Source organism: Onychostoma macrolepis, chromosome 03 (assembly GCF_012432095.1).
Source record: "Onychostoma macrolepis isolate SWU-2019 chromosome 03, ASM1243209v1, whole genome shotgun sequence".
NCBI classification, from domain to species: Eukaryota; Metazoa; Chordata; class Actinopteri; order Cypriniformes; family Cyprinidae; genus Onychostoma; species Onychostoma macrolepis.
The window spans coordinates 11,181,831-11,242,778 of record NC_081157.1 but is presented as its reverse complement, the minus strand read 5'-3'; the positions used below and the strand labels follow the sequence as shown (position 1 = coordinate 11,242,778).

Genomic DNA, 60,948 nt, shown 5'->3' with positions numbered 1-60,948 from the left:
CGGAATTCTGTGAGATCAGGTTGTTGAGAGAATCCTCACGTGGCTGGGTGTAAAATGGGGCCTGCTGTGGAACTACAGGCCACAATCCATAGATGAAGATGCAGAGACTGCCGGGAGCAGAGAGAGAAAAATGTCTGAGCCTTTCCATGATGGTGAATTCCTGGGTTGAGTGAAGATGAACTCCAGTGGTATTAAACTCCAGTGGTCAGGAGCCACCGCACAGGGCTCTTTGTTGGGGCCTGCTGGCGCGCCCGCGCCGGTTCAGGCGCTCCGTGAGTCCAACCACACGGGCAGCAATCGGAAGATTTTGCAGCAGAGAGGGGGGACGGACCTGTGCGTGAGCCCTTTAAAGTCAGGGAAGAGTCACACCTTTCAGGATGGGCTTGACCAATGAGAAAGGCTGAATTTCCAAGCGGGAGGCTGGAAATATTGGGGGGTTTTATGACCCTTTGTCTGAGATCATGGTTCGAAAGGCTCTGGCAGTCTATACTTTTATTAAATTACAAACACACATGGCATTCTATGAGGTGGTGGTGTACACCAAAGTGTGCGTCATCAAATGAGAATTAATTTGGTAGGAGACACGATATAGGTGGGGTTACATTAACTAGTACTTCACTCATAAAACATGCATACAACAAAATACAATGCAAGAGACACCATACAAGACAGTTAAAATCATACACACAGTGTCCTGGGATGCATGTTCATTCGTAGAAAGGTTTGTCTATAAATTAAATGGAGGAAATTTTTGTTTTTATGGGCATTGAGTGACATGTCATATGGGCATTCAGAAGGGTCTTTTCTTACTGCACTTCGCATCTCACATACTTTTGAGCAATAAAACCGTCTTATCAGATGGTTTCCCTGGTAACTGAGCCCTTTAGGGTGCTCTTTCAGGAGAAGTGTCCAAAGACCCTCAGTTTCTTTGTGGAACAATTTTCAATAGAATAGTTGATTTAGTATATTACATTAATGACATGTAAATTAACGACACATAAAAATAAATAAGAATGATATCAAAAGTCATTTTGCTATTTTGTAAGTCCATTTTGTGCTATGACAAGTAAATGAGAAAATGTTCCTTTATTTTCTATAATAACTCATTGGCTGATGCATCAACATCCTTATATCTAATGATGCTACAACTTAAGAGTAAATGCACACTGTTTTTAATAATGGAGCATCTTCCCCTCTGTTGTAAACGGTGAAGCTGCATGTTATGGGGGAAAATCTTTTACAATAGTTTAAAATATTGTAAGCAGTATTCTGTTTTTTTTGTTAATTTATACCCACAAAGGGGCGACGTATCCTGAAAAATAAGTCAGGTTTTGGTAAAAAATCATGAAATTGTATTATTTGAGTCCAAATAAGATGGAAAGTAGCAATACATAATTATTCTGGTGTTTCTTTATGGTCGTCCCCTTTTTAGGCAGAAAAATACTGTAACCATGGTCATTTGTCTTGAGAGTGTTTGTATTTGTTTTGACACATTTTTATGTCTCTTATTATTATTACACTTTTAGCATGTCTTGATTCAAATGCTGTTTCTAAACAATTAAATAAGATGTGAATACAGTGAAATCTCTGCTGATGATCATGTAAAGCTTTTCAGAAGAGCTGATTTCATGCTAATAGTTCCTGTTTTCACCTCATTCATGATGCTGATGTCTTCAAATCACCTGTGAACTGCCACTTAAAGCTCATTCAATTGGTGTAAACAGACTGCAGTTCAACTAAGTTGAAATGTTTTTTTTTTGTTGCTTACACATCTGTACAATTACTTCTGTTTATTCTTATATTTTTATTCATTTTATGTGTATTCATCTATTTCTTTGTTAGTTTGTTCTTATGACAGATAAACAAATGAAAAGTTTAAGTTTTATATTAGGTCATCTCGCAAATAAATAAAAAACTCATAGAATGTGAACTTTTACTTTTATCTATCCATCTATGGAAATGTGAACACAAAACATTGAATTCTTCAAATGTGTGAAATAATGAAAACATCAATTCATTAACTGATTATACTGCTATTCCTGCCAGACAGCTTGAAGCTCCTCCCACAACAACTCACCTTCAATGAAGCTCCTCCCACAACAACTCGCCAATAAATGCTGTAATATTCCCATCAGCCTAGAAGTGAAGCAGAGCTGAACACTGAGGACACGAGAGACCCAGAACCCTGCAGAATGGAACATGAAGAGACCAAAGAACAAAGAGGTTGGTGTTTATTAAAGTCATTATATTTGTAGTATGAAAAGTCATGTTATTCCATATTTAGTTAAAATAAGTAATAAACAGGACACTTTTCTGTCTTTTTTTTTTATTTTCAACAAATGGTCAAAAATTTCCTGAATTTGATTTACATGTATTTCTGCTTCAAAATATTTGAACATTTCATAAATTAAGTAAAATCTAATTTATATTTACTTTTAAAATAAACTGAAGTTTATTACATTATAGAAGTCAGTCATGGTTATTTTTTACCCTTTTGGTAAAAGGGTTGATGAATGCAGTCAAAACTACACCGGATTGGATGGGTTATATCAGTGTTTCCCAGCCCTGTTCCTGGAGGCACACCAACAGTGCACATTTTCGATGTCTCTCTTATGTGACCAATATATTTCTAATCCTGGAGTCTCTACTAACGAGCTGATAAGTTGATTCAGGTGTGTTTGATCAGGAAAAGTTGGGAAATGTGTAGTGTTGGTGTGCCTCCAGGAACAGTGTTGGGAAACATTGGGTTATATGCAGAGCACAAATTCATGTATGAGACACACATATCACTTTCACTATGGTTTGTGTAAAAGCTGAGATTGGATTGAGATTCAGTGGGTCAGTGCTAATGCTAAAAAGGTTCATTTAAATTGTTTCATTCATTTTAAAATAAGGATTTGTGCCTATAAAAGAATAACTGATCAATGTGCCTAATTCATGAAAAGTTCCAGGGACAATTGTTTAAAATGTGATCAAAATTCACTGTATTATTGTATTGCAATTGTTCTTGTGTTATATTTGAGTTCACTTTGTCATTTCCCTTTAATTTATCAATGATATACAGAAAATAAAATCACCCATGAGTGGTTTGGAGAATAGAAAATAAAATGATGGATGAAAATAAAACTTTAATTTTTTTATTTTAGGCTTCATGGAACAGATCGAGGAGAGTGAAGAACAGGAGAAAAATCATCACGTCAAAACTGGAGAAATGTCATTCAGGAGAGCCAAAAATTCTTGCCCTCAGACTGGAAAGAGATTACCAAACAAACAAAGCCTTAAACTTCACATGAGGGTTCATGGTGGAGAGAAGATACACACATGTGATCAATGCGGGAAGAGTTTTACACGAAAATCAGGCCTGAAGACACATATGATAATCCACAGCGGAGAGAAACCACACACATGTGATCAGTGTGGAAGGAGTTTTGCACTAAAAGGAAGCCTGAAGAAACACATGAGGACCCACACTGGAGAGAAACCACACACATGTGATCAGTGTGGGATGAGTTTTACACGAAAATCAAGCCTGAAGACACATATGATAATCCACAGCGGAGAGAAACCACACACATGTGATCAGTGTGGAAGGAGTTTTGCACATAAAGTAAACCTTAAGGTACACATGAAAATCCACACAGGAGAGAAACCACACATGTGTGATCAATGTGGAAAGAGTTTTGCACATAAAGTAAGCCTTAATGGTCACATGAAGATCCACACTGGAGAGAAACTGTACTCATGTGATCAATATGGGAAGAGTTTTACACAAACAGGACACCTTAAGTTACACATGAGGATCCACACTGGAGAGAAACCGCACACATGTGATCAATGTGGAAAGAGTTTTGCACATGAAGGAAGCCTGAAGAAACACATGAGGATCCACAGCGGAGAGAAGCCGTACACGTGTGATCAGTGTGGAAAGAGTTTTACCCAAAAAGTAAACCTTAAGGTACACATGAAAATCCACACAGGAGAGAAACCGCACACATGTGATCAGTGTGGAAGGAGTTTTGCACATAAAGTAAACCTTAATGGTCACATGAAGATCCACACTGGAGAGAAACCACACATGTGTGATCAGTGTGGAAAGAGTTTTGCACATAAAGTAAACCTTAAGGTACACATGCATATCCACACTGGAGAGAAACTGTACTCATGTGATCAGTGTGGGAAGAGTTTTACACAAAAAGGACACCTTAAGTTACACATGAGGATCCACACTGGAGAAAGGCCGTACTCATGTGATCAGTGCGGGAAGAGTTTTACAGATGCGAGCACTCTTAAATCACATCTGCGTTCGCATTCTGGAGAAAGACCATTTTACTGTGACCAGTGCGGGAAAACTTTTACATCAGCTTCAATCCTAAGGGTTCACCTGAAAATTCACACAAAAGAAAAGCCTCATGTGTGTTCTTTGTGTGGAAAGTGTTTTAGGGTGCTGAGTGGCTTAAAAGAACACCAGAAAAGACACAGTGGTGTGAAGGAACATATGTGCTTTGATTGTGGGAAGATCTTTTTTAATGCCGCTGAGCTGAGAAAGCACCAGACAGTTCACACTGGAGGAAAGAGGTGTTATTGAGACCAGCAGGGGGTGCTCACCCTGTGGTCTGTGTGGGTCCTATACTGGCCAAAAGCACCGTCTTTCGGATGAGACGTTAAACCGAGGTCCTGACTCTCTGTGGTCATTAAAAAACTGAGTTGAGCTCAGAGCAAAATTCTGAATGTACAAAGACAGTTAAAGACTGCTGGTGAAAATGATATTTAACGAAAGATTCGTATTGTGAAACAATCGTGGCGATTTCTGTGATCGTGGCTCCTAATCGTTGGTTCTGTTTCGTACAGTGAGAGAGGTTCAAAGATGGCCATTGTCACGGTCTTGTGACCAAAGATAGCCTACGATACAGCATGATCATCGCACAGTGTGTTTGCTGCTACAATCCACATTCAGTTACCAGCCAATAAAAATGAGTAATTTGTACATGTAATTTCTAGTGATAAATTAGTGTTTTAGTAATTAAATGTTCATTTAACTATCACCAAAGCTCTAAACCATGTTTCATGCAAAAACAACAACAATCTAAAAACAAACGACCAAAAACTAAACTGAATGACAAGTTAAAAGACGTTCAACTCGACCGGGGTGTTATTTGCTGCTTTCAATTCTGTACATTTATTTCTGAATTAGTTTATTCTCCTGTTTTATTGTTGAATTTGTAACTACCCGTCTATGAAAATGCAAACGCGAACATTGGATGTTTAATAAAAAAATAAAAAATAAAATTCAGTAATTGATTGTTTTGTATCTTAGCACATTTGTATTTCTGAAGCTCCTCCCACAACAATTCACCAATAAATGCTAGAATATTCCCATCAGCCTATAAGTGAAGCATGGGTGATCTATAATCCTGCAGAATGAAACATGAAGATACTGAAGAACAAAGAAATTGATGTTTATTCCTGATCCCTCGTGAATGATAAATGAACATTAAAGTCATAAAACATTCAAGTTGTTCAAAATTGTGATGATGAAGTTTGGAACATTTCATAAATTGAGCAAAGTCTGATTTATATTTACTTCAACTTCAGTTAAACTTAAATTATGGAAGTCATGCATGGTAAATTTTTAAACTTTTGGTAACAGGGTTGATGAATGCAGTCAAAACTACAGTTTGTGTAATAGCTGAAATAGGGTTGAGATTCAATGGGTCAATGCTAATAAATGAATTTAAAAAAATAAATTAAATTTATTTAAAATTACTTTTTGTTTTCCATGAAATAAAGTAAATATCTGAGATATTGTGTCAGAATCTTGGGATTTGTGCCTATAATAGACAAAAACAAATAAAAAAAATGGTGTGCAAAGCCTATGTAAGAGAAGTGGTGTATACAATAGATGGATGAAAATAACTTTTTTAGGGTGCTTTCACACTTGGTTCGATTGTCTGGTCCGAACCCGAGTTCAATTGCTCCCCCCTCCCCCTGCCCCCGCCAGAATGTGTTCATATTTTATTTGGGTCCGAACCGCGGTTCATTTGCATCATCAATCCAGCAGCTGTTTACCCCGTTGCTTAGTAAGTGCAGCTTGAAGCTGAATATTTTAAGGTCATGCAGTCTATCACATACATAGCTACAGGTTGGATAGAAGTTTGAAGGTTTTCAGTTTAAAGTTGAATAGTTTGAAGTTTGAAGCTTCCCTTCTATGTATTGTTTCTAGTCCATTTAAAGTCATTCAAACTCTCAAAATAATATTTCTAAACTATCTATCATCTGACTGTTTTCTTATGCCCTTGATGAGCCCATCAGCACAGAACAGCATACACTGTTTATGTTCAGTGGATACTCTCCAATGGCGCTAGGGTGACATGGAGGAGACAAATTGTCTCACAAAAGCGCACAAAAAGTAGTCTTGTAGCTTCATAAAATTAAAGTTGAGCCCCTGATGTCACATGGACTATTTTACCGATCTCCTTGCCATGTTTCTGGACCTTGATCGTGTAAGGATCCTTGCTGTCTATGGAGGGTCAGAGAGCTCTCAGATTCTTACCCTCAGAATGGCGCATCCATATACCACCCGTCAAAAGTTGGCACTGAAATGTGTACAGACACACAGATGTTAGTAGGGCCATTCTTCATAAGATGAATGGCTCTCATCCTGAATTTGAGGAGGGTATTTACTAAAAAAAAAAACTGCACTTTGTGCATCCATATACCACACCTCAAAAGTTGGCACTGAAATGTGTTCAGACACGCCTAATCCAAAAAGCTGGCTCATTTGTCCGCAGAGGCTCAAAAATTGCAATTTCAACGCAACATATGTCCACAGTCTGTTCCCTCAGACGGTAGTAGGGCCATTCTTCATAAGATGAGTGGCTCTTGTCCTGAATTTGAGGAGGGGGGATCATATTTACTAAAAAACTGCACTTTGTCCGACAGACATGGGAGGCTTTATTTACTTTTGGAAGATCCACCTTAAAGTTTAGAACAGATCCACTAAACATTTCTGATGTGGCAGAGAGAGCTGCAGTGGATGCAATCTATCCACCGTCCTGTTCTACCACTGGTGAGGAGGAGGATCTGTTTTCTAGGACTGGGTATCTCGGCCTCCAGGGAAAGGTGGAAAAAGTGAATGATATATGAGTGATCTATCTATCTATATCACGCTTTTAACATTGCTAGTCATTCTTTCAAAACCTGATCTCATGCTTTTATTGCAATTACACACATTTTCATCCACACAATCATTGTTTCAAATCATAAGATTATTGTAATATATACTGAGAAATATAATGTTATTGTACCAACCTGTGACACATTTGTAAGAACTGGGCTGTAACTTTGCAATTGCAGAAACCAAGGATGACCATGTCTGACATTCCAGTCAAAGTTAAAGTGTGGCGAAAGTCTCCTTGATCTGTCGCTGATGAAGCACTTTCTGAGCTCCATGAAGGAGACAATGCGCACATTCGTGCCATCATTTTGCCAAGTGGCAATGGAAAATTCCAGTCTTCAAACTACACTACCATTAAAGATGGGGTAAGTGATTTCTGGTAGCCAATGTTGATATTTGAAATCACCAAAACAAACACGCCCCTACCCCAAAAGGGTCTCACCCCTATTTTGATAGCTCCACCCCATACATACATACAGCAACGATTAGTTCTGTGAAACAAAGTAAAACCAATGTCACTCACCTATCGAGAAGAAACAAAGCAACCTCGGCGTCCGATCGCAGGCCTTCCCGTTCCTTCAGTTCTCTCCAGCGCTGGAAAGCTGATCCGATATTTACACAGGTCCTACTTCTTGCCTTATCGTGGCACTGTGTCTACACCGGACACGAGTGGCACGGCGTGACAGAATACTATAGAACTCATTATAATCAGTGATGCTGTCTACACTGGATGCCGTGACACGACAAATCCCGACAGTAAACTGCTGCTCAGTAAAGCATAACTTTACAAGAGCGGGGTTTATGCTCTTGCCCAGTGCTGATGGGTTTGACTACAACCATCCACACCGGAGCCTGCGAGCATACTGACACTAAACATAAACAACCAGTGAACTAGTCCCCGTGTAATGACGTAACAGCGTCTGATTGGACAATACAGAACTCATTATTAGTATATATGAAATAACTGTAACTCAACTTATATTTAATTAACTAACACTATAATAGTATTTATGTAGCTTCTGAAGTCCATATTAAATGGAACAAATATGATCGTTAAACAAAATGAGAAGAATTAATCCAATGCTCTTAATCCAATGTGTTGCCTTCTTGAGCATCAGTAAGCATATTAATGTATGTTTCTCTAAGTGAGTACATCATGAATCCATTTCCCTAACCATGTTTTTGTCTTACCCTGAATTACTACGGTACATCTATAAAAAATAAGTGTTTATATTTGGACTATTTCAGACTGGTTCTGGCAGGAACCGCTGCGGAGCAGCCCAGTACATAGCCATGCACAGAGAGAAGAAGAACATTGAAGTGGACAGCCATAGGTTCCTGCAGAAAGTCCCAGCTGACCTCTGCATGTACTGCATCACTGCCTGTGCCAGTGAAACCAAAAAACATACAAAATTATCTTTTTACTGAATTATTATTAATTATTCCATGAAGAAGAATTTGAACAAGAACAGGAAAGCATTTCACATCTGCATGGCATAAAATATGATGAATATGCCTACAGTGGAAAAAAACAAATATAAAGCATCATTTACATATAAAGAATCATCAACACATTTATGGTGATAAAAGAGTTTGTAGTAACTGTCCTGTGGGTGATTTTTGTTCGAAATCAGACACAAGTGCTGTAATTGTAGAAGATTTTTATTAATCAAAATATGAATTAAACAAGTATAATCAATGTGAATATAGCATGTAAGCTACTATGATGATCATGTGTTTTCTGTATGTAAGGAGGTCCGAAGTTGAATACCTTATTCGGAAAGGCTAATGATAATGGGATAGGATAATGGCTTTTAAAACGAATAACGAATAATTTTGCCCAAATATTCGGCTGAGGCTGCAGCACGTGTTTGCTAGATTCACAGGTGAGCCGGGGATCAGCGTGATATTTTACACAAACCTCTAAATTCACGCAATGATGAGTGTGTGAAGTGAATGAATGTAAACTTTATGGAAGAAAAGAGTACAAATCAAACACAGCTTGCTGTTGCCTCTCTGTGCATCTCTCATAAATCAGAGCTTGGCAAGAGTAATATTACCTAAAATAATACATCATACACGTTCTAGTATTTGTGTAGGCCTATATTTAAAAGGCAATGATTTAAACCTTATAGGCTACAATATGATATGCTACACGAATGAATGGAATAAGCACAATGCGATCGCCAATCAAACAGCCACGTTGTCTTCTCTCAAAAACCAAACCATCTGTAGAGTAGGCTAATAATGAACTTGGATATAGATACATTTTCTACTAGGCCTACATGTTTGCTTCTTTATCTTTTGCTGGTTTGCGTGGCACGCGCACATTTGTTTAGTGAAGTAAAAAAAAAAAAGACTTGTTTAAAGAGTCCTGCGTATAATGAAAATGTGTGCCTTGAATTGGGATTTGTGCCTATAATAGACATAAAAACAAAACAAAAGGTGTGCAAAGCCTATGTAAGAGAAGTGGTGTGGACAATAGATGGATGAAAATAACTTCAAATGATCGTGTTCAAATGATCACTAAATGTTTATTATGAAATCTCTCTACTTGTATGATAAATTTATTCTTAGAAATTTTATATTTTATATTTTTAGAACACCGAAATAGTCTAAACAAATATTTTTCCATACTCTGTTGCCTTTTTTCCATAGTCTACCTTTCCAGACCTGCAAATTACTTAAGTGAAATACTTTTAAAACTGCGCAAGAACCGGTGAGCCAAAGGAAATGTCGTTTTACATAAACCTCTAAAATTACAATGCAGTGAGAAGTGTGTGAAGTAAATGAGTTTAAAATATATATGAAAGAAGCGCAAATAAAATAGCAGTGTTGTAGTTGCCTTCCATGCATTTCCTGGAAATTACTTAAATCAATTTCCATATTTCTAAACTGCATAGGAACCCTTATTGTTTTAATTAGAAAATATTTAAATATTTATCGGATCACGAAAGGTCCCCAAGCTGGGAACTCACGTTGCCCGAAGCACTGCCTATAGGCTTCAATACAAGGGTATCGGCTCCGACTGTTAGAAGATATTTAAATAAATGTTATAATCATAAAAAAAAAAAAAAAAAAATTATCTTAGTTAAACACAGCATATTTGTTCAGTGATAACTCAGGGCCGGATTGGGATCCATTGTCAGCCCGGGAGTGTAATGCTCAAAATTGAAAGCTGCCAAACAGTCATCAATAACTAAATGTACAATCAGGAAGCATCTCGAAAGAAAGAAAGAACAGGCTAAAATCACTTACATTTAATTGAAACAGACAATCAATAGAAAAAAACCTAAACTGAATGAAAAAATTCCTTCAATGTAAGTCAGTTTGGATAAAAGCGTTTGCTGTAAATGTTGCTAGTCACTGTACCTTGAGTCGCCAGGTCACGTGTGCTCGTTTGTCTTCTTGAAAACATATTTGTCAGTTTGGCACATTTGGCTGTGTCATCCTCCAATGCCTTTCTTTTTTTTTTAACCTGGCTTTTTATATATATTTTTTTACTATCCATTTTATTCTTCCCGCGATTAGCGCACTCTGGCTAACTCACACCACAGCATTAATGGTTTCGGTTTGTCTCCATGGCAACGACCTGGGACACACGCTTGAGTAGAGGAAGAGAGAGAGCGAGAGAGAGAGCGCGCGCGCTCTGACAACAGTAAATGTCATATTTTAATGTTAAATTCAAATCTTGTGATATTAGCTTAGTTATCAGCCGCACAGTAACTTTAATACATAGACGTTATTCTGTGTATGTAAAAAAATTAAAATAAATTTTAAAAAAGCAGGTGAGTCTGCCGGCCCAATTTATGAGCTTCATGTTATTCTCCTTATATGTAAGGAGGCCTGTAGGAGAGTAATCAAGTTGTTCTGCTATCATGAACATATGTTTCCTGAGTAAAATGAATACATTGTATGGGGGTAGAAGGACTATGTTGAACACGTCTTGAAGAAAAACCGTATAAAAGAGTGTGCAGACAAAGACTCGGAGATGTTTTCCTGAGCTTCTCGGCTTCATTGTCTGACAATAAAGTCTTATCTTCTGGCATCAAAAGCTCAAGACTTCAAGAGTGATTTCTCACAGAAGCGGCAGAAGCCACCACAAATTGGCGTCACGAACAAGATTGGAAAGGAGCAGGGGTGGAAGACCACTATCTTCCAGTTCTCTCTATCTACAGTCGATCTGCTAATATCGATCCTTGAGCGCCCTCTTCTCTCTATACAAGACACGCCCCTTACTGCTGATTGGCTGCAAGTGTGTTTTGAGACATGGTCCGACAACGTGGTCAAAAGCGTTTTTCAAAAACTGCTTAGTGCACCTTTAACTTCCAGTCTGTGTTTGCTTATCCAGTGGCTAGTAATATGGCGCCGATTACAAACGCAGTTAAAGTTAAGATGTTTACTTTAACTTTTTAGTTTAACTTTGGGTTCAGTGAGAAACTTAGCCGGGTTAGTTATCTCACGCTGAGACACCTTGATGGCGGTGCTTGTTGTTTTGCGCAGCTTGCGAGCATCATGCCAGAGTGGTTCTATGCTCTGTTTTCTGGTGTTTCTCTCTAGTTTCACCACTTGATCTGGGTTCAGTTTAATGAAGGACAGCTTCGGACAGCTCTGAGCACTACCGTGCTGGCTGAGCTAAGCTGCTGAACACGCTGAATTCCTCTCCCTGACTGCAGGTGAAATCCTGACTACCTGACTCAGAGGCTGTTTCTGTCTCACTACAGTTACATTGTAGCTCTTTGAAAGCCTCTGACCCGCCTCGATTTCCCCGTAAACGACACGGGTATTTCCATTTGTGTGGGTTAGAATGCTTTAAACTTTTCCAGAATTAAAATAGTTATAAGCATCCAAGCTGCGATATGCCTTGAACGCGCGTCTCCTTTGTATTTACACATTCCTTCTCGACTAGGTATTCAAAGATGTGTACCTGACTGACCTCCAGTAAATCACACAGGTCTGTAGGAAAACATTCTTGTCTCACTATTTTGTTGAACGGGTCTAAACGTGTTTAATTAATGGGTAATTAATTAAACATGAGCATGGCATGTTTCAAAATAAAAATGCAGTTAGCAGTCACCAGTACTGTCAACACACCATTAATACGGATTAGGCTACATAATGATACATTTTTTGTTTCGATTTAAATTTTCTTTTTAAAGTACACATTTCAAGCTTTCTATAGATGTATTTCTAATGTCTATGAGGCAAGTAGCCTATAGACTGAGTTTAGTTAAATTTTTGTGACGCTCTCCAGCTGACCGAGACAGCAGAAAGCACATCCTGTTTATTTCTTAAATTTACAAAAGCACAACATTTTGTTGTTATTGTAAGTGCACACAAATAAAAGACCTTTTACAGTGTAGAATAATGTGTTACTCTTATCTATATGAGCAAAAAAAAGTTGTTTCCACTGTTATTAGGGGGAAAATGGCAGTGGTCGCACTGTTGCCTTCATGCATTAAGAGCGCTGTATCTTCCACGCTTCACACAAACAGTCACAGAACAGCACACATTTAGGTTAAACTAACATTGTGATACTGAAAATGTTTTATGTCTATGGACTGTAGTGTAGGCAAGTCAAGTGTTGATTTGGGACGGCTAAATGGATCAAACATGTGGTCAACTCGCTGCCGGCCACTTTGAAAAACAAAAACATGAATTTAACAAAACAAAAAATTCTCAAAATATTTGTTTCTAAATTAACTTTATTAAAGGGTTACACCACCCCAAAATTAAAATTTTGTCATTAATCACTTACCCCCCCATGTCGTTCCAAACCCGTAAAAGCTTCGTTCGTCTTTGGAACACAATTTAAGATATTTTAGATGTAAACCGGGAGGTTTGTGACTGTCTCATTGACTGCCAAGTAAATAACACTGTCAAGGTCCAGAAAAGTATGAAAACATCGTCAAAATAGTCCGTCTGCCATCAGTGGTTCAACCGTAACGTTATGAAGCTACAAGAATAGTTTTTGTACACAAAGAAAACAAAAATAACGACTTTATTCAACAATTCGTGTCCTCTGCGTCAGCGTGGCACCATTTTGGAGAATATCTGCTGGACGCAAACTGCATACGCTGTTCTGAGTCAGCCGCGCCACACAGATACGCTGTTTTTTTTCGTTCAAATCGAAGCTTAAATAAACGTAGAAGACTGTGTGGTGCGGCTGACACAGAATGAGGGTGCAAATTGGACTTAAAATCTTCTAGTGTGCGGCCAGCCTAAGATATCGCTCTTGCATCTCAGAGCAGTGGTGATTTCTTCAGTTCAAAATAATGAGGAATGTTTTATGAAATGTAGTGGAGTAAAGTGAAGTAAAGGTAAATGTTTTGCAAAATAAAAATGCTTAAATAAAAAACAGATACTTAAAAATATGCTCAAGTACAGTAGTGAAGTAAAATACTTTGTTACCGTCCACCCCCTGTGTTTTAATCAATAAATGTTCTACTATAAATATATTTAGCTGTCTGTAAATCATAATTTATTTGTGAAATAATTTAACTGTTCAAGATTTTTTCTTTTCGATTTTTTTTAAAGTAACTAAAACTATATAAAAAGCAACAATAGTATTTAAATAGTTAAGTACACATATGTAGATATTTAATATTATCAAAACTACTGTCATATTATTAAAAAAGTGCAATATATTATTAGAAACACTATAATATAAGTACTGTATTAATAACTGAATTTAAGTAATAAGTGGAAACAACAATCTGCGTGTGTGATTCATAAAGTCAATTTTTTAATTTTGTACAACTAATAACTCATTACCTATTTACTGTTGTATTTGCGTTTTTGAGCAGGACTTTTATTTTGGTGCGGTGATGTTGTGTCATAAGGCTGCGCCGCGCTCCTGCATCTGTGATTCGGCTGAAGAAAGGTTTGTTTTTCCCTTTCAAAGTTTTTAAGTCAACGCTAACGATGTAAAATGGCTTATTTATTGTTTAATGTAAGACTGTAGTGATTTATCTGACGTTAGTGCACGTTATTTGTGAGAGTAAAGTTACAGAAAAGCTGCTTCTCATTTCTCTCCTGATATCGTGAATCATTAGTAAAAACATGAATGTAAATAGTGATGGAGAATCACCTGAAAGAAACATTAGAGCGTTTTTATTTGAATACAGTTGCTCTTTCTGTGAAAAATAATTATTAATTTATATGTTTCTCTGTTCTTCTCTCTTCTGGCATGAGATGTTAACATCTCTGATCATTAAAATTGAATTCAGAGTAGCCCTGAACCAATTCATAGTTTTACTTCATTCACTTAAAGTTTTGAGAAACAATTGTAACTTTGATATTCAATTTAAAAAAGTAACAATGGAGAAACTGAGCTTTTTGAAACTTCTTGTTGGTTTAAACACTGATTAAAGCACTCAAATGCTTCGTACACCTGCTGCTCAAAACTGTGTAAATGCAACGACAACAACAAACCATTTTTACAAACCAACTGCAAATAAAGTCATAACAGTGTTATCTAATGACTGTAACCTACCGATCATTTGGTATCGAAACAAATGTGTATGAAGTGTCTGTATGTATTTTATTTAAGGCCATTGACTATCACTGTGACTGACTTCTGAACAAGGGAGCTGATTGAGACGCACACGGACATTTAGTTTGGATCTTTTTTTTCTTTTTTTTTTGTGTGTGTTCATTTCTTCTCATTTTAATCATGACAGTATCAAACCACACAGAAAAAAAACTCCTGGTGAAGCAACTGAGATCCACATGACACACTATTATAAAGATGGCTTTTATTAAAGAGGAGAGTGAAGACTTCAGGATTGAAGAAGTATTCAGTCTGAAACAAGAAGATACTGAGGATCAAACAGGTTGGTTTTTATTCTCATTTGATAGCCGATTCTAAAAAAAATATTTATCTTTCTTTCTTTCTTTTTTTTTTTAAGCTAGAGACGAGGAAGAAAAGGAAAATATGAGTACATGAACAAGATGTTTATTTGCTCCATTACAGGCTGTATCCCTATCTGTCACCATTTAAAATTATAGCCCACCACAGCATTTTAATCATGATCCAGACAAAGATGCTGCATACAGCAGTTTCAGATGTAAATTAGAATGTATTATTTCAAAATCTGATGCAAAAACAGAATGGTCTGACATAAGCTTTGTGAATTTATGTTACATAACATCTGCACGAAACAAAAACAATTGAGTGTAAATGCAACTCTCTGATAACAGGTTCCGTTTATGGAACATCATTATAGTGTTTCCTTGGTTACCGCTGTTAACAAAGCAGAGCTGCGCTCCTTTTTTGTTATTTTATATGCAATATACAGATTCAAGATAAATAGAACATTTATTTTAAACCTCTCAAGACAGTCAGTTTCCCTCAGAAGTACATTAATATAAACCCCCACTCCCAATTCAATATTTGGGATTTTCTTTCTATATTTCGCGCATAGGGAACAGTATGGATAAAATCCACCACTGAATAAAAACAATAAAAAAAAAAGGTTATTGCGACTTTCTCACAACTCTGACTTTTTTTCACAGAATTGCGAGATAAAAACTTGCAATTCTGACTTTTTTTCTTGCAATTCTGACTATTCTGACTCAGAATTGCGTGATATAAACTCGCAATTGCGAGTTAAAGTCCAGTTTTGAGGGGGGGAGACTGATATGTTCTGAGAATTGCGATATAAACTCGTAATTCTGAGGAAAAAAAGTCAGAATTGTTAGATATGAATTCGTAATTCTGAGAAAAAGTCAGAATTTTTAGTTTATATCACGCAATTATGACTTTTTAACTCGTAATTACGAGTTTATATCATGCAATTCTGAGGAAAAAGTCAGAATTGTGAGAAAGTCGCAATTACCTTTTAAATTTTTTATTCAGTGGTGGAAATTGGCTTCCATAGAACAGCGAGCTTGTTCTGCCGATTTTCTTCTCTTTCATCCGTCTTCAGCGTCTCTGGCTTCTATTAACGGCCGTTTACAGACTTAGTAATATTTCCACACAAATTACATTTTGGAAAATGATTTCAATGCAGTTTGTCCAGAAGAGACATCGGCTGAAACAACAGAGCGCAGCGAAAGAGTGACAGCTAATATAACCTATCTAAAATATGCATGAAAGTTGAGAAGAATGTAAAGATGAAGCTTAATGGGATATGTTATGTTGGATAGAATGGTGAACCGGTCATTGTATCAACTCACAGCAGGCACATACTTTGCAGCAATTCATGAACATTTTGCAGAGAAATGAAGACAGGTCGCACCACAGCAATTATTTGCACTCACACAAATGCTCCCAAATATATTTTGGGGTCGCACAGATTACATTTTGGGAGCATATGCGACCAAAACGGTCGCAATTTCGAGCCCTACATTCATGTCCATCACTTAACTATGCAACTAAAAAAAGTGACTGATTTGTTGTCACGAAGTGATTTTTGTCTTCTCATCCTCAAAACCAGTGATTCTGTGAAAAGATACTCCAGATGTAGATGAATGAATGACTAAATGACTCGCTCTTTAAAACATTAATTAATTGAAACAAAGTAAGAATTTGATGTGAAAGATGAGATTAGGGGAAAATAATAAGGTTAGGGGAAAAAAAGGACCGTTTATAAACATAGTGGGAAATGACATCCGTTTTGTTACATACAGCAACTCATTTTAAGTTAACTATTTCTACCTCTTTCTAGTCACAGAGCACTTTATTTTGCGAGTCGCTTAAGTGAGAGAGAATCTGTAACTTAGTTCAGATTGGGGGAATTGTAATGTTTAATAATTTATTTTATTATGGAAATAATTTTTGCATTGAAATTTGCATAGATTTGTGTTTATATGCTGTCAATTACAGTTCTTAGAAAGAAAATCGGTATCGGCAGGTCACACTTCCAAAAAACTCGGAAATCGTAATCAGCCAAGAAAACTGCAATCGGTGCTTTTCTACTATAATTTTAAGTTTATCTTAAGAAGTACTAGGGCTGTGCCAATATATCAAAATTATCGAAATATCGCAAATGTACATATCGCAATATGCATATAGCTACAGCTTGCAATATTTGGGGCCATTAACAAAAGACACAGAGAATATCACTTCACTGCTCTTGCCTAAATAACTTTTGTAGCTTAAATAAGAATCAGTGAGTTCATAGAGTGAAGACTAAGCAGTGTTTTATTTTTCCTTCTTATTATTCAGTTCCTAAACTTTTAGGAGCTCATTTTTATTCCATCTCCTATCCTAAAAAGTCTGTCTTGCAGAGATTTGACTAAAATGAGCTCCTAAAACTTACTGCCAGATTCTGGAAGATAAATTCTTCAAACAGTGGCACAAGAGGATGTGATGCTGGTCCTTCAAGAGTCACTCGCAACTTATCTGCCCATAAAGCCTATACAAAATCAGTCTTCATGTATTTCACAACACTTCAGCATGTTATTCATATCAAGTGAGGGTTATTTTTTAGCATTTTTTACCCAAGCAAGGTCTCTGAGAACCTGACACATTGCACTTCTGGAGACTTCAGGAAGGTTGCAGTTCTGGAAAATGGTGGCGCTGGAGACTAAATGATTCCTGATGGTTTCACAGCTAATTCTTCACCTTAATTCTTAATTCTTTTGCAGTTAACGTGTCTTTTCTTCTCCACCTGTTTTTTCTGACCTTGCTGACCCAATGAGCATTTCGCTGCCCAATGGTCATGCCTTAACTTTGCTAATTCTATTATTGAATTAGTATTGCATCCTTCTCATGGGCTTTTAATTATTTAATTTTTTTTTTTACTTTGAGTTCAATCTCTTTTCTGGCTCATTTTATCTGTAAAAGAAAACCTGCCTAATAATTTAGCACACCTGAAATAAGGAGTTTTTGACTTTCAGCCTTCATGGACAATTATATATAACTTAAAAATGATTAAATGTAAAATCAATAGTAGTTATTAAGATTGATGTGGGTTGGAATTGGTAAAATGTTCTTGGAAAAAAAAAAATATGACCAGAATATCAACTTGCCTAATAATTCTGCACACAGTGTGTGTGTGTACAGGTGCTGGTCATATAATTAGAATATCATCAAAAAGTTGATTTATTTCACTAATTCCATTCAAAAAGTGAAACTTGTATATTATATTCATTCATTACACACAGACTGATATATTTCAAATGTTTTTTTCTTTTAATTTTGATGATTAGAGCTTACAGCTCATGAAAGTCAAAAATCAGTATCTCAAAATATTAGAATATTACTTAAGACCAATACAAAGAAAGGATTTTTAGAAATCTTGGCCAACTGAAAAGTATGAAAATGTACAGCACTCAATACTTAGTTGGGGCTCCTTTTGCCTGAATTACTGCAGCAATGCGGCGTGGCATGGAGTCGATCAGTCTGTGGCACTGCTCAGGTGTTATGAGAGCCCAGGTTGCTCTGATAGTGGCCTTCAGCTCATCTGCATTGTTGGGTCTGGTGTCTCTCATCTTCCTCTTCACAATACCCCATAGATTCTCTATGGGGTTCAGGTCAGGCGAGTTTGCTGGCCAATCAAGCACAGTAACACTATGGTCATTGAACCAGCTTTTGGTACCTTTGGCAGTGTGGGCAGGTGCCAAGTCCTGCTGGAAAATGAAATCAGCATCTCCATAAAGCTTGTCAACAGAAGGAAGCATGAAGTGCTCTAAAATTTCCTGGTAGATGGCTGCGTTGACTGTGGACTTCAGAAAACACAGTGGACCAACACCAGCAGATGACATGGCAGCCCAAATCATCACTGACTGTGGAAACTTCACACTGGACTTCAAGCAACATGGATTCTGTGCCTCTCCACTCTTCCTCCAGACTCTGGGACCTTGATTTCCAAATGAAATGTAAAATTTACTTTCATCTGAAAAGAGGACTTTGGACCACTGAGCAACAGTCCAGTTCTTTTTCTCCACAGCCAAGTTAAGATGATTCTGATGTTGTCTCTGGTTCAGAAGTGGCTTGGTAGACCTTTTCCTGAAGACGTCTGAGCGTGGTGACTCTTGATGCACTGACTCCAGCTTCAGTTCTCTCCTTGTGAAGCTCTCACAAGTGTTTGAATCGGCTTTGCTTGACTGTATTCTCAAGCTTGCGGTCATCCCTGTTGCTTGTGCACCTTTTCCTACCCAAATTCTTCCTTCCAGTCAACTTTGTATTTAATATGCTTTGATACAGCACTCTGTAAACAGCCACACCTTTCAGTAATGACCTTCTGTGACTTACCCTCTTTGTGGAGGGTGTCAATGTTCGTCTTCTGGATCATTGCCAAGTCAGCAGTCTTCCCCATTATTGTGGTTTCAAAGAACAAGAGATACCCAGAATTTATACTGTAGGGATGGTCATTTATTCAAACTCAAATGTAAATATTCTAATATTTTGAGATACTGATTTTTGACTTTCATGAGCTGTAAGCTCTAATCATCAAAATTAAAAGAAATAAACATTTAAAATATATCAGTCTGTGTGTAATGAATGAATATAATTTACAAGTTTCACTTTTTGAATGGAATTAGTGAAATAAATCAACTTTTTGATGATATTCTAATTATATGATCAGCACCTGTGTGTGTGTATATATATATATATATATGACGCAAGATAGTTATGGAATTTAACAGAACTGACTCAGTAACAGCTGTGTAAAAATCTGAGCATGTGGCACTTTAAGCATTATCATATTGCATATCAAATATTGCACTATTTAATGAGTTATTGCACTTTTCAATATCGCACGGCCCTTTGTCCTAAAGAATAATTTTTGGTATATTGAGTACAAAATTAGTGTGTGAAAATAGAGCACTTTAAGTACATTATGGAAGTGCACCTTTTTCACCTGGGAGCCCATCGGGCAGGTGTTCTTCAGATTTTGGTAGCCCAAAATGAATTTAATGAAAAAAATAAAATAAAAAAAACCTCTAAAGACTTTATTCAAATTTGCCTCCTCCGCGTCACCCTAGTGCCATTTTGGAGAATATCCGCTGAACGCAAACGGCGTATGCTCTTCAGTGTCAGCTGTGCCACACGGCGCATTCTCTGTGGCAACTTATGCTTGGAAATTAACCAGGGCTGTGTTTTTCAAAAGCATCATAAGCCTAAGTACATCGGGTCTACAATGTACTTAGGCTTACGATGCTTTTGGGAAACAGCCCTGGTCTGAGGCAGGCTAACTGTCAGGCTAAGTTCCTCTAACACTGACCAATTGAAACATATTGATGCACAACTATTCTATTGCGTTCCGTCTGTTTAGCTTGCGTTAACTCGCGTAAGCCTCGTCCACTCCTGACAGCAAAATGGAAATATTTGCATGACTTTCTAACATTTGCAGATGGAAAATATACCTGTGACATGTCAGTTATGCTCTGGGGACACACAACATCTCAAATGCATTAAACAGCACAAATATATTTGCTGTTTGCCATGATGGATTAGTTTGATCCATGATTGACATTAAGGGCTGCGTAACTCTTTCCCCACCAACATTTTTGAAAAAAGTTGCCAGCCATCGCCAGCATTTTTTCACAAAAATTTCATGCCCCAGAATATTTTGTTGTATGAATATCTGAACATGCAATACCTCAAAAGAGACCCTTTTTTTTCTAGCTTTAAGCATTGTTTTTTTTTATATCAACTCTTGAATGTAAGGTTTCATAAAAAAGCAACATTTTGAGCAAAAAGCTGTGCAAATTGCATTTTTATTTTTCCGGGCTGATATGCAGGCCGATCTTACTGGCTTCGTGGTTTATGTGAGAAGACTTAAACTGTGCTAATGCTTGTTCACAAATGGCAATATAATTCTCATGCTGTCCAAAGGAATGTTGTGCTGGAAAATAAACCTTTGGTCATGCATGCTCCGTTTCGCAAGGCGTTTGATAACTGCCAGGTTGAATGTTTAAAAGCAAAGGGTTTCTGAGATTACAAGAAACACCTTTTTCATTAGCCTTTTTTTTTTTCAGGAGACTTTGATGCCTTAAACTGCTTTTGTATTTTTCTTCTAGACCTAATTGAGGAGAGTCAAGAGCTGAAGGATTTGGAAGAGAAAGAGCAGAATGAGAAAAATCATGATTTAAAAATTGGAGAAAAGAAGATGAAATCTAATAGTTTTTTTACCTGCCGTCATTGTGGAAAGAGTTTCAATCGAAAACAAAACCTTGCGCTCCACATGAGGATTCACACTGGAGAGAGACATTTTATCTGTAAACAGTGTGGAAAGAGTTTCACTCAAAAAGGAAACCTTAAAATTCACATGAGAAGTCACACTGGAGAAAAGCCTTATACTTGCTCTCAGTGTGGACAGAGGTTTGCACATAAAGGCAACCTTAATTCCCACATGAGAACTCACAGTGCAGAGAGCTTGTTCACCTGCCAACAGTGTGGAAAGAATTTCCCTCAAAAACAAAACCTGGCAGTCCACATGAGGATTCACACTGGAGAGAAGCCTTACACTTGCACTCAGTGTGGAAAGAGTTTTGCTTATAAACATACTCACAGTAGCCACATGAGAAGTCACACAGGAGAGAAGCTCTTCACATGTGATCAATGTGGAAAGAGCTTCACGACAGAACAAAGCTGTAGATACCACATGACCATTCACACCGGAGAGAAACAGTTCATATGTGGTCAGTGTGAAAGGAGTTTCACACATAAAGTAAGCCTTAATCGCCACATGAGGAGTCACCTAGGAGAAAACCATTTTATATGTCATCTTTGTGGAAAGAATTTTAGTCATAAATGTAGCCTCAAAATTCACATGAGAGTTCACACTGAAGATAATTCCTTCACCTGCAAATCTGAGTGAACGTTCACACTGCTGCTGAGTGTGGGCCAAATCTGATTGTACACCTTCACCTCTTCACCTGAATTGAATAGAAAAGGAATATAGAACAAATTTGTATATTTGTGTGTGTGTATATATATATATATATATATATATTTTTTTTTTAATATATGAAATATTGTCTAGACCTCCACTGGTGACTTTAATTGAATACCCCTGGTATAGAGGCATCATTCCATTTCATATATTGATAACTTGGAATCAAAATAATTAAACTTAGGTCATGCTGTGAAGTGCCACACTGTATAACTGAATGATAATATAAATGATGGTCATATAAAGAAAATGACAAGCTGAATGAAATAAAGAACTTTACACAACATTTTCTGATTCATCTTAGTGAGAGAATGTACTTGTAATGTACTCATCTGATGACATCTGGAAGGTACCTCTGTAAAGTTGGCACCCCATAAAAAATAATCACCAAAACTATGCCATTCGTTTGTGCCAATTTGTGCCGCAAAAATGAACGTTTGTGCTCGTTTGGTGTTTGAGATATTAAACATTATTTTTATGACCGTGTGACATCACTCTCCACCCCGTGTTGCCCAAATCGCTCGGTTTGTGCCGTTAAAACAAACACTGTCTATTTTCCTTCCTTAGATATAACCAAAATGTTGTTAGCGGTTCATAAGATCATTTAGAAAGTGTAAGTAAATGATTAATAAACTATTTAAATGTACACACATGATAATAGTTGCTCAGTGTGTTAATAAATGCTTTATTAACACATATTCCTGCTGTAATTCATGATTAAATCAGGTAGTTATAAAACATTTAGTAGTTGCCAGCCATCTATTTTTGTGAGCTCATCTAAAGTGAGGACTATTTATACCTTATAAAAGCATTTACAAAGGAGAGTTAAAGGCTCAGTTATCTTCCAAACAGAAAAGTTAAACAAACACAACACAGAGGGATACAGAATATTTTTTCAAGATACAAAAAATTAAACTGTACACTAGGAAAAAATTAAAATAAACCTCTGCAATTTCACAGAAAAAACAAAAACAAAATATAAATTCTGTATCCCTCTGTGTTGTTTGTTTATTTTTTCTGTTAGGAAGATAACTGAGCCTTTAAATCTCCTTTGTAATAGATATGCTTATAAATCAAGAACAAGGCATTTATAGCTGTATTTATAAACTGCTTACTAATGACTTAATGTTGGGACAATGCTTTATAAAGGATGAACTGACTATTTACTAATGCTTACCTAATGATTCATAAGTTATAAGTGGAAAAAACTCTCTCTCTGTGTGTGTGTTTGTCTAACTTATTAGTAGTTAAATAATTAATTAGGCACAACTAATAATAATATTTATTGTTGCATTTGTTTATTTTTGTTTTTGAATAATCTGTGGCCCTACAAAGATTTAATTTTATTGACAAAGCTTGCTATATGGTTTCCGCACTTATGAACGTTACTAGATGTTTTTACTTTAAATATTCAAAAAGACTCTGAATACGTTTTATTGTTTGAATGGTTTACTTTTATTGTATGTACTTTTTCCAGCACTTCTGACATTTGTGTTTTAGCAGGACTTTTATTTTGGTGTGGTGATGTGATGTCATAAGGCTGCGCCGCGCTCCTGCATCTGTGATTAGGCTGAAGAAAGGTTTGTTTTTCCCTTTCAAAGGTTATAAGTCAATGCTGCCCGTACGGGCGATCTTCAAACGATGTGAAATAGATTAATTATTGTTTAATGTAAGATTGTATTGCTTAATCTGACATTAATGCTCGTTATTCTACAGCAAAGTGCATCAGTAACCGAGTAAAAGCAAAGCTGTGTCTCATTTCTCCCTGTATCGTGAATCACTTGATAGTAAACACAGTTATAGATTACAGTTGCAATTTCTGTAAAAAAAGAAACCATTGTAAGTTTATTTTTGAATGTCTCTGTTCTTCTCTCTTCTGGCTTGAGATGTCACCATTTCTGATCATTAAAATGAAATTCATAGTAGCTTTGAAGCAATCAGTTTTTATTCACTGGAAGATAAAAAAACAAATAGTATGCTATTATATTTTTGTTATTAGGAAACTTTTATATCCATCAAGTGTAAATGGAGTGACTCAAAACCCTCTTTTGCCCATTTTCAAATAGCTCATGCAAAATAATAATAATAATAAATAAAAAAAGATGAAGGGAGGTTTGTCAAACCCAAGAATGCAGGGTAAATTTAAGTCGAGCCTGTTTTAGAAAGAGAGGTAACTTATACTCAGAGTCCGTTACCGTGGTAACTTACTCTGTGAACCTAACCTGGGGTGCATAACGGGGGGAAGGTTAGGACGATTTCAAGGGCCCGGCTAGGAAGAGGGGGCCTGGAATGCGATTTTTACAGTGGGGCCTACAAATACAAAAGCAACATTTATTATTTTCCTGTCAGATTTTAATATTCTTCCAGTAGTTGGTATTTGTGGCCATCCTCTTCATCTGTTCTTCATTATTTTGGTTAGCCTTCTTACTGTTGGCTGAGTAGAAGTCAAATGTTAATTTCATTAATTAAGAAATGCAACAGTTTGGATCAGAGATTTTTAAAATTATTTAATTATGCAAAAAGCATTAGACTCTATGCGGAAAAAGCTGCTGCACATTGAAAAAGACACTGAATTATATTTAATATGTCAAATGTTTGTAAAATCACGTAGCCTACACCCATGAACCTTTTATGCTTAAAGCTTTACCTGATTGAATTATGTTTTATACTTTTATACTTGCTTTTTTTTCCTTCTTTTGCCTGTGGGATACCATTAAAATGAATATTAGTTCAATAACTTAACATTCTGCCAGTTTTCACCTCTGATATTATAACAGTGATTAAGAATTAAGGTTATGCATTGACTCGGAAGTATGCAGACGTCTTGTTGTCGGGTGCTGTTGCCATGATGAATCGTAATTTCGGAGCTCCATTGATCATGGCTTTTCATAGTCGTGGTGCATGCGCTAAGTTTAGAGTCAACTCAGAGTGGATTGAATTAATTCAGTTCAGCTGTTCTGAAACTCAATTCGCAGCTTGTCACAAATAATTTTTTTTTTCCAAAAAAAACTCTATTGTGGTGTCATTTCAATTATTTAACTTACAATTATTTAACTGATTATTTAACTGTCTCACGGTCTGGTGGAATGATCTAGTGTGCGCGTTCAGAGGATTATAAGGCTAAAAATTGGTTGAAACCGTCTTCATGTCTGTGGTCTCCCATGGTTTTAAAATTGGTTAAGATCGGTGAAAATCGTCTAGTGTGCAGCCAGCTTTAGTCAACTCAGAGTTCAAGTTTTAACTCAGAGTTAATTTATGTATTATTATTATTATTATTCATTTATTTTTATTCCGTTATAATGAAAAATTGAACTGTTGTCTTAACCTGTATGACAATCCTTGAAAATAAAAATTGTTGTTCAAAAAAAAAAAAAAAAGTTTTAACTCCGAGTTGGTTGAACCTCCTTATTGAAACAGGCCCCTGCTGCTCAAAACCAACTGTGAATGTGAAACCAACAAGTATAATCTAATAAAATCTATAGGTCAATCAGTACCTAAACAAATACATATGTAGTCTCTATATTTTTTTTTTTTATTTATTTATTTTTATTTTTTTATTAATTTGTAGTGCTAGCTTGTTTTTTTTTTTTGGTTCTGTTTTTTTGGGCTAATCAGTTAAAGGCCATTGCTCACCGAGTCTGAATTTTTCGCACGTTAAAAAAAAAAAAAAAAACCACTTCGTGTTGTGTCAGTCACGTTTACACACTGCCTCTGAAACTTTCGTCCGTCATAAAAAAATTCGGATCAATTTTCTGTGTTTTCGCATCCATAACAAGCATTTTGATAGGAAAGGATGACGAATACGAAAAAAAGGGAAGAACACCCTGATGAAGGCGAGTTAGCCGCAATGCGTCAGTGCACAAATGTGTTGTTTTTTTAAATTCTAAAGCCATGTGAATAAAGGCTTTTTAATTTTTTCACACTATTCGAGTGCCTTGGATTTATGAGTTTTTTGACGATACGAAAGAATCCCGCATCCAAAGAGCACCAATTAATGGACTTTTTATACCCCAGCAGCACTTTTTTGCATACCTTTTGAATAATGGAAAAACACATTTGAAAATTTCGGGCTCCGTTTGCAATGGCCTTCACTCCGACTGATTCCCTTAGCAGTGCGCTGATTACTGAACAAAGGAGCTAATTTGAGATGCACCCAGAAATTTAGTTTGGAATTATTCATTTTTTTCTGTTCATTTTTTTTCTCATGACAGTATCGAACCACACAGAAAAAGTGGTGAAGCAACTGAGATCCACGTGACACACTATTATAGAGATGGCGTTCATTAAAGAGGAGAGTGAAGACATCAGGATTGAAGAAGTATTCAGTTTGAAACAAGAAGATACTGCGGAACAAACAGGTTGGTTTTCATTTGCATTGGATCCTTACTGAAATGAATGATATTTTTGAAGAATGTCATGTTTCCTAATTTAAGTGGTTTTATTTATAGAGCCTCATGTATACAAACATTGGCTTCTGTTTTCCTGAAATAAGAATAATTAAAATTGCATGTAAACTGGAGTGAAGAGGTTTCCTTGTGACATGTAACATCCTTGCTCTGATTATTGGAAATAACTGCATTATTGGTGCATATGTAAACATAGGCATTGTCTAAATAGAAATTCAGATGCAAAACGTGTGGGAGAAAAAATGTTAGGGAGTAGAAAAGGCTGATGAGCCAATAAGTTCTCCTATGCCACCATCTACAGGTGAAAATTGGTAATGTTTTTTTTTTCATCAACTGTTAGATCTCGAAACTTTCATTTCTACAAATGTTTACACAGACATTCTTATTCAAAGTTTCTTCTTTCTTATTTTTGTGAAAATATTAGTATAATTAAAAATTCAGTGATCTCAATCATTAAATGGTTTACTGTGACAAAGTATATATATCTCTTCACAAAAATGATTTGAAATAAAGTGAAAGTCTTAGTTAAAGACTTAATTATATTTAACAAGTACTTAGTAATTTATTATTAACTTTTTCCCCGCCAAACACAGAATTTTCCGGGTTTCCACATTCTCTGGGTGCTATTACGCATCTGAATGTGTCCAGAATGTCCCGAGACGAGAGAGACGAGAGAGATGGATAATCAAGCAATCTCATATGTAAGCAGATGCCTATGATGCATAAAATAATGCGATCATCAACAATAAACAGCATATAAATGAAAACTACCTAATGTTACCAAGTGAAATGTCTATGCAGGAAGTGGCAAAGGACTGTTCAAGCTTTGGGGGAGCTGATGGACGTGATCTACTGCATCTTTTAAAATGGATACTGAACGAAAACTAAAATAGAACTTTACTATTTTTAAAAAAGCAGTAACGGTACTGAACCATACCTTGTAAATGAATAAAAATAAAGTATTAATATTAATTATTATATTGATCATTAAAGTTATTTCATAGTTCACTAATGTTAAAAGAAGAAACTTTGAACCTGTGAACATTTACTCTGATAAATGAAAAGAACTGTTTATTCAACATAGAAATTTTGTGTTACAAACCCAGATTGAAAAGGTTTTAAGAGCTTGTTCAAGGACAAGTGAGAAGTGATGAAACACAATCATTTACATGTGGTAGCAATTCGATAGAAAAGATCTGACTTACTCCTGTGTTGTTGGGCACAGTGGAGAAACGAGGTCTCCCCATCGTTGTCGTCCTCTGCCAGTACTACAGCTTCGTCCCAGGATATGCTGGCATGCTTAAGATCGTTGGTAAAGGTCTGGTGCCAGGTGGCCACCAATGCATTATTGTTGCTTTCGTAGAATATGCCCGGCTAGCCTAAGTCGTTGCTGTGTGATGGCAACTTGAAGGCTGTTGGAATTTCCCAGCTGCAAGACTTTCATTGGTGATGCGATCAATATACCAGATCTTGAGAATGCGCCGGAGACATTGCTGGTGGAATGTGTTTATCCTCCGGATAGTGTTTGCCGTTAGCTTCCATGTTTTGCATACATAAATTGTGCTTTTGGACAACAATGGACAACTTGATCTTAAGAGAGATTGAATCTGACAAAGACATTAAACTGCTTTTGTATGTTTTTTTCTAGACCTGATTGAGAAGAGTCGAGAGCTGAAGGATATGGAAGAGAAAGAGCAGAATGAGAAAGATCATGATTTAAAAATTGGAGAAAAGAAGATAGAATCTAACAGTTTTACCTGCCATCACTGTGGAAAGAGTTTCAATCGAAAACGAAACCTTAAGGTCCATATGAGAGTTCACACTGGAGAGAAGCCTTACACCTGTCAACAGTGTGGAAAGAGTTTCGTTCAAAAAGGAAGCCTTGCAGTCCACATGAGAATTCACACCGGAGAAAAGCCTTATACTTGCTCTCAGTGTGGACAGAGTTATACACATAAAAGCAATCTTAATTCCCACATGAGAACTCACAGTGGGGAAAGCTTGTTCTCCTGCCAACAGTGTGGAAAGAATTTCATTCAAAAACAAAACCTGGCAGTCCACATGAGGATTCACACTGGAGAGAGACATTTTATCTGTAAACAGTGTGGAAAGAGTTTCACTCAAAAAGGAAACCTTGAAGTCCACATGAGAAGTCACACTGGAGAAAAGCCTTATATTTGCTCACAGTGTGGACAGAGTTTTATACAAAAAAGCAACCTTAATTCCCACATGAGAATTCACAGTAGAGAAAGCTTGTACACCTGCCAACAGTGTGGAAAGAATTTCAATCAAAAACAAAACCTTAAAGTCCACATGAGGATTCACACTGGAGAGAGACATTTTATCTGTAAACAGTGTGGAAAGAGTTTCACTCAAAAAGGAAACCTTGAAGTGCACATGAGAAGTCACACTGGAGAAAAGCCTTATACTTGCTCTCGGTGTGAAAAGCGTTTTACACATAAAAGCAACCTTAATTCCCACATGAGAACTCACAGTGGAGAGAGCTTGTTCACCTGCCAACAGTGTGGAAAGAATTTTCTTCAAAAACAAAACCTGGAAGTCCACATGAGGATTCACACTGGAGAGAGACAATTTATCTGTGAACAGTGTGGAAAGAGTTTCACTCAAAAAGGAAACCTTGAAGTCCACATGTGGATTCACACTCAAGAGACATTTTATCTGTAAACAGTGTGGAAAGAGTTTCACTCAAAAAGGAAACTTTAAATTCACATGAGAATTCACACTGGAGAGAAGCAACAATACCTAAAGTCTGTCTACACTGGATACGACAAAGCAACTGTTGCATATCATTTGAACTTTGTGCCAGTACGTCATAAATAGAACGAGGGAGTAGTTTACTGTCAGGGATTTTGTTGTGTTGCGCCACATTCAGTGTGGACAGCATCGCTGACTATGAGTTCTGTAATATTTTGTCACGCTGCGCCGCTTGTGTCCAGTGTAGACATGGTGTTACACTTTCACTTAGTGTGGAAAGAGCTTTACTCACAAAAAACACTCTTAATAATCACATGAAAATACATACAGGAGAGAAGCTGTTCACATGCAATCAATGTGGAAAGAGCTTCATAACAAAACTAAGCCGCAGATACCACATGACCATTCACACTGGAGAGAAACATTTCATATGTGGTCAATGTGGAAGGCAGAGTTCACAAGTCTTAACTTGGAGTCTGAGTCAAGTCTGAAGTCTTTATCGCTGGAGTCCGAGTCAAGTCTCGAGTCTTTGTTCACAGTCAAGAGTTGAGTCTCAAGTCATTTAATGCGTCACTAAAAAAAACTCCATTCAGAATCCTCATGTTTTGAAATCTTCCCATTTACAAAGCTGTTTAGACAAACTGTAATATATTATATTTTTATTAATAATATATGATATGTCTTGTTAATAATGGGGCGGTTTCCCAGACAGGGTTTAAATGAAGATCTAACCTAGAATAGTTAATCATGGTTTTAAAAATGGCTTTCTGAAACACAGATTAAGTACAGATTACTAACACCTGGAGATCTATTTGTAATGAATTTAATGCAAATGAACACATCTACAAGAACAATACAACAACTTAGGGTAAGAATAATAAGCTTCATTATGTGGCTTTTTTTTTTTTTAAATCACTGTTGTCATTATAGTAGTTATTTAATACAGGTTTTGTGGAAGAATATAAAAATAAACCTCAAAAAACTGCTGCTGAAGCTCGAAGAGAGAGGTTTAAGACTGGTGGAGGACCTGCAAATAAAGACTGACGAGTTGGATGAGTTACTGACAGGAATAATGGAGAGCCAGCAGCCTTTGGAGAACATGCATCTGGATAGTTCAGATGATGGATCACACCTACCTACATTAAGTATATTAATTATATTCTTTACTTCTGTTTCTCTCCTATCAAACTTCAGTTTGCTTCTTTCATCTGATGTGAAACATTTTCCCATTTAATCTGTATTTATTTGACCATATATGAACTGTTCTTTTTTCAAGGAGAACAGAACTGAAGAGTTGGAAGGCAGTTTACCCTCCACATCCTCAGGAGCAAGGGTGGCAATGTCTGCCAGTACTGGTCACCAGAAGAAATGACTCCCTGTCCATGAAAGGTTATATGGCTAATGAATTCCATGAACACAAGTTGAAGTATCTTAAGGAGAAGCATGAAATGAAGATGAAGATACTACAAGTAGAACTGGAGATGAAGATGAAGGAGATAGAGCAGGCTCAAATGTCACATCATTACATGAATCTGTGAAATAAATATTGTTTTATTAAGTCAGGATGGTTGTTATGATGGTTTCATAACATACTAGACAAAATATCATTATACTTTTTACGTATATTTTATTTGCTCAATGTATGTATCAGATCTGAGCAGAAGGTTGAAAGGTAAATAATGTAAAAATATCTATTTAAAGTGGCACAAGCATCTCTGTATGCAAGTCCTTCTCTGGGGTCTGTTGTAAATGGTGGCACATCTGGATTGTCATCCTCTACTATTGAGGGGATCTGGGAATCCCTGCTGTTTCAGGTAGTTGTGAAGAACAGCTGTTGCAATGATGACCGTGCAGCATCTTCTTGGTTTGAATCGGAGTGTTTTCCGAAGGCACTGAAAGCGACTCTTCCAAACACCAAACATGCGTTCTACTAAACCCCTTGTGCGCATATGAGCCTGGTTGTAGCAATTATGGCAATATTATCGGGTGCAATTATGGTGTAAAAAAAAAAATTATTCTGCGCATACCCACTGTCACCAAGCAATATTCCATAATGATCTCCTCTTTCAAACTGAGTATACAGAGATGAGTTGAGGAAAATTCAGGAATCATGAGTTACACCTTTCCAACGTGCAACAATGTTTGAAAACTGTAACTGGGGAGTGCATACACCTTGGACATTTATGGAAAACCAATTATTTCTGTTCCTGTATTCCTCAGCATCTGGAGTAGAGGGACGCTTAATGGGAATATGGGTTCCATCTATGCAACCTATGACTCCTGGGAAATTTCCATATTCATAGAATAGTACCTTCTAGTTAGCCCGGGTTGTAGTATCAGGGAAGTTTATGTAATATGGTCTTAATTCACAAATGGCCCTGCATACTCTGTGAATGACTTTACTTACTGTTGGTTTCTAGATGAAAGGCACCACATGGCAAAAACCTTAAAGTCATGAGCACCTGGAGACAAACTGGAACAGACAGTCTTCTTTGGGTCACAGATGAAAGCCTGAATTCTAAAAGTGAAATAATCTCCACTGCATTTACTTTATGCATGCGGAAATGATCTCGAAAATTTACTGCATCCAAATGTTGCAATGGGTCACTTCTGTCTGCAAGAACTTGTCTAGCTGGTGGTAAGCGTTAGTCTTCATTGACATAGTCCAAGTAATCCATATGTCCTCCAAATGACATTAATCTGAAGTTAAACCTGCTTCCTGGTAGGTTTAATTTAAGCTTCAATTTAGTCCTGAAGTAGCTCTAGTCTTCCTCCAGGAAATCAGCCTATTAAATTCTGGACTAGACCAAGTCTTAGACTATTTAAAACCATGACAGAGAAAACATATTTCTGTTAATCTGGTTTAAAGGGTCATTTTAGTCTAGGACTAGACTTAATCTCGGTCCGGGAAACCGCCCCAATATGATCTGTGATCTGTGATCTGCTTGGTAAAAAAAAAAAAGGTGTTAAGATGTAAGGTTAATGTACATCCAGCCTGTTACTAATGTTTTAAGCCTTTACCATTTTCAAAACAGTTTTTCTGTAACCAAATTCTATAATAAGAGTCCGATCTACCATGACACATAAAGAAATATGTGAAACAGATATTACAAAACCATACAAATAAAATATTGTTTAATAATATACAAATAAGTGACATTTCACCAACTTTACAGGAGGGCCGAAACTAAAATTTACCATAGTTTGATCTGATTTTGTGTACTGATTTCAATCGTTTATAATAATAAAAATGTGTACACGCATAGATAACAGTATACTTATTGAAAACTATTATAACATTTATTGAGAAATTGTATTTATTCATTTATTTTGTGTGTAAAAACATGGGCGCATCTGATAATATGAACAAAGCATTACATTAATGAGTTTAAAAGAAACAACAATCTATTGTGACAAAATATCACATAAAAAGTTCTTATATCAAATTAATTAATTGATTGTGATTAATTTTTACTAAAATAGTTATCCCAACCACTTAACAATTTGGCCAAATGGGTGATTTAAACACCTTTACATATGGCTTCCCTAGTGAAAAATTTATATACACAAATGTATTTGAAACTTTTTTTTCATGCTAAGTATACTACAAATACATTTACATATTGGTTACTTAAAGTCTGCTATATTAGAACAACTAATTTTGTACTTAATACACTTTAATTGTGTGGAAATAGAGCTGAAGTCCAACTAAAGATATGCTGAAGTATATTTGATTGTGCTAAAAGTGGAACTATTGTGAGTATGCTTTAGGTACATTTTAAATATCTTGCATTTAAATACCAATATTATTCAAAGATCATACAATCCTCATCAATAATGACATTAAAACACATTTTAGGCTTAATATTGAAAAATGTGCATTGTGCACAAGTAGTTCTCCAAATAAAGTTTAATTATAATTTCTTATCGGTAAGTATAGAGTGATATGTCAGCAATTAGACAATAAATAAAGAAAAGAAAATGTTCATAGATTTGAACTAGTATGAAAAATGCATTTTTAGTACAGTATATTAAAATTTTACTCGGGTTTGTAATAAAAGAAAATATGATAGCAGATACCATTAACGGAATAATACTGAAGTAACGAATTGCATAACTAATTATTAATAATAATAATCCCTTCTCTGCATTCTCTCTCTTGTGGCTAAACAGTAACTGAGTGCCTATATGATGACATGTACCATTAGAAAGTTATTGGTTACTGCCTGCTAGCTAGCTACATCTCACTGACATTGAATTACATGTGGTATCAGCCTTTTTGACTTGTGCTATCCACAGGCTTTACCCACAATACATTTCTCAATGTATTCTCAGTGTATCTCAGTGGCGTAAGTGCAGTTATGAACTTTTGGCACCAACTGGCTTAGTATTTTCAGTGTTAAGTCTTTTAAATAATTTAAGAATTTACTTGTGTCCTTTTGGCAGTAGAAATTATTCATTTGATATTTCATTTGATATATATATATATATATATCTCAGTCTCACCCAAAATGTCACTTACGCCCTTTTGGTTCTCAGCCCTCGATATGTATCCTAAAAATGTGGGTTGCGGCTTGATGACCATGGGAAAATGTGAGTCCCATGGCCAAACCAGTTGAGAACCACTGCTCCAGAGTAAGTAACATCTGCTCATACTGGTTTAGCACAGCACGAATGGCACCAGTGTGTACTGTCCACCTTGTAGGACACAACGGTCTGATGCCTTTGACAGATTGACATTCTCTGACTTTGAAATATCTTGGAAAATTGACTTCATTTTCACATATTGTCCAAACAACACTCCCACTTTATGAACCCATTGCAAAGAATCACGGATAACAGGAGATGCTGTGCAAGCATGCTGTGTAATTAAATTTACACAGTGCGGACCACAGTGGACATATAATGCAAGTGACTGACTGTCTTTGATGATGGCCTGTGCCCCTGAATGTTTTCCTGCCATCATAAACCTGATCTCTCAGCCCAGTGATGGATAAATTAAGATGAAGCAAAACATCTTTCAAAACCTTTGCCAGGATATCTCCTGTTGTCACAGACACTTCATACATGCCTATAAATTCCTCATGGACTACTAGATCATGAGCAACATATCCTGTTCCTTCCCCGATACATCTTGGATACCATCCATAAAGACAGAAAACTGCAAGTTAGGAAGTGAATTGATGCTTTGTGCAATTTCATGAATTATAGAATTACAGAATAGGTCAATGAATTCATTTTGAATTTGTAGAGAGGTAGAATCAGTTCCCCTTCAGGAACTCCAGCTGCGTCTAAATGCTATGGGAACGCCTTCATTGTGACCACGCTCTGAATCACGTGTGTAATCAGTCCAATAGATGGGCAAGACATCACAGACGGGGTGACGTAGAGACCAGGAAGCTTAAAAGCATGGTGGAAACAGCGGCTGCTTCTGTCATTCAGCAAGCACTCTATGTGTGTGTGTACTATTTACTGTTTGTCACGTTGAAAGCATTATGTCTAAAGCTAAAGAGGAGTGCAAACACAGGGGCGAGAGCAAACAGCAGTTTAGACTGTGTGTTCCTCCCTGCCCGTGCTACATTACAGGCGGGGATTCACACAATCTATGTGTTGTTTGTTTGGGAGAGAAGCTCTCGCTGCGGACACTTCACTCCTGGAAGGCTCTCTTCGAGGAGGGAGCCCTCGCAAGCGTTCTCCGCTTCTGCTGAGGCAGAGCGGCGGCGGTTGTGGGGTCGGCAGATGGATCTGGTGGAGGGAATGGAGATGGGCGAGTCCCTTTCTTCTTCCTCTGCTACCAGATCCAGCACCCTCTCCCAGGGATCAGAAGCACGCTCAGCGGTTTCTTCCCCCCGGGGAGAGGGCTCGACGCTTCATATATCGTTCTCTTAGGAAGTCGATGTTGAAACCGTCAATGAGACTGTGGAATCGCCACCCCAGTCTGCCCAGTATGCAGAGCTAATGAAGGTGATAACTTGTGCTGTGGCAAAATTAAATATCGATTGGCCCGCTGAGAAGCAGACTGAGTCGTCAAAGAGCAAGTTGGATGAGCACTTTTTACGGTCAAAGCCGCTGCTTCCACGCCGGGGTCTGCCATTCTTCCCCGGCTCTTTAGTCCCGCCAGTGTTGGTTATGCTAATGTTGTGGGATTGAATGAATGAGCACGGATACAGGGCTAAGCCCGGGTTGAACAGATGCTCGTGGGCTATCTGTCTCCCGGCAAAGGCCCCGGCATTGCCCACCAAGCTGCTTCGGAGCTCCGTCGGACCGCTGACTAGTCTCCCCGCGCCACTAAAGAGACCACCGGGTGGTCTATGGCAGCCTTGGTGGCAGCAGAGAGGCATTTATGGTTGACCCTGTCCGAGATTAAAGACAAGGACAGGGTCTTCCTTCTGGATGCCCCGCTTGCGCCTTCTGGCCTGTTCGGCGACGTCGTTGACAGGTTTCAGGAGGCCCGTAAACAGGCGGCGGCGTTCCAGCGGTTCCTTCCTCGCTGCCGCTCCTATGCATCTGGGGCTGCTGGACGGGAGCAGCCCCTTCCGTGTACCGGCTCCTCATACAGGGAAGCACAAAAATAGAACAACAAATCTTCTAAGTCGAAGGCGGATCTAAGGACCGTTCTTCTGATGAAGTAGACTTTTTTTCTTTACAAATCCTTAGTTTGTGCTTCTAATTCGTGACCAGCATTTTGTTTTGTACTCTCTCCATGTTCGTCACGAATCACGCAACGGCGACGTCCTACGTCATCCGCTGGAAATGCTTCTGCATATGACAAATGGCGGAAGTGATAGAAAAGTGTTTATTACGTTTGAAATATGGATATGTTTCTTACAAAAATGCATGGATTCACTACAGGAGGCCTTTATTTACTCCTCGGAGCCATGTGAGGCACGTTTTATCACGGAAGCGCTCACTTTTTTAACGTGTTTTGGACTGTTGACCAGAATCACCCACCCACTGCAATGATAGAACTTACAAGTGCCAGAACAATTTTTAATATAACTCTGATTGGATTCGTCTGTCATATAAACCTAGGATGGCTTGAGGGTGAGTAAATAACAGGCTAATTTTCATTTTTGGGTGAACTAACCCTTTAAGTTTGTGCCAGGCTTCGACCTTGTCATTCCATTCAACAAAGATCCAAGAATCTCAGCTGATGTCTCTCTTAGCTCTTCTTCACTTTCCACCTGGGAAGAAACTTCCAATCACCATCGAGTCAGAACATTTTTGGAGTTCATCACTCTTCAAACCCGGAAGAGCGTGATTGCAAGTCCAAACCTTGAAACCAATCAACACTTTCATCCGAGACTACATCCAGACACTCGTTCAACGACTAAGGCAATGAAAGTATCGTATATTTAACTAAACAAAACAAAACAGAGGTTTAGTATAAGCTATAGACCCCATTGTAAAACGGCGCTGATGGTTTCACTCAAAGGTTAACTGACTCCTTTTCATAGCTTCATTCCCCTGTTTCTCTAATGGCTTCATTCATCCAGCCTCACTTGCCCTTCCCCCATGTATGAGTGATTGTAGATGTTCTACCAAAAAAAGACTCAGAAGGCAGAAGAACGTTCAAATGAATTTTATTCCATGAAAATTTTACAATTAAATAATAAAATGGAATCAAAATCCTCGGTTAAATTCCTGTCACAACTTCTTTGGTGGACGAATGGATAGGACCCAAACCTAGTGGTGGTTGGGAGGATGGAGGTGAACTTCAGCTACAACACCTACAGGCAGTGAAATAGGAGAGTGAGATCAGTCTTTTATAGTTGATGTCAGGATGGGATTGGCTAAACAGATTATTGTTAATACGTTACGTGGCATTTAGGTCTTTCTGGTAGAATTTACGCAAACGCTATCATGAATAAGGTGGTCTGCTTGGCCACTGCTAAAATGTATTATTCTCCCTTTCTGGTCCTCCATGTCTTCTCTAATATCAATTCTTACTTTCAGTGGGGTTCATCTTCTTTTTGTCATAGTGTATACCGCCTATACAGTTTTTCTGCCCTTTCTGGAACCTCAATCCTCTTCCAATCTGCAACCAAAAAATCTGTAAATTTCATGGTATGGTATCTCTTTTTTATCAACTTTTTAAAATATATAACCATCCGTTGCCCATCTGGACTTTAAGGAAAATTTCAAAAATAAATGATAGAATACATTTAAAAGACATAAGTCTAACGTGAATTGTTCACAGTCTGATATGATCCCAAATTGAGATTTCCCAATTGTTCAACACTGTAAAAATGATTTGTTGACACAACTTTGTTGCATTGACTCAGTTAAGTTTAGCAAACACTAGGTGTTAAAGTCCACTCAACTTATATGTAGTTGTTGAAATAACTTGCATTAAATTGAGCCAACGCACTGTGTCAGTTAATGAGCATTTACATTTTTTAGTTAAGTCAACTAAAAAACATATTGGTTGAACTTAATTTTTCATGTTTTCACAACCATGAACCAAGTCTAATCGACATAAAATAGTAATTTTTCTCAACATCATAACTTAACTATTTTGAGTTTACTGGATTGCTTTGACAAGAAGTTTTGGATATCTATCTGGAACCAGATTTTTTTAACACAACTGCAAAATTGAAACTGTCTGCATTTATTTTTTAAACAGATGCATCCAAAAACAGACAAAGAATTATCTTGCAAAGATATAAAAACACTACACAAGAAAAACCTTCACAATATACACATAAACACGTGCAAAACGTGCACATTTTGTTTATTTTGCATTGTATTCAGCGATCGCGGAATCGCGAAAAACTGAAGAGACTGTCTTAGTGCCAAAATAGTAGAAATAACACTCCTTGTCATTATCAGATATTGTCATTGCAGGAACAAGTGTACATGAAGAATTCACAATAAGCTGTGTTACATTTACATTTAGTCATTTTGCAGACGCTTTTATCCAAATCAACTTACAATTGGGGAATACATAAAGCGATTCATCTTGAAGAGGCAATCCGACAAACGAAGTGCCTGTAATACTAAGTCTCAGGCATTGTTTAAATAAGTATAAGCTAGCAAGGGAAGGAATAAATAAAGAGAAAGAGATTTTTTTTTTTTTTTAAGTGTAGGGTGAAGTCAAGTAGTGATGAAAGAGATGAGTTTTCAGCTGTTGCTTGAAGATTGACAGGGATCCAGTACTCCGAATATGGGTGGGAAGATCATTCCACCAGCCAGGAATGGTGAACGAGAATGTTCTGGAGAGTGATTTTGAGCCTCTTTTGTGATGGTACCACGAGGCGTCGCTCACTAGCAGATCTCAGACTTCTGGAGGGATGTAGATTCTTAATAGTGAGTGCATGTAGCTGGTTGTTCTATAAGCAAGCATCAGTGTCTTGAACTTAATGCGAGCTGCGATTGGTAGCCAATGCAATGAGATAAAGAGAGGTGTAACATGGGCTCTTTTGGGTTCCTTGAAGACCAGTCATGCCGCCGCATTCTGAATCATTTGTAGAGGTTTGACTGTGTTTGATGGAAGTCCAGCCAGAAGAGCATTGCAGTAGTCCAGCCTAGAAATGACAAGGGCCTTGACAAGAAGTTGTGCAGCATGCTCCGTCAGACAGGGCCTGATCTTTCTGATGTTGTGTAGTGCAAACCTGCAGGATCGAGCAGTCTTTGCAATGTGGCCTTTGAAGGTCAGCTGGTCATCAAAGATTACACCAAGATTTCTGACCGAAGTTGATGGGGTAATTGTTGATGATCGTGAAGTCATGCTGTAGAGTTGGAGCGGCGGGAAAGACAAGAAGCTCAGTCTTTGCCAGGTTGAGCTGAAGGTGATGTTCTTTCATCCATGCCGAGATGTCCGCCAGGCAACCTGAGATCCTTGCAGCTACCGTTGGATCATCTGGTTGAAAAACTTCACATTAAACTGTTAAAAAAAAAAGTGTCTTCTATTCCCAATCGTAGAAACATGACAAGGAAAGAGGAAGCAGTGCAAGGTAACAACAACAAAAAAAAAAACAATATTAAGAATTCCAATTTTCCACTTAAAACAATGAGATCTAAAACAACAATGCTCTTAAACTTTGAACCAGTACACCGATTAGACAGTAGCAAGAAGGAAAAAAACATTTTGTTTGTTTTCTGTCTTATCCCAGCAACTTGCTCTTCAAAGAGTGAACTCTTGCGCTGCAAGAGTCTGATCCAACTCCAATAAACAGGCGCTGTATCGCTTCAAAAGTGAATTTTAATTCCTTTGGGTAGTCGAGGTTTAATGCGTACACCAGGCCCATCAGGTTCAGAAAAGCATTAGGTATATCACTCAGGTGACGCATTACCACTTCTTCCTCAATCATCAGGGCACGTCATTGTAGAACGCTGGGAGAGGGTCCATCACATTTTCCACAACCACTAGGATTCCAATCACCACACCCTTGATCACATCCTCTTCACAGTCCCTTGGCTTTATGGAATGTAATTACACAAATGTAGTCCCCAAACCCCTGCAAATTAAGAGATGTAAAGTTCAGTTTTCCCTTGTTTTGCCTTACATGTTACAGCTCATGTCGCATATCTTCATGAATTTTGAAGGAGTCTCTCGCATGTACCACGGCAGGCCCAGCAATGCTGCTGGTTTGTTGTCTGTAAAATATAGGTTGATTAAAGTACCAGCTTTATTCCTTCAATCCTTTGTTTTTCTGTATTTGTTTATCCATTCTCCCTTTGATGCTTTTTATGATAAATAAAAACACAAAAACATTAATTTCAAATTTGCACATTTACACTTGTATACTTTTGTTGTAAATAAATCACCAGTGATGTGGTGCACCAACAGTTGTTAGTTACGTTTTTGTTCAGCACCAAAATATGATTTAATAGTGGATGTAACACGCTCATGCCACTTAAATCAGGGGTGTGTAATATTGCATGTTACTACGACATAATGCAACATCAAACCTCATTAGTTCTTGTGTCATGACATTTGATCAAAAGACTTGCAAGAACAAATGAGATTTAATATTTATGTAGAAGCTAATACAATCAAACATTATTGTAAACAAAGACTTACATTATGTTTTTTGACTGTTTGCTCTCTTTCCTTTTCTAAACTTTCCCGGTCTTTGCCCTGAGGTAGATCTGGAAGAAAATTGGTTTCACATCGTCTAGGTTTCTTAACTTCGTTTTGCTTTCCTCGTCTCCCCAAGATCTCTCTTTTCAGAATTCACTTTCAGTTCCTGACAACCTGCATCCCTCAGCTTTTGTCTGTAGTTGCCCATCTTAAACTTCAAACTAATTTTCCACCCATACCATCCAGACGTGGAGCTTGGCTCTTTGAGACAGGGGTGTTTTGCAATTAAGGCAGCCGCTACACTGTCGATCTCTTCATTCCCAGGATAGGCTTTGTATGAGTATATAATTTCTGCAAGTTTCTCAAGAATTTCAATCTTCATGTCTCTGGGAATTGACAGAAGTTTTCCATCCTTTCAAAATGCCTTATTACCTTGTCTTAGTCTCAGCTCCACATCATATGTAAAAACAGGGATGGGAAAGGTGGTTGGCCATGGCTGCGAAGAGGCAGCAGGTGGCTCTGAATGGATACTAGGTGAAGACGCTGATGGAGATGACGATTCCCTTAAAATTGCAGTGTCTACACTGGACTCTGACAATGTATATGGAAAGGGGGTGAAAAGGACCTTCAGTGTCATCTTGTCTTTGGGCAGATCAGCTACACATGGAAGGTTACAGAAATCATGGAAGTCTTCATCTTCATATTGAAGGTCAAAAGGGTCTTTCAGCTGGAGCCTGCTTTTAAGTTCAAGCTTGAGGCCATCAACAGAATCTGGAACAGGATTAAGTCTAACTTTATGAATGTTCTGTGGGGAGATGATCACGCGAAACAGCATTTTGTAGTTGGAATAGAAAATTCCAGGGTTTCTCTGCAACTGGGAAAAAGTAAAAAGATGTGATTACATTGAATGATGATTGCATCCTTTAATGTGAAGACCTAGAATATCATGTGCATTTCAACAAATGTACCTTAGTGAAGCAAGAAGGTTTTTGGTGTGATGTACAGCTTGCCAGCACTTATACAGTATCTCGCAGAAGTGAGTACACCCCTCACATTTTTATAAATATTTTATTATATATTTTCATGTGACATAAGTGTAAATTTGCTGTCCCCTCAAAATAAGTGTAAGGTAATAAAATGTAAAGGAAACAAGGTCAATTTAGCTCAAAGGGAATTACTTATGATTTTATAGGGAATTTGAACAGACTCACTGTTTCACGGCTGATCACGCTGAGTCCTGCACGCCAGCTGCTACCACGATGAGAAGAAAAACCACCTAGTCTTGTTACATCCTTTTATTCTTTTACTTTAGTTTCTTTTCTTTCCGTTGAATTTCGTGTTCAAAAGTTAAGTTTGCCGTGAAGTCCAGCTCTGACTGCACCCGCTTCAAACTTCAACCAGACCAACTCCGCAATCGTCAGCCAACACCCAACCATTGGCTCCCCAAGACTTCACTACGAACGACCACTGAACTGTCAGCCAATCAGTAACCTCGGGAAACCCCCTTTCTGCAACAACTATGACAAAAGGGAATCCCTTAACATAAAGGCAACGCAACGCAAGTAACCTCCAGATTCTAACTGAGCTGGTGCATTTAATATAAATTTTAATATCCAGTGCTGAGTTGATGTTTTACGGCTCGTTCTGTGAATCGCTGCCGACTCAGTGATCAGTCGTGAAACAGTGAGTCTGTTCAAATTCCCTATAAAATCATAAATGATTCCCGTTGAGCTAAATTGACCTTGTTTTCTTTACATTTTACATATTACCTTACAGTTATTTTGAGGAGACAGCAAATTTACACTGTTATACAAGTTGTACACACACTACTTTACACTGTAGCAAAGTGTTATTTCTTCAGTGTTGTCACATGAAAAGATATAATAAAATATTTACAAATATGTGAGGGGTGTACTCACTTCTGTGAGATACTGATATATAAGAAAAACAAAATCTAACAATGATATAAAACTAACCTCCTCCAGCTGGTCTGTACTGGGTGACTGTTTCCAGCATGCCTTGTTTGGTTGCACATGTTGCAGAGTGGACATACCCATTGTGGAACACTGAATAGGGACTGAAGAACATATAAAATTGAGAATAAATCACGTTTATTCTAATGTCGCCACAATAACAGACCAGTGTGTAAAACTCTCGGACCAATCTGATGACGACTTCGAAACTCCTGAAGTGTGCCATATGCATCAGACATTTAGCCAGCGTTCCGTGGGCATGACATCTGAGGCTGAGACTATATAAAAGGCAATGCTCTCACAATAATAATAAAAAAAAATTAATATGAGAAATCTTACCTCCAACAATCTGACCATTATCATTTAAGGTGAACTGATCATTTGGTGAGAATTTTTCGGAGGTTTTCTTTCACACTTTCATTTTGTGATTGTTGTAGTGGTGGATAATGTTGCGCATTAAGAATATATGTGCTGATGGTGTGAGCATGCTCATAAAGTAATTATTTTTTCATATGCCAGCAAAGAGTTGTTTGGCAGTTTGGGTATTTAACCACCCACTTAGTTCAGGGACTAAGCGGACTCTTCTGAGTGCATCTTTTGGGTCTTTTGTGTTGTACTCATGGAAACGGTCATACAGGGCATAATGCTCAGCGGAACCAGTTAGAGGATGCAGGTGGGATCCTTTTCCTGCTGTTTTACTTTTAACCAGGGCATATTCACCGTCAACTTGCTTTCTTTTAGCCAGCTGAATATTTTCAGGGTTTGGCACTGCAAGTCTGCCTTCATGAGGGCTAAAAGGTCAAATCTCTGGTTCCCGAAGATTTGTGTGAGTAGCTAGTCCTCTGGCAAAATCATATGTTGTAACATTGGGGAAGTGCTTCCATGACAAAAGTAAATCGGCAAAGTCTCTTGGAGACTCTGCTCTAATGTTAAACTTGATTGAGTAAACTACTCCACAGGGACAAGTAATTACTGCCCATCCACCTAAAAAGAAGAAATAATTAGTATGACAATAAGTCTAGAAAAACTGCTTTCACTTTTTGAAACATAGTTGGAAATGTAGTCATGTTGGAAACTTTTGTATCAAACATACTGGACCCTTCATTGTTATTGCTATCTGAATCAAACAATTTTAAATCAATGTAATATTATAATCGTCATGCTAAATAACAAGGAGAGGAAGAAATCGTACCAGAAGCATCCCAGATTTGTTGGAAAGCTTTGTCATATGATGAGCGGTTTTGCATCTCCTCTCTTAACCGCAACACAAGGTCAATCTTGGATCCATCTGAGTCCAAACTACACTCTTCACAGAATTTCCGTATGGCTTCAACCTGGACCATCATAATAGCATAAGTAAAAGGCACTGACTACTTTATTAAAAAATGATCTAGGATTTCACCTTCAGTTTGAAGAGCTCATCTCCTAGTCTTCCTTCAGTTATATCAAGATCAGGAACATCACATGGCTTAGTTTTCTGAATTTTCCCAAATTCAGCGTTCAACGCAATTTCAGATTTTCTGGTGTTGATGCCAATCCATGGAGCCCAACAATCAAAACTTGGAGGAACTACGAAGGGGTTATTCCTGCCACCTTGCATATATAATGTTACCCCATATTCAGGGGCGTAAATTTCATCTGACAGTAGGGGGGGACAATAAACATAAAATGTCTCAAGAGCAATTTTTGAAGGGGACATAAATAATACAGCCAAAATTGTACTTGTAAGGATAGATATGTGTACACAGCATGTGTACATAGCATGAATACCGTGTTTAAATATGAGTTCATGGTTCACCACGCGGTCATATTATAATTATTATTTTGCGTCATCCATAGTATTTTAGGTTTCGTCTGAAACCTAGTACGTCTCTTTTGCATTAATTCAACCGCATTAAACCCACTGATCTGCCACTTAACATCATATTGAACGAAACCCAACACGTAGGTCTACAATATTAGCCTAATATCGGTTCACACACAGGCTTATCGCCATGTTAGTTGTAGTGGGTGACAAGCTAAGCTTGTTAACCTTATAATCACTCATAGAAAATACATCGGATGTCATAATCTTTTTGTCATGACTAATTTATTAATGATCCAGCATCATCTGTATTAAAGAGAAAGAATCATTTCACCCGATGTTTAAAGAGAATAAAATAACCTTGACAGCCTACTTACACAAAACTAACTTGCTCTCTCTCACCGGACTCGTGTGTGTATCGGTAAAGAAGAAAAGCAGGCAGTGGACCAAACCACTGTGAGGAAAGGGAGGGGGGAATCAAAACATTTCTGAACTTAAAACGGGTTTTTGCGTTTATTTTGTTTTATTACTCACACAATTATTTTAAGTATATGTCCATTATGTTATTTTCAATACACAGAGTCGCTTGTAATGATATTTTTAGGGGGGACAAGCCTCAGATAGGGGGGGTCCCGTCCCCCCCCCCGGATTTACGCCTATGCCCATATTAACAAGCACATTGTAGATCAAATAAGTAAATAATAATAACTTACTTTGAATAAATCCACGACCAACCATTTCTTGTGTCACTAGGTCCCAGAAGGAAGCAATGTTGGTGTCGACAAGTGGAATACATATTAAAACCAAAACAAGCATAACAGTCAAAGTTTTCAATTCTATGTACAGCACAATGAAGTTACAAAGCACAGTAAGTTAACTTACAAGGCACACAAAATAGTCCTTTTTTGTGGAGGTCCATGATTACCACTTTAGGGTAGTATCCACAGTTGACGCAGGAGTAAATGTAATCATGGTTTGTCAATGCTTTAAAGTGAATATATGCATGAAGCACAGTGTCATGGCTGGGGGATTTTGTATTTTCAGTGGCTTCAAGCAGACTGAGGACTCCGCTAACAGCAGTGTGATTCTACATGAAAAACCTAAGAATATAAAGGCAAATTGTAATCTTTAGATTCAAGGACTTCAAATGCAATATATGTTAATTTACTAATTTCATCAATTTATTTAAGCTGCAATATCTGGTGTTATAACGGGAAAAATACCTGAATAGCATTCCGAAGAATCATACATGAATGGAGAGAAATTAGCAGGTGGTCATTATAATTATAGATCCCATCTGTGAACTCTTGGTAACGGAACGTCATTCTGCAGTTGCTCCAGACTTTGTAGTAAGTGGAAATCCCTTAAAAGAAGGTTTTGCTTTTCAAAATGCAATCAGTTAACCAACATTTTTGTACATAATTGCATTTAAACAAAAAAAAAAAGATATTTCATTTACCTTCAACAACTCCTGTGAATGTCAAAATTTTCGCTCTCGGTGTTATGAGGATTGGTTCACTTAGCAAGTGATTTCCTTTGCATTGTGAGCAAAAAGTCTCCTGTGGAACAAGGCTGCGTGGGAAATCACACCTAGGTTGCAGGCCATTGATCGGTTATTTTGGCAGGTCTGCAAGAAGTCTTTTTTCTTTCAATAGATGGAGCACCATTTTCTTTATGCCTGCCTCATTTGGTGGGTATTGTTGATCTTCTAGCTCTTCAGTTTGGTGCTGTGAACTTGGAATGGGATCAGTCTCTTCTGTATTCTTTACCTTTTGAAAAATGGACTTCTGAGTTTGAAATAAGTGCCATTTGGCAATTGATTTGTGCACACATGATTGCTTTGTCTTGTTTTATGGGCAGCTCCATTTGATTTTTTTGGAGTCATAAGCCACAATTACTCTTCCAAGCCAGCTATAATAAGATGTTTTGGGCTTATAAACAGAAATGTATTTCTTAGATGACGGCCCTGCAATTGTCACCGCCACTGAGAGAGGCACTCCCACTATAGCTGCTATTCGCTGCCTTTCGATGCACTTCTTTTTCCTGTCCTCTCCAAACCACTTTTGTTGAACCATCTCCATCAGTACTTCATCATTTAGAGCAGTGGTCTCAAACTCAATTCCTGGAGGGCCACAGCTCCAAATCACACCTGCTTGCAAGTTTGTAGCAATCCTGAAGACTTTGATTAGCTGGATCAGGTGCGTTTGATTAGGGTTGGAACTAAACTGTGCAGAGCTGTGGCCCTTCTGGAATTGAGTTTGAGACCAATGATTTACAGTGATGCTGTCATCGGTACTTCGTGATAATGAAATCTGTAAACGTAAACGAAAGCAGTGTAAAATGAATATAAACTGACAAAAGACCATTATTGTGGATGTGCAAGCATTATACATACCATCTTCATCAATTGCTGCCTTCAGATGATTCTCAACATGGTTAGCAACACTGTAAAACTCCCTTGGATTATAGACCCAGGTCTCACGAAATAGGCAGTGATATTTATCACAACACGAAGTGCACTGATTTAATCTTATTTTTTCTAATATTTTTAAGGATAGTAACATGCATCTACAAATAAATATTTACAATCATGTGAAGGTTTGCTTCATTCTATATCTCACATTTCCAGGGTCTCTGTAGGTCACATGAAAATAAGTGTAATACTTTAAGACCTTTTTAAGGCCAAGTGAGGAAAAGTTAAGGAATAAATTGAAGAAAACTCAATACATCAATGTTGTAATTTTACGTTCAAGCGCAAGAAGAAGTGAAAGAATTCCATCTGTACTCATATGCCCACACAGCTGTCTGACATGTGGTTCTCTTTGTGTACGTGCAAACATAAAACAATGAACAGTACTGAATGGACATCTCTTTCACATCTTATTGCACTTGAATAATTTAAAATTGCTTGGATGTTTACATTGACAAGATTCAAACTAGTGCAAATTATAAACTTTCATTGCGATGCAAAACTGGCCCAATCCTGAAAGTGCTGTCTTTCTTAAGGTGCCCATCCTAATAAAAATGAGAATAAAATCATACAGTTTTTGCCAGTGGGATATCGTGTAACACTAGCAAATAATAGAATTTTCCTGATTTTTCTTTGAAAGCCAATAACAAATGAGTGTTGCTTTATTAATCACATCTGACATGCCTGTTCATCTAGACACTTCATCATTTTATTAGTTTTTTCTGGCTGCATCAATTACATGCCAGTCTGGATTTGTTTTCTTCATCTCATTCCGCATATACAGTATTTTCTTTTATTCCCTAAAGCAGCATAATTTGACCCAGCAGGTAAGTCAAGTAGAAAATTGATCTTTGAGTTTTCTTGACTTTATATTTTTGCAGCTTGGTGTTTTTCACTAGTAAAGGTAAGCTCTAGACAGCCAGCATCATGAAATTTACTATTTTGATACCCATTTTGAATTTAAGGCTAATTTTCCATCCTGTGGCTGATCTTGGTTCTTTAAGGCATGGATGTGTCTTTTACAAGAGCCCTTGCAACACACTTGGATGAGCCTTGTAAGAATAGATTGCAGTGGCATTTTGTCAAGAATCTCAGATTTAACAGGATAGGTTGAGCAGTGAGCCATCTGTAGTATATTGCTCATTTCCACATTTCACATGTAATTCTACATCATAAGAAAAGTTTGGAATGACAAAAGAAACAGGCCATTGCTGTGAGCGACTACTTGCTGTTACTGATCCAGGATTTCTGTTGTTGGTACTCAAGTCAGATGCTGATGATGACAAAACCGCTTTGTCTAATGTACCATCTGACTGGCTAGAGTCAGAGGGTGGTGCTCTACAAATAACTTTAAGTGTTGTCTTTTCGGGAGGAAGTTCAGTGATAGCCGTCAGGTTGCACAAAGCATTGTCAAATTCAGGGTCCTCATATTGAAGTGTGAAATCACTTTGTATGCTCTGCTTGCTTTTCAGTGTTGACAGAAGAGATTCCATGGATTGTGGCCAATCAATGATAACATTTCTAATATCCTCATGGAACAAAATCACACAAATAATCATTTTTGTTGCAGACGAGAGAAGTGAATTGCTAAATATTTTCATTAACTGAACAGGGTCCCTTCTTTCACAGTATTACAGTGTGACAAGTTAAACCTGAAGGACAGCATTTGTATTACCAACACAAACCAATTTGAACTGATTAAAAAAAATCCTAATAAAACCTTCTGGGCCGCTAGATCCAGATGAGTGCCAACCCCTGGTGCAAATGGGTTTCTAACAATGTCCAGGTGGGTGTTGTTCAAATCAGGAAAATACTGTTCAAAATAGCCCTGAAGATGTGACAGGTGAGACTAAATTACGGGCGTGATGTTTTCAGCAGTGCTGAGAGATGCACTCCTGGTTAGAGAGGAAATATTTCTGTAACTCCCTCTTGCAGTTTGCTTTTCCACAGGGATATTTTTTGCGCGAATGCGCACGCTTTATCTTGTCTGTTCAGTCTAGTCTATTGAATTGTCCGTCATGAACTGATCCATCATATTAAAGATGTCCTGCCTTCAAGGGGTTTACAGAAGAGAAGTTCCTCGATAAATTTGTCCTTACCGAGGAAACGTGTATATATAGACCATTAGCTGTGCTTGATTCACTACATCAGTACTTTCATCCAACTGCAGCGCAAAGTATTCACTGGCTTGCAGTTGTTCTAAAAGCTGCGATACAATATCATTGGCCATTTCACCTATGCGTCTCACTGTATTGTCTGACAAAAGCCCTATTCAGACGGGACTAGTTTTCTAAACTACGTTTGAGTTTCGATTCTTATCACCTGACGTCTGCGATTTTCATGTACTAATTCGGACGGGACTAACATCTCTGTGTTTATTACAGAGGTGGGAGGGTCTGTTCTGGACATCTGGGCGTTGCATTGCGTATAGTCATTTGGATTGATTACCATTAGTATAACAGTTTTACTACAAATACCATGGTGAAGCTAAATGGCTAGTATTGCAAAACCATGTTTATGTGTGGTTGCTTTAGTTTTACTTTAGTTATTTATTTGTAGTAAACCCGTGTTTAATTTTCACAAAGGTGCATATGTAATTAAAACATTATGTAATTGAGTGCAGAAATGAACATGAGTAATTTTACCTGACGCTTACAATAGCCAGTCTCAATGGTTTACGTGATCTGGCTCTTCATTTTATTATTGTTTTTTTTTTTTTGGTTTTGTTTTTTATTCTTTGCCGGGAGGCAAATATCAAACATGAGCGTGGTAAGAGTGTCTACAGTAATTCAAGTTGGCCAAAATACACAAGGAAATGCGCTGTGAAAAAAAAAAATCTCACCGGCAATCACAGACTTCGCATTCGGACGGGATTAGTTTTCTCAGAGGATCACTGAGTTTGCTGAAAAACAGTAGGTAATTTGCTCTGGAATTATTACAGAGGTCGTGTGAGAAAAACACAGATGTGGCAGATTCGGACAGGATTAAAATCACCAAGTACGTCTGTGAAACACAAATTTCTCTAATGAACCCCTGGAAAACTAGTCCCGTCCGAATAGGGCTAAAGGCACACAATCCACCTTCTCTGCCGCTTCCTCTCCAAATAACTCCTTGACGATGTCTTTAGTAGCTGGGTGCGATGTGGAGGGATGCCAAATGTGATTTCACAGATGCCAGGTTTCTGTCTGTTAGCCAGGATGTCCCAGAAGACACTAATTAATATTCTATATTAATATTAATAGTATTCTTTTACAACAGGACTCACAAATAATCAAATACTGCTTGTCCAATTTGTTTTTGAACATGAAAAATGATTAATAAAAGCAGGGTTTAATCAAGAAATCAGGATGTATATTACTTAATTATAACTGCAATAATATTCATTACGTGGTGTAGAGCTTCATTGATTATAATGGAACTTTGTGAGATTGTGATAAACTAAGACGAGTTACAGATTAATTCAGAATCTGTATAAAACATTTGTTTTTCAGACACATGCATGCTACAAAGTTTAGGGATTTCTTTTATCTATACAGGATTCGCTCTCAAAATTGCAGTGACTGACATAGTAATAACCATAGCAATGGATACAAATACATGTGAAAATAGATGTGCACCCTGACTAATTTCAGAAGCACCCTTAGCAATTGAATTCTGGAACCGGGCCTACCTCATATGTGTATGAGGTTACAGCAAATAAAGCAAATAGATTTAAAAGCCTGAAACTCACCAGAGCTTCTTCGAGAGATGGAGAAAGCTCCAGTTCCCTCACTCTGTAAATGCGATGACACCATTGTTCGAATATCAGCCACACTTCTGAGCAATTTCCCTGACTTTGAGCTCTTTCGATTTTTCGATTTCTTGCTATTTTGTTGAGAACAGCAGCCACCATGGTTTCCCAATCCCAAAATACTACAGCCTATTAGCTGCATCAAACTGTACGTCAGGGAAAACAAATTGTACCAGGACAAAACACAATTCAGATATCTTAAAATATAATGTGTGACTAGTTGAAAATGAATTAGAGATATCTGTAATTACCTTTGTCAAGTTGAAGATATCTACACCGTAGACGGGTGGGGTTAGGTAAGGGGGATCATTTTCATTGCATCATTTAGAAACACCCAGCAGTTTGAAAACACCCACAAAGTCAGAAACGCCCACTTTTGCTCTGCAGAGACCTCAATCTCCTGAAATCAGCAGAATATCACCATCACTGATCTCTTGCTATAATACAACACTCCCACCTTGTGGACTATTTACCTTATTGCCTTGAGTAAACCTGCGTTGACAGTCGCGTACATGTTGTAGACCTTCTAATCAATGATATTATTACATTATTACAAGCTTTTATTAAATTGTAATCAATATATCACATCATGATCATCACTCAAAATGAGGTAAATTTTCATAAAACTGGTCTACCACAGCGAGCAGAGATATAATTCCAATTCAGTTCAATTCACTGTTATTTAGTGCTTTCTACGACACACAAGCGCAGTTTCACAGAAAATTGTGGTAGTTTTGTATGTTGGTACAGGTTGTCATCATCTGAGGTCGTCAAAGGGGTTGGCGTCTTTTCTTCTCAGGTATTCAATCATCTCAGATCTACATAAGAGGCTGGATCCAGACTGAAGGCTTTTTCTGGGCTCATCTGCTTGCTTCATCATGTGTATATTGCAGTGGTGGGCCGTCAGGGCCAGCAAAGCCTTCTCTGCTGGCCTAAACACTATCAGAATCACTGACTTAGTTTTAGTATATTTTTCCATGAATGTGAATTAAATAATTTCCAATAGTCTATTCTCTTCATCTCATAGCTTTTCTCTTGGTTGCGCTGCTTCCAGTAGTGTATGTTTTTATTAGAGATTTTATCCAATCATATTTCATGGTGTTGCCAGGGTGAAAGAAATCTTCCTAAGACTTCAGAATCAACAGTGCAGGCGTCTTTTAGCTTAAAACAATGGCAATGAAACCGTTGCTTTAACCAATCAGATTTCGAGTTGGCAGCACCAGGCCCATCTAGCAGGCTTACGACAGCGTCAGCATTTTCTCGTCCTTTGATTGGATGCTCAGAGAGTATACTAGTCAAAGCTAGTAAATCATTTTTGTTTTCACAGTATTATTACTGTTTCTCAGGTTTCTTACCGTATATGCTGTGTACAGTGCGTTATTGTAGATTTTCAGTGCATTCTTAAAAAATATTCGCCTTCTGTAAATCTAAATACTAAAATACTAAATGACAGCGAAAAACAACCACACACCTCCTCAGCACCGGCTCTGTGAAAGACTCGTGAAGATGAAAAACCACTAGAGTATGGTAGGTTAAATTTCATTTTTGACTTTTTTTTAATTGCTTTATGCGTTGTATTCTGATGTCATTTGCAAGATATAAAGCCACGTTTAAGTTTCCGTAAGAATATCTCAGTTTCCCGAGTCGACCTGTATAGATTGGCAGAGGCAGACCGGCGGGAGACTCGACGTGAAGATGAGAGTCCTAGCAGTGCGTTAAAACACATATATACACTTTTCTTCATCATCTTGTATGAATTATTTTAATATTACTTGATCACTTTCCCGGTAAAGCTGTGCTAACCAGTATTTTCCTCCCGCAGCGCACGGGCAGAGCGGCAGAGAGACTCGTGAAGATGAAAAGCAGTAAGAGTTTGTTAAATTGTTAGGTCAACTTTAAAACACATGTAATCGCCTTATTTGTTTTATACCAATGTTCTCTGTAAGGTATACATGCGCTTGAGTGAATAAATGTCTGTAAGAACATCGGGTGGACTATATTTGTATTATTTTGTGCGGTTAATGCTTCAGTTAGACATGATGTGAGTTGTGCAGCTGTGGAAACTTGTTGAATTGTGTTAATTGGGTTTCTAGCTTTAGTAATAGCATTCATTCTCGCTACATAAGATACCTGTCTGTGATGAATGCCCTGTTATACTGCATTTCTGTGTAATATTTATGGTTTCTATAGCCGTGGCATCATTATGATGGTATTAAGAGGTGGATTAATTCATGTAGGACGCCAGTCGTGATCACGAGAAAACAACTTTTGTTATGTTGAGATCATGACAAAAATTAAGTCGTGATCACGAGAGAACAAGAAGGGAAAAAAAAATGCATGTCCGCTTAGAACTTCCGTAGTAATAGAGAACGCATCACCTCAAGATCTTTTACTGTTTGCACTCCGATTGAGGCACATGAACAAACTGACAGTGCAAATCTACACGTATTTACCTATTCGCCACCAGGCCCGGCTCCACGGGGGGGCCAGGGTGGGCCTGGCCCACCCAATCAGAAGCTTGGCCCACCCTGGCCCCACACCACATAACAGCCAATCACATAATTGGTGCGATATTCAATTGAGCTCCATGTATATATTTTTTTACATTTCTTCCCAACCGCCTTTTTTTTTTTTTTGAGACAGACAGCAACAGCCTAACCAGCTCATTCACTTCACTACCTTCGAGGTTAACGAACGTGCTGAATCAGCCAAGGAACTTTATTATAACTATATGTGAACTTTATTACTGCACTAGTAGCCTAACAAAACACAATATGTATAGATTTCTTGTTCCGAAAGGACAAAAGAAAACCACTTCAGCTCACCAGGGCACAGCTGCCACTTCATCCATGTGCGGCAATGCATACGGAGAAATAGATGAGTCAAGTTCATCAGCAGCTTCCGATGGTGTCAAAAACACAATTACACACACTCAAAAATACAGCAATTCTGTCCCAAATGATTTAAACAGGGCAAATCCTCACCAGCCGGTTCTAAAATCATACCCCCGAACTGTTTTTGGAGGGAGGGATAGATGCTTTTCGGCCGCTTGGTATCAGTCACGACCGTGGCTTGAATATTCCATAGAGCGCGATGCATGCTTTTGTTTTCCGTGTCGAGTGTTCGGTGTTGCTTTCTCCGAAAATGACACTTTCGTTTCGACAGGTTTTCGAAACTGGAAAGCAGCATTAGAACGTGACCGCGGTCTTCAAAAACATGTGTCTAGCCAGGCTCATTTACAAGCCTCGGCCGCATGGACCGAGTTTTGCCACCGATAAGTGTCCGGGGAGACCGTAGCAAGTTTGCTCGGCCCCCAGCAGATAGAGAAGAATCGCTATTACATAAAAAGCATGGCAGGTGTTGTTAAGTTTTTAGCGGTTAATGAGCTTCCACTACGTGGGGATCGGGAAACATTTGACAGTGAGGAGGACTGCATAGCTGCTGGGCTTTTTGCCAAGTTGTTTAAATACACGATGGAAAAAGATAAATACCTTGCTGACATCACATCACATATCCCACAAAATGCCAAGTACACTTCCAAAACCATCCAGAATGAAGTGATTGAAATTTTGGCATCCATGGTTCTGAAAAAAATTGTCTGTTGTAATTCGCTTTGTGCACAATGGTGTGCCAGAGGAACATCTCATTGGCTTGTTAGAACTTCAGCAGCTTAATGCAGATTACATCACCACTGAAATATTGCAACACTTGTCTGAAACAGGATTCAGTGCTGACAATATACTGAGCCAGTGCTATGATGGAGCATCGGTGATGAGTGGGGTGAGGGGTGGTGTTCAGGCTTTATTGCAACAAAGGTTGGGCAGACATATCCCCTACATCCACTGCTATAACCACCAGCTTCACCTCTCAATCATACATGCAATTCAAAGTGAACCTTGTGCCAAAAGATTCTTTGACTTGTCAGGCTCCCTGTACTCTTTTTTCAGACATCATTTTGTCAGTCAGAGATACAGCTGCCCTTATCTCAAGAGACTATTGGAAATCCGTTGGACAAGTCACTATGAAGTCACAAAATGTGTTGTGGAGAATGAGGAAGTCATTCTTGACATTCTTTCAAGGTTTCCAATGATGACAATGCATCAGTTGACCTTGCAAAAGAAGCCTCTGGCCTTCTCTCTCAGCTGAAGCGATGCCACTTTTTTGAAGTTGGCAAATTTCTGATGCATCTTCTCGCCATTTTAAAACCAGCAAATGCCATCCTACAGTCTCAGCATGTTAATTTGTGCAGTGCAGCTGAAGTTGTGCAGGGATGTCTTGGTGCACTGAGAAATCTTAGGGAAAATGACAGTGAATTGCAGCAGTACTGCACAGGCATGACTACTGTTGAGCCCTCACCAAAACGTCTAAGGACTGTCAATCCCTCTTATGCTGACTCTGTCATTTTTTCAACTTTAGGGCAAGAAGGGCAGTCAGGCTCTGAACGTGCCACTGAAGCCCTAAGGCGGCAGATGTTGAACATACTAGATACAGCTGTATCAGAGATGGAAAACAGGTTTTCCACAAAGAATTTAGAGCTGATGAAAGCCCTCTCATGTTTGATGCCAAAATCCAACAAATTTCTTGACATTCAGTTGCTTGAGCCTCTCTGTAGTCTTGCAGGAGTTGCAAAAAATGAACTCCAGAATGAAATTCTTGTTGCCAGACCAATGCTCTCCAAAAAGCTTCCAACTGATGCTGACTGTTCTGCTGTTTGCAAACTTCTGCAGGAATACAAAGATGCATTTGCTGGTCTTCATAAATTGTATGTATCTGCAGTGGTTATGGGTACCTCTACTGCTTCATGTGAGAGCTCATTCTCTACTCTGGCAAGAATTTTGACACCATTCCGCCGAACAATGCTTCACGGGAGGAAAAAAAAACCTTGTACTTTTAGCTCATGAAAAAGAAATAACACATGAACTAGACATGGATGAGTTTGTGACAGAATTCTCTAAAACGAGCAGAAAGCTAATGTTGTAATTTTTCAAGACCTGCCCTGTTTTCATCAAATCTAAAGTTACTAAATAGATACAGGATCTGTCATGGGGTTAGAAAATACTGTAAATACATTAAACATAGTTAACATAAAACATACATAAAAGCAAGGTTAAAAATCTTTTTTTTTCTTAAGAAAAACTGAATTTCAGGAAAAAATAACATTTTGAGTTTGTGACAGTTTTCACACACACACACACACACACACACACACACACACACACACACACAAACAAACACACAAATAGCCAATGTTGTAAATATTAGCCTATAGTGATGTAAATAGTTCTTTTATAAGACCTGGCCCTTTTTAAAATCAAATCTAATGTTACTAAATTGATCTTGTAAGATATGTTATAGAGTTAAAAAAATTAAATAATAAAAATACATACATACATACATACTTAAGCAAAAGTAAGAAGAAAGAATGTAGAAATTAAAAATGTAGTCGGTGCTGATGGCCTTGTCATCAGTGCGTCGACATGTAGCTACTGTGTCTTCGGCGATCCGAATTTGATTTCGCTCCCCTCTCTTTCTGCCTATGTTTTCCTGTCATGTCTCCAATGTCCTATCAAAAATTAAGGCACAATCTAATCAAATGTGCATTGATCTATTTAATTAGTTATCGAAAAATAACGCAGTTGAAATATTTTAAAGCAATTAACGCACCTGCCACAGACATACGTCTATACGCCTATAGGTCATCGCACATTTCATTCAGTTGATTGCTGACAAACATAAAGCAGGACAACAACTCACTGCGTGATGTAGCCTATAGAATGCCGTAAATAAATAAATAAAAAGGGCATAAAATATCCCTGCATGAGTTTTTGTTTCATATTTACATCATATGTAGCAATTTCACACTTTTTCAACGAGTGCAATATCACACAATGCTGTTTGTGTCCCAAATAGCACGAGCGAAAATGTGATAGAACCAATGATGATTTAATAGCGCGTTCATAAAGAGACCCTACTGAGCCATTTACTTAATTCCTGAATGAATCAGCCATTTGAAAGAATCCAATGAATAACTCAATAACTTGCTTATTGAGACATTTACTGCCACCTACTGGAAGTTTTAGTTTCTTATTTAGAATACTGTATATATATATATATATCCCCGGCCCACCTGGGATATCACTTGGCCCACCCTTCATCTCCTATCTGGAGCCGGGCCTGTTCGCCACCTATATCTTATTCCTAGGAGCGCAAGCAACAATCTTTTTGAATAATTTATTTTTCATTTCAAGCGAAATATGGCTGTGTATGTTTGTACATACCACATTAGAGTGCAGAATTCTTCCCATGTCCAGACCATTTAACTCCTGACAATCAATTTCACTCTCAAAGCTATACGCCGGTCTGTGGCACTTCGCTTCTTTGTACGCTGTACGAAAAATTCTTGCAGTAGTTTTCACTTCATAGGACAGGTTATTTATTATTGTCTTTTGTAATGAGTCTTCCTTTGCCTTTTCGAGAATGCAAGTGCTGCAATGTGCGCCTTCGTCCGAGAGCGTTCAAAAACCTTTTTCTTAAATGCCCTCTGTTGTTTTTTAAGATCTGTGGCTGATGACGTTACAGTGCATGTCACCCACTCTTTGGCCAGTTTCATCCCCGCCGATTTTTCGGGACCCAGACTTCCAACCTTTTTGCAAACAGTGCAGCCCAGATGCGACCCCTCCATAACAAGCCAAGGATATAATGTCTTTTTTGTTTTAAACTCTGCTTCGGTCCATATTGCCCCCGTTTTTTGGCTTTCTCCATCTTCTGTGCTTGTTTGCTCACCTCCACATGCTTCTTCTTGCCCCGGCAGAACTCTCCGCAGTTGTTGACATTCCCTGTTCATCCCAGATTGTTTCGTCTTCTTCTGTGTTAACATCATCACCAGCCGGTGAACTTGAACACTTGCTATCGGTATCTATAATAATTCTGGCCTGTTTGGTTTTAGACGTTGGGCCCTGTCTAAAATAATCCAATTTCCAATTAAGCACTGAAGCCTCCCCTCCCCCTCACACACAGACACACACAAATCAGCATCCACCAATTACAGAAGTAGTTTATTGCCATGGAAATAAAAACATCCAAATCCTGGCATGGATAACAGGGTTTTTTTAACGTTTATTTTTCATTTTATGTTTTTAAGGGGATAACGTTATTGACATTATCATTATTATATGTGTTTTTTAATTAAATATATGCACTCTACACGTCTGCACGAACGTTTTTCATTGGCGCGTGAGGAGGGGGGATCCCCCAAAATGAGGTGCCGGATCGGATTTCAGAGGTACCGGATCCGGATCCAGCTTGTTCCGGCAGAAATTAAGCCCTGCTGTTTACCATTTCAACCTCCTCCCCTGCAGTTGTACCAGCACTTTCCTGAGTTTTGCCACTCCAGATTATCTAATAAATATTTTAATCATATACAGTGTATTATATAAGTAATAAAAATACAATTTCAAATGGTGTGATTAAGAAAATTAAGTACCTCACACTTGGTTGAATGAGCCTTGCTATGCATGACAGAAAGGAACGGTCTCATCTGCAGTAAAGGTCTGAGTTCCAACATGGAGACTGCCAACTTCTCAAGGTAGGGCCAATACTTGCATGTAATATCCGTTCAATAGAACTGTCCATTTGTGTCTGCTTGAAGCTCCTTCTGCAGGTACAGTGGACAGGCAAATATTTCCCCCCTGTACATGTTAAGAGCCTTGAGTAGTAGTCAAGACCCTCTTCATCCAGTTTGCTTGCTCTTCTGGCAGTTTCGCGTGCAGCAGAGCACTGACTGGTTCCACAGATCCCTCTGCCGGCAGTCTGCATGTCAAAATAATTCTGGTTAAAACTAAAAGTTGCGATGTTTTTTTTTTTGTTTTGCTATCTAGTTAGTTCATCAATCAGGATGAGTCGGGTTACATCACACCAATTCACACTCTGTAATGATTTGAGACAATGGTTTACTTTCAAACTACAAATGTTCTTGAGGGATACATTAACTATTTAATAAAGCAACAATCATACTTTTATCAAAATCAATTTTACAAATTTTACTAACACTTTTTATTTTACTCCTGATCTCATCAACAAAATGGTGTACATCAGTGTCCTTGGCAATGATGGTACCATCAAAATATGGTTCTTTTGACCTTAATAGAATAAGAAGAAGATTATGTTGAGCGTCAGACATTATTTGTTCTGTTCATTTTACATTAAGTAAAATAATTACAAGTGTAAAACAACTATCCCTTTTGACTGACGAAATTGGTACAGTTTTCTTTTGCCATCTGCAGAAAGAGCAAGGCTGTTGAGTACTGCTTTATCTCCTGACTCCATATCAGGAGCTCCAGACACAGGCACCAACGCAACTATAACTTTGCCCATGCACGCACAAGAGCTTGTATTGAGATTGCATTTGGTCTCATCAAATCAAAAGCAGGGGCTCGTTACACTAACTCCGCCCACCAATGTGTGATTGGGATAGTCACCACTACAAAAGACAATTGTCAAACATCAGCTCAGTGGCGTAAATGGTAACGCGCATTTCATGGACTTTTGATGCGATCGACATGAGTTTGAATCCGCATTTTGCCGAACTTGTTTTTTCTCCCTTTTCAAATCTCATATCACACCAGAAAGGCATTTATTTTCAATAAAAATGAAGGAAATAATGAAAAGGTTGAAAAGTAGGTGTAGGGAGAGCTTTATTGTCCAAATAAGGTGGCATCCATTTAATAATATGACAATGTTTTTGCTGTGTAGCTTACGTGGATGATACTAAACACCAAACACAGAACGAATCAAACACATTTCTGTTGTTCCTCATTGTTTTTTGTCGTTTATTTTCAAGCTGTAAACCGTGTCCCTTGTTGCTGTGTATTTTACTGCATCATAACTTTCACAACTTTTCAGAACTTTCACTGACTGCAATTAAACTCAAATGTCGTTAGATGCATGTTCAAATAAAAATAATGTTCTCTGGTGTTGTTTTGTGTTGCCTTTTTTTTTTTGTCAAGAGCCTTGCAACAATTAAAAAAATAATAATAATTAGCAGCTGAGAGATGTTGTTTATGGGTGTTTTCCTGAGACCTAGAATTTAAGAGAAGAGAGACCGAAAGGAAAAAAAAGGTCATTTTAAATGTATTGCCCATAAAAGGCTGTGCTTGTAGTATTTAAACACACACACACACACACACATACATACACGAAGAGTTTTGTGAGTTTTATTCATGCATAAATACATGCAGCAATGCATTGTAGGTGTTATCAGAATGCATGTTCTCTATGGATGCACAAACACAAGGTATTACAAAATAAATTAAAGCAGGAATTTTATATTTTGAATTTGGCAGTTATGCGACGTCACTGAATGTTCTAAATCCCATATGTGGGACTGTACTCCCAGGGGCACGGAAATGAAAATCCCATATGTGGGACCGTACCGCTCAAAAGGTTAAGGGGCTTAAGAGTTTCTTTAGCAGAGGAAAAAATGGACGAAACTTGAAGAGGGAGAAGAAATGTGTTGCACACAATGCATGGCAGTGAGTTAATAAGACGCTACACATTAGATCGTGCAGGGATCATGTTTGTGACCGATCTTATTTGAGACAATATCTCCGAAATGGACGTAATCACTACATTAACATATTTGGCAACTGGAAAAATGCAACTATGCAGCAGCGATGATTTGGGTCTGTTACAGCACTTATGTCGCTGTTAATTTCCTATAAAGTACGACAGCATGGTAAATAAAGAATATATGAAGAGTTCAGATGCAAAAGCCTCTAAGTACGTCTGACATTTTTCTTTAAAATTAGCATTTCTTTCTGGCTACCATGTATAGGTTTCTATGTAAGTACTGGTACTTCTGAATGGGTTGAGGCTGAGATAAAAGTTTTTGTCTTTTCCTCGCTCAGAGTTGCTCTCAGACTGGTCCTGAATCACTTCTAAGCTAAGACTCCTAGTTTAAGCTAAATTAGGAGCTCTCTGAGAGGATTCTTAGAATTTTTAAGAATACGGGCCCAGATGCTGTCAGATGTTGGTGCACACCTCATCATTCCTCCATTCGAAAAGGGTGCATGCTTCAGCAAAGAGGACATAGAAAAAACACAAAGCGTTGGCCATCTAAGAATACTAATGGAGAGAGCCATCAGGAGAATAAAGGAACAACACATCTGGGACACAGTACTTCTTCTTACTCTATACACAATGTAACAGAAGCTACACACATTAAATTCATAAATAGCCAGGCAAAACTAAAAAGAAATCATAAGTATTTATGGTTGGCAATAACTGATTTGGCTTGGTGTGATTTGATCACATCTACCAAAAATGACATTACAGTTGAGAGAATTTGGCGAGATGACTCCCTGATCATGGAAATGAAGAATAAACTTTTCCTTTTATATGGAAACCTTCCTGAAAAACCAATGAGTTCATACAGGTAAACATGAACACACTCCTACAACACACATTCTGGTAGTGTCCTCCATACTGAGTTTTTTTTAATGAGTTATTAAAAAGTGGACTATATACACACTTCCATATACATGCAAAGATGCTATAAAATTCATACATATACATTGTACAATGAATACATGTTTATACTCAAAAAGACCATTCAATAAACATTCTTCAATGGAAATAGCGTATGTCCATTTTATTTGTGTACTTCATTATCCTTCCACTGATGAATTTCACACACACATATGTGGTCTTTTACATCCAGTGGGCCTTGAAAGTTGGACAGTAA

The 60,948-nt window shown here is 37.8% G+C and overlaps 3 protein-coding genes and 1 long non-coding RNA gene across 4 annotated transcripts; 3 read left to right on the top strand and 1 right to left on the bottom strand.

The window, feature by feature from the left end:
- The first annotated feature begins 1,917 nt into the window (after positions 1 to 1,917).
- On the top strand, positions 1,918 to 29,461 carry LOC131534466 (zinc finger protein 585B-like). The gene is made up of 6 exons (XM_058767357.1): positions 1,918 to 2,223; positions 3,147 to 4,580; positions 7,433 to 7,539; positions 8,423 to 8,564; positions 26,295 to 26,381; positions 28,078 to 29,461. Exons 1-6 carry the CDS (start codon positions 2,193 to 2,195, stop codon positions 29,112 to 29,114), a joined length of 2,838 nt encoding a protein of 945 aa, XP_058623340.1. The 5' UTR covers positions 1,918 to 2,192; the 3' UTR covers positions 29,115 to 29,461.
- On the top strand, positions 13,860 to 22,846 carry znf1124 (zinc finger protein 1124). The gene is made up of 3 exons (XM_058769762.1): positions 13,860 to 14,057; positions 14,857 to 15,009; positions 21,149 to 22,846. The coding sequence occupies exons 2-3, from the start codon at positions 14,925 to 14,927 to the stop codon at positions 21,946 to 21,948; spliced, it is 885 nt and encodes a 294-aa protein (XP_058625745.1). The 5' UTR covers positions 13,860 to 14,057; positions 14,857 to 14,924; the 3' UTR covers positions 21,949 to 22,846.
- Positions 29,462 to 29,634: 173 nt separating the features above from the next.
- On the top strand, positions 29,635 to 32,390 carry LOC131536714 (uncharacterized). Its single transcript, XR_009270047.1, has 3 exons — positions 29,635 to 30,012; positions 30,091 to 30,289; positions 30,421 to 32,390. It is a non-coding gene; the product is annotated as an uncharacterized LOC131536714 (long non-coding RNA).
- Positions 32,391 to 40,039: 7,649 nt separating this feature from the next.
- On the bottom strand, positions 40,040 to 43,966 carry LOC131536697 (uncharacterized). Its single transcript, XM_058769742.1, has 4 exons — positions 43,546 to 43,966; positions 43,336 to 43,477; positions 42,147 to 42,247; positions 40,040 to 41,044 (listed from the first exon to the last, which is right to left on the bottom strand). The coding sequence occupies exons 1-4, from the start codon at positions 43,900 to 43,902 to the stop codon at positions 40,586 to 40,588; spliced, it is 1,059 nt and encodes a 352-aa protein (XP_058625725.1). The 5' UTR covers positions 43,903 to 43,966; the 3' UTR covers positions 40,040 to 40,585.
- Between the last annotated feature and the right edge of the window lie 16,982 nt (positions 43,967 to 60,948).

Bases quoted from the DNA above. Each gene is read 5' to 3' on its own strand.
- LOC131534466 (XM_058767357.1), top strand. From the start codon at position 2,193: ATGGAACATGAAGAGACCAAAGAACAAAGAG. The intron at 2,224-3,146 runs GTTGGTGTTTAT...TTTTTATTTTAG, and splicing joins AGAGACCAAAGAACAAAGAG to GCTTCATGGAACAGATCGAG. The intron at 4,581-7,432 runs ATTGAGACCAGC...TCGCTGATGAAG, and splicing joins CACTGGAGGAAAGAGGTGTT to CACTTTCTGAGCTCCATGAA.
- znf1124 (XM_058769762.1), top strand. From the start codon at position 14,925: ATGGCTTTTATTAAAGAGGAGAGTGAAGACTTCAGGATTGAAGAAGTA. The intron at 15,010-21,148 runs GTTGGTTTTTAT...TTTTTCTTCTAG, and splicing joins AGATACTGAGGATCAAACAG to ACCTAATTGAGGAGAGTCAA.
- LOC131536697 (XM_058769742.1), bottom strand. From the start codon at position 43,902: ATGTACACATGCTGTGTACACATATCTATCCTTACAAGTACAATTTTG. The intron at 43,478-43,545 runs GTGAAATCCTAG...ATGATGGTCCAG, and splicing joins ATGAGCTCTTCAAACTGAAG to GTTGAAGCCATACGGAAATT. The intron at 42,248-43,335 runs GTACGATTTCTT...TATGTTCTTCAG, and splicing joins ACAAATCTGGGATGCTTCTG to TCCCTATTCAGTGTTCCACA.